We start from the raw sequence: 70,903 nt of genomic DNA on the forward strand, positions 1-70,903 counted from the left end.
TTTCCTTTGGAATGGATGAAACATGCATAGCTGTTTAAAAGGCCGTCCATCCTGACTGACTTTCAGATAGCAAATGTCTCATTCATTGAAATGTGCTACATCATCGTGTGTTGGTTCAAATCTTTACTGGAATTTTTTTTGTTTCAGTGCAAGACCAGCAACAGTCAGATTTCCTGCATGTCTTCAGATGGCCTTTGTCCATTTTAACTACTGTTATTACCTTTTGCTTTTTGTCTGTGTTTCACAATAACCATTTCTTTATCACAGAATTAAAGAATTTCATTCTGTGATTCGTACATACATGCTGTATCGTTTAGACTAGTCATCTTTTTCAGACATTTAAGCCCAGATGACATTTGACATTCTGTGTTAAATGCAGGAAATCATACCAATAGTGCACATGGCAATGTCCATAGTATTGTCCAGTATTCGCCAAATGTTATGGAGCTGATACATTTTTCAGAGAATTTCACAACATTTTGAAAAAGGTGTAAGATACCTGTAAGGCATGAAATCCGATTGATCATTTGTTGCTTATAATATGATAATTCCATGAACAGGAAAATAGCTCATACACCGCAAGCTGTTATTTGTAAGATAAGCCAAAGTGCAAACATTTATCATAAATGTATACTCAAATGATTTCAGAAAATAAAAATTGCATGTGCATAAACGCTTGCATTACCTTATCTGCACAGCTTAGATGCCTCAGTGCAGCTGTGAATTGCCCTGCTCAGTATGGCCATGGATTGAGCTTAGAGTAAATGACGTTTGACGTTTAGGTTATTTAGCTGTTATGCAAAGCAGTTCAAATATGTTCCAAGAATAGTCTCAATTCACAAGCGGGACCCCGCTTACCACCCCCCAAAAAGCATGGAGAAGCTGCTCAGTTTATATTCTATGAGGCACAGAACAACTCTGAAAATTTGAACGGAGGCTGAAAAGTCAAGTGTTTTGAAAGGGACGAAACGGGATGCTGGGTATAGCTAATGGGTTGCGACACTGTACAATTTCATAAGCCAGACAGGCCTCCCCCCGCAACTCCAACAGCCTTGAACTTCACAGCCAGTGCTTGGTGAGGTCACCTTTTGGGGCAAGGAAGGGCAAACTGACCCGACACATAAGAAGTCACACATGTGCTTGAGCAGGGTATAGCATGTCACACCACAGAGTGCATGTGAAACCCTCCTGAGTATTTCACCGCCCAGGAACAGGTGCCTCTGTCCTGTCTCATGATGACGCACGTAAGGGAAGGACCCAGTTTCCCATTTCCACATTATTCCCACCATGACTACAGAGGTCTGATTTACTGTACAGTCATTGGTGCTGTCAGTAAAATAAATCAACTATAAGCATGACTTGAAAAAGCAATTGACTTTAAGATAATTTTTAATTTCAAATGCTCACTTTAATTCTAATCAGAAATAACTGTGCTGTCCAACGAGGTTCAATCCTTAGGGTTGTTGAAATGTACCTAAAGGACCAGCAGGGGATTAATGCCAAACAGAACTCAGAGGCAGGGAAACTGACCTAGAGCTGTAATAAATATAAGGGCTGAAACCAAGCAAAGCAGGAAATCCAGACTGAAAGGGAAATAACATAGCTGGATTTGTGTATGTCTCTGCATGCAAGCAGTGATAACAAGGACTATGCCTATTCTGTCTATTGCACTTTGCAGTGAAATCCGAAGAATAAAGCAGAACAAAACTATGCAGTCTTCCTTTAGTAGAGAGTCTTTGAGAGCAATGAGTTGGGGTATGGAGCAATGATTATGTTGCAGGTGTTTGATATATTAAGGCTTTCTGTGCCTCTAGACCCACACCTGCACTGATTTAAAAGCTAAAGCTATGCGTTTACGCCCCTTTGACATCACATCTCCCCCCTGTGCATTTTATACCTTTGTACAGACAGCTCAAAGGCAACACCCCATACACTGAATGCCAAATTTGAGTTAATTGAGGCTGTCAGTCGTTCTACTTTCCTCTTTTTCTCTTGTGTGTGTATGTGTGTGTGTGGGTCAGTGTATGTTGGGGGCGATTGCCATTGACCCAAAATTAATAACAAAATACAGCTGTCTGTCTGCGTGCTGAATCGCGAGACAATGGAAACCTATTTCTGATTATTAGCGCTTGGCATTTCTTCCAAAAAGCACTGAAGGAAGAGGATGTTTACTTGAAATGTGGAGTAAACAAACTGCATAATAATTGCTGGAATTTTAATCAGGACATTTTCCGCCAATCTGTCATGTCTAATCACGCACCCATGTTTTCAATTCTTTCATAAGACATTGCACCATCCTGGTAGAGTTGTATCAAACTGATCGAGGAATGAAATTAAATGCAGGAATGCATCTGTCACAAATCTACTGCGATATGAAAGAGTGTGGGAGAGGTCATGTTTGTTTTAAATCAATTTAAAAATGTAGTTCACTGGCAATGTAATGCTAGCTGTGTGTGCAAAGAAAACATATGAAACATAAATGTATCATATTTTATAAAGAAATAAAATGAAGAGAGCATTCTGTTCCTGTCTTAATTTTACAGGAATAGTTCATCTATATATTTATTTTTATTTTATTTTTCTAAAAAACAAACTCACAATATTACAATGACATATAACAGACCATCTTGTATCATTGGGAGGTAAAACATGACTCATTACTAAACCAAAGGCTGCAGGTGCAAGTTCCAAGCACACGCAATACTATTTATTACTATGAGGTGGCCAATTTATTTGTATGTATTGGCCCTTTCTGAAAGCAAACCATCGTACAGGTAAGGGTTATGGATTTATCCAATTCTCTCAGAGGGGCCAAGAAAAGACATTTTACACAAAAATTTGCACTCAGTATCTGAGGAATGACACTAAGCAAATTTAGGCATTTTTTTTCTGATTCGGGGATGGGGGTTGTGGGAAACATTGGGTAAAATCAAGCAAGAACTGTAACATCTATAACGATTTGGCAACAGAGCGTCCAAATACCTGTGGTGGACATGCTGAATAAATGTCCTGTTTTTAAGCAACTTATGAAAGACTTGGCTTGACTCTGGTCCACAAGTCCCAGCTTGTGAAGGGGCCCCTCTGTGGTGGATGCTCTGCGGTTAAACCATGTCGCTCAAACAGACAGGACACTGCGCTGCATCTCCGGCTGAAATGGACCCCCTTAGGGCCTCCACGAGGGCGATCGAGTGACAGTATATTTATCCATCTGAATGTGCGATACGTGAGATGAGATGTGTCTCATCGAAACTGTAATATATACTAAAATATACTGAATATAGTAGGTGTATAGGTAAATAGCAGAGCAGGTCTTGCATATTAGAACATGCTTGTCTGTTGAGTGATCGAGGAGCCATTATAACTGCAGCTACCCTCTCCCAAATTAGGCACTCTGGACCGTTTGGCTATGTGTTATCATGCTTCTCTGCCAAAAAGACATGCCAGGTTAAGATCCCTTAGTCATAATGTTAGGCTGCGTAAATACTCTAGCTCAGATTTACTCACTTCTCAAGGGGTAATGATTGTGTTTCTGTTTGGCTTGTCTAAATAACCAGAGAAACCTTCCAGTCCACTGACATCGCAGAATTTCCTATTCGATAGTAAAGAAAATGACATTAGATGGATTAAGAGAGAATACCGTAAGGGGGAAGAAAGTGATTACACCAGCTAGTACATTACATAAACGGCAATAGTTAAGCCTAGCTCAAAGAGTATGGGGACAAAAATAAACCCTAAACAAGATACTATGCAATGTGCTCAGTTTCTGTGTAGCCCCCTGACACTCATTCATGTCATGCTACTAAGCGAGCAAGATACATACATGAAGTCCTAACAATGTTATGTAATAATGATGACCTGCACAGAGCTACAGAGCAATATGAGGTAAACAACCAATCAAAGGATCCTCATACATCTTTGTACAATGCGTAGAGTTATAGCACTATGACCAATGGTAGACATATGTTTAACCTTGGCCCATAAAATCAGATATAGTATCACACTCTGATTGGGCTATCATTGGGCCATGCATGATGGCGCCATTTGGGATTTGTTTGAGCTGGCTCCTGTATGACATTGCTTTGGCACCCCTTGTTGGAATATGACCTGCAAGGTGTGTATTCATGCAAAAATGGCCTGGCAAATGTGCCAGTGCAACACACATGAAGCATCTATCCATAAAAAAGCCATATAGTACAGGGCTGTGGCTAACTAGGGGCATGTTGACGCACTTTAATATATTTTAGTTACTCCCATGGAAAATGTCTCATTGCAACAAGGTAGGCATTTGTTTTACATGCATAGAATTTACATGTAGCTGGCCAGGTTTAGCAAGCAAGAAAGAGTAGCATAACTGAACAAAATTATACATCTCACTCATCCAATTTAAAACAATAGCTTCCTTTATTCAATTTAGTGTTCGTCATACAGGTTTGGTCAAAATCTTTGTACTTTTTGATCTATGTAATTGTCTGTATTTGTTTCATTGGCGTAATTCTCTAGTCAGTATTGCGTAGCCAACTAAACAGACATTGACTTGTGCCCATAGCCATCAGATGTTTCTATATCTACCACAGTGTTGAAGAACTGTAGCTGTAGACCACATAATCTTATTTAAGCTTATGCAATAACAAATAATATGTATTTACTGTACTTATAGCTAAAAGCATGCAAACATAAATGTGTTTGGTTAAAATTCAGACAAATAAGCTAAGTAGCTAGATCCTGTGACTAGCCAATTGCTATGCCATCTTCTCTGTTCAGCTGCTGTGAATGGGAGCCAACAGAGGCCATTCATTATAATGAACTAAAAAGTCACGTTATTAACTCACAGGCCGGATAGGCATATAAATCTGTGTAATAAAGCATATTGCTTTACTCTGGGCAATATACTCACCATATTCTGTACAAAAACATTACATAGACAGCAACTGAATTCAAATATATTTACAGCCTTCACTGTTTTCAGAACATATGAGGACTATGATTATCCAGTTTGCATCAAAATACAAAGGACAGCATTATTTTTAGGCTTCGCTTGACAGTCGGTCATAACAGGTCAATATTTGACAAATCAAGGCTTACTCACGCATGCCATCGACCTCATGGTTCATGACTAGAAGAAAGCAACACCCCTGTTGATTGTGGAGCTGGTGGCCTTTTGTTGGACTTTTTTGTCATTAAAACTTGTTGCCTGATTTGTGTTGTACTCTGCCTTACTTGTTAGTCGTTTTGGATAAAAGCATCTGCCAAATGAATAAATGTAATGTGATGTAATGTTTCACGTTAGTGTTGTATTTATTCTTTAAAGTAAACCTTAATTTAGATTGTACCTCATAAAGTTATTATACCATGGTAACACACAGCACCATTTTTACTACACTGTCATTGCCTTTTTCTCATCTGAAAAAAAAAAACAGTGTAAAGGTCAGCAACAACCGTAGTGTTATTGCTCAGCATCACATATGTTGCAGTATATTACATGTTGTGGACTAGTTCCATATCATGTATAAATATAGTCCAATATAATATTTCCTTGTGCTAAAATAAGTAGGTGTAATGAACATTCAATCTGGAGCAGCAGCTCCTCGGAAAAGTTTGGAAAAAAGAAAAAGAAACAGACATCGTAGCAATGCTGAGTGGCCAATAACAATCCCCTGCAAACTGACGAGAGTTGGCTTTTTTAGCCTTCCTGTTTCCAGGCAGGAACGGACTTTGAGACCATCAGGCATGCACTGCATGCAGGAAACCAGAGCAGTGGGTCAGTCTTTTCAACAGACTTCTCAAAAACATGTAAACAAAACTCAATGAGCCGTGATGGGCCTCTGCTTACAGGACTAATTAGTACAGTTTCAGGACTGGTGCAGGTTACTGCAAGGAAGATTTAAGCATTTTAATCTGATAGTTAATGTATTTCTCTGTGGGACTGGAAGTACTCTACGAATGTAAAATGCCTTATGGAAATGCTGGATCTTTGAGATAATTGTACATGTTGAACTCACTGAAGCTCCAGGTTGATTAACAACCTGGATTGCCAACCAAGATTACCAAAACATGCTGTTATAACCATAACAGACTGTTCCTGGATAATCTGAAAATAGTCTACTTCCAAACCTTTCGTGCATATACCTTCTCTACAACAGTATTATGTTTAGGGAACTGCATCAGCTTTAAATACGCCTCTTATGAGTGCACATATTCTTGAGTTATGCATCTGATTTATGCTTCGATATATTTACCCATGGGCACTTGTGCAACACGTGAATGTGTGCATGTGGCTCAGGCGGCACAGGGTGTGAATCCTGGAATCGGATCCTTCTCTTCAGCACGTGCATCTGTGAACCTGCCAATATCACAGGTGGTGATCAGCCAGGTGCGAACAGCAAAAAGTCAGAGCTCTCTGAGGGCCAGTGCCTTGGATGTTCCCTCTGTAGTCCATTGTGACGTTTAAAGCAGTCCTGGGGTTTACTGGCTGCGCTGCTCTCAGTTTTTTCCACACCTTTTCTGTGATTTATCCCTTTGAAGGGGCCTTACATAAATGTCCTGTTAGACTGACCAATTTACTCTGGCAGTTTTTTGGGGGCGGGTGGTGGAAAGGATGTTGTCTTGCTTTGTGAGTGTGAGGTGTGAATGTGAGCGCAGTTTTATATGGATATGGCGGGCCTGTTATATTGCTCCTGCCCGGTCTTGTGAGCTCAAATTAAAGGTTCTGCAGTGCGTAGTCACAAGGCTGGCATCTCGGTTACAGTGTCGTTTGGCATGTACTGAAGGCGCCTCGTGGTGCACAACACCTCTGCTAATGAAGGATTTTGTTGTCCAGAGACCCTTTAGCCCCCAGCTTTCTGACTGCTTCATGCTTTTAACAAGCACTCTGTGTTCTGGGAATTTTGCATCACTCCATTTCATAAAACCTCCGTAGGACGTCATTTCCCTCCGTGACAGCCATTTTACAGTTCTTACATGTTTGTACCTTATGAATACTCCAAACCATGTTAGTTTGCATGACTCAAATAAAATGCCATGCACAGGATCACAGTCAAAGTGTCCTGTCTAATGAACATAGAATTTTCATGATAAATCTGTCCTGACCAGTGTTTCACCCACCACCTTTCCCCCTACCTTTACAGGTTCTTCATATACATCTAAAGCCTTCCTCTATGCATACTTCAGTTACACTGACCTTCAACAGATATAGTACCTTATTGCTTCTAATGGAGGTCATTCACAGTATGCTTCATGTAGACATAAATCTACAGTAGGGAATCATTTTTAGGAACTTTTTAGGATTTTTTTGTGCCTTATACAAAGTGTTTATAGTGTATGTTATCAAGCAAAATGTTTGCACTATTTTCAAAACACATGACTACAAAATGAAATTAAACTTAGAGAGTGTATTATTTATACAGCTATGCTAATCATGTGCATAATGTAAATCATAGTGCTGAGAATCACGAGGCTCTCAACATGTAATCGTAAAGTTTTATTTCTGAAAGGAACACATCATTATATCATCCATTCTTTCACACAGAAACCTTGCTTAGCAGTAGAAAAATATCAGGCGATCAGACACAGCATCTGTATCACAGCCTTTAAAATTCACCTACACAAACTGAACATCTGCAAACAAAAACAGCTCGCTAAACATTTACCATCTGCGAAGCATCCTTCTAATCCAAGGCATTGCTCTTTAACACTGACCTGTTTTTCCACTAAAATGACAGAAAAACAACCAAGGAAAGGCAATTGCTCCTCTTTCAAACATTTCCCTTTAAACTGCCATCCACTCAATACTTACTCACATTCCCTTACTTACTCATACTTTTCATGAATAACATTCCAGCTCCTTCACCATCACCCTTCGAAATCACAAAGGGGAGAAATCACATACCACGGGCTCAAGAACTGCAATACAGAGAAACCAGCAGGTACAAAAACATAGCAGCAAACAGGTAGAGAACAAGACGGAGAAAAGTGCATTGATGGTGTTCGTATTGGAAGCCTTAAAACACGGATGCAGGTGAACGTTTATGTGCAACAGGGGGGTGTTATTTACACCTAATTATCAACGGTCCTTGGGGCGTCACAAAAAAACATAGTCTGTCCTACTGCTCCTTCCTGAAAGTCTTATATCGACAGGTACCATGAATGTAAAACACCTTCAATATGAAGGACTTCATGTTGTACCAATAATCCCACTTTCACATTCTGAGATTCAAAAGGCATTTTTCACTCAGTGCAAAAACATCCCCACTGTATTTCTGACAGTGACATTCAGAGGGCTTAGCGACAGTAAAGAGATTTGAATGCATCAACGGGTGGTAATCAATGCTGTGATCAAACACAGGGAATTCAGAAGGATCATACAACAGACACTTGCTTGACACAGATTTTGAACTGAAAGAAAAAAGGCACTTTTCTACATGTTTTTTTTTTTTAAATCACTTTGCCTCTTAAAGATGAAAACAAACTGTATCATGCCAATGATAAACAATTTTCAAAAGTGACCACAAGAAGTATGGGCTTCCTGGCATGGGCTTGCCTTAATGTCTTCAGGAAGCCTTAGGTATTGTTTAAAGGTTTTCAGAAACACCACTGTTTTGGTGACGGGCAAAGTGAAAATCAGATACGAATACAAAGGAAGGCATCTATGTTAAAATCATTACATGATTTCCCACATCTCAAACTCATGAAAATTCTTTAGTTCATGAAAAAAATGAGGAAATCTTCATTTCTGTACATCACCTTGTACTTTCTAAATAACCATACCAGTATGTTCTAGTTTTGTGTTTCAGTAGAATCAGAACCCTTTAACTTTACACAATTTAGGCTATCACATATTGCCACAATGATTAAGCTTATTTACTATCCAAATGTATTTGGGATTTAGCTGGGTTAGATTTCAACTAAAATGTACAAACACTTGTGAATGCACTGTGTTGACTTCAGTAGCATCACGTGTACATTAAATTTAAAAAATACTCCATTTAAACCTCTTGATTTTTGGATGAGCAAAAAAACAGATGCGGGTATTTCCTTTTAAGGGTCCAAAATGCTCAGTGCTGCTAACATCAACGATGTAAGGTGCAGGATATTTTAAATGGCCTCTATGCTCCTTGGGTCCATTTAAAACAACGGTGCTAAATTTCTTTTTTAAAAAAGGAATCGCATAATACATACAGGGCATAGGATTCCAAGGTGAAAAGTGTTGCTGTTTTTTTTTTCTTTGCTCCCCTCACTTCGTGCACAGCAAAAGATGTCAGAGCCTGAGTCTCTGTAGACTATACGTCTCATGTGATCACCAGTAGGGGGCACTGTTTTCGATGTGGCCCCAGCTCTGCCACTCAGGGAAGAAGCCACTCGACGTTCTGGGGCTTCCAAACTGATCAAACTCCATCTCAGGCCGTTTGATCTGATTCTTGTACTCTGGTGCTTTCTTCTGGGCCACAAGGTGGCCTTGGTCACCATCACACTCTGCATGGATCAACCGGTAGTTCTTCTCATCATTGTTGTCCCAGTACGTCTGGTCCTGGGCTTTGTAGCAAATGCAGAATTCTACTTGCTCATCGGCGGGAACGGAAGTTGGCAGGTCAATAACAAAAGAGAATGTGTCAGTGTCCGGGCAGCCGTACACATTGTTCATGAAGGTGCAGGCAACATCCGTGAAGCTTTTCCACGATTCAAACGTTATCCGGATGTGGACAGACTTCTCAAAGCTGATGTTGCGGACTTTCACGGTGCCGGCCAACGACCGCTCTTGGAGTGTGCAGTTCTCCAGGCACACAGAGCTCCTCTTGAGGCGGTTCCTGAAGTCCAGGTAGTCTGCAGCGGGCTGTGGGAAGTCCAGGATCCAGCTTTTCTCTTTGCTGATTTTCAGGCCAACAGTGGCGTCCTCAAGGTCGGAGAGATCGAACTGCAGCTCCGACAACGGGTCCTCCTCAAATTCCGAGAAGACGTGGATCGCCGTGAGCGACATGCCTTTGGAATCGGCGAAGACCACTCGCTTCTTCCCCTTGGCCTTGGGGCTCTTCCATCCAAGGCTTGCCGCCTCCACCTCTTGCTTGGAGATTATGCATGGTCTGAGTGGTTTGTACCTGTTCGCCAGGTTCCTTGCCCTGCAGTCTTCATATGAGCTGAGGAAACTCCGCAGGGGAGGAGAATGTGCCAGGCAGATCCTCATGGCAACATCAACGGGCATGATGGGACCTGGCATTGGTCGAGGGTTCAAGATATGCAGTACCCTAAAAGGGAAAACGCAAGTAATTGCATTCGCTTTGTTTCTTGGTATAACAACAGAAAAGGAAGACAGAAGACAGAAGTGCAAGAAGACTAAGTACACGTCAGCGTGTGTCTTTGTAGGAGCTATGTGATATTATGATTATGGAGACCGTTCCCAATTTCAATAACATACTGATAATATCAACTTGTTTTACATATACTGAAATAAATACTAATTTAGTCTTTGTAGGAGCTATGTGATATTATGATTATGGAGACCGTTCCCAATTTCAATAACATACTAATAATATCAACTTGTTTTACATATACTGAAATAAATACTAATTTAGTCTTTGTAGGAGCTATGTGATATTATGATTATGGAGACCATTCCCAATTTCAATAACATACTGATAATATCAACTTGTTTTACATATACTGAAATAAATACTAATTTATCAGTAATCCCTAGTAAAATACAATGGTTTTGCGATTTTAATGCAAAGTCAGTCTAGTCACAATGTCACAGCAAGGTTGAGAGAACGGATGGAATAAATGTAGGTCTTTGAAATGAACTTTTCATCTCTTAACTGCTGTGACAAATGAATAATAAACTTAACACTATACTAAACGTCAAGCTCTCTTTGTTGTTAATTACAATACAGAAGAAAGACCCCTCTGTGTTTAGTTTAATGTAAAAAATGTGAAAAGAGTGATTGGCAGAAATGATTATTTTAAAATGTTTAAGATGGTTTAATGACATAACTAGTTATTAAACACCAATGGAACACTACGCACCAATGCAAGTGACTGTTAACCTTATATTTAAAAGTTAAATTTGAACAGTGCAAATCATCTCTAAAAACGAATAAATACGTATTTATAGCCTTCAACAGATTATGGGAATTCATGATAGTTTCTGTAGCTAGCTAACTGTAACTGTGACAATCAAGGATTTCCTCATGTAAGAAGACTGAAATTTAATTTACAGTAAAGTTTTAATCGCTCTTTTCACATTTTTTGCAAACTGAACGGCAAGCTTACCACAGCTGCCTACGTCTGAATATGGAAAAAATATTTTTAATCTCCTTCTGCATGCAACCCCAATGCAGAGCTAGCAAGCTAGCAAGCTAACGTCTCTGTCGCACTTTTTTTAAAGAAGTCTTACCTGGTGCAATTCATCGGAAAGTGCAAAAATGGCCAACACCCTGGAACATGAAGAAGCTGCAGCTGGATCAACTGACGGAGTTTGATGTATTATTTCAAATCATTTAGGCTAAATTCTGGTAGAGACCAGTACAGTGTTGTAGGATGTCTCCTAGCACGCCCCCTCCGCAACCGCTTAACTTCACTGGCACTGTACTGTGCGCTTTCAACTGAGATATCAAGTCGATTTGCATACTGCTTCACGTGAAAGCAGCAGATAGCCAATGGAAGCACGGAGAAAGTTGGGGCTTGAGCAATCAGCGAGCTGCACAGTTGCTGATCATGACCCTTTCTGCAAGTTGGGAGAAAATCTGATGAAGGGCAGTGGAAGGCGGGCAGTCGTTTTGACACACTTTGGGTAAATCATGGTAGACCCCTGCCGGTTGTTTCTTTGTGGAACAATTCATATGCCTTCTATGTCGCTATAAAGCGGTGTCATTCCGTATTGTTTTATGCTGCGTTTTTTTTTTTAAATTAACTTAGTAATAAGAGTTGTAGTTATGGATTAATAACCGGATACCTGGTATTGCTCACCATTAAAAAGATGTGTATGTGCGTGCGTATGCGCGCTTCAAAATGTTTCAGGTGAAACGCAGGGTGCACGTCCGCCATGAAGGGTTTGTTTGCGTCATTTGGGAGGGTTATGAATTTTTGAATCCGTCATGTTCTGTGTTTCATATTTTAGTAGTTTCCGATTCAAACGGGTCGAAATAAGGTTTTATTGAAAACAAACATCGTTTTTTGCCACAGCGGATATTAAATCCGATTGGGTAATGTGAACAATGTCAGACATTTAGAAACTTCTGAGAGAGTACGTAACGCGCCAAGGGGTATTGCATTTCTTGAGTTCTGCAAAAAAAAATACCTTAACAGGTAGTTATCAATTTGGGTGGATAGTGAAGGCCGGTGGTGTTAGCGCAGTCTTAAAAAAAAAAAAAAAAAAAAACAATAAACCACAGAAGCAGTTAAGTTCATGATACTAAAATGTTTTGCAGAATACAATACTTTTAGAAAAGTACTGGTAACCTAAAGTTTAATAAACTTTAATAAACGGACATACTTATTGCTCATGAGTTGTAGACTCTTCAGTGTTTGGCCCAGTAGTCAGCCCTGAGAATGCGGGAGACGAGAGCGTCCTCATAAAGTCATCGGGGACAATAGTCACAGGGGAGGCCAGGGCGAGGCCGTTGAGGCCGTGTCAAACGCCATGTCATATTTCAAGTACCCTGGAAGACGTCACTGGGAAAGAATGTCCTTAACTGTGGGGGGAACGAGATAATGTGCTGTAGAATGTGCCCCAGTTCCACCACAGTCACTCTTGAAATGCATAACTCATGCATAAATGCATAATTTAACATGAAATGCATAAGCACAACCTGTGAGATACTTGCTTCAGACTATTTTATTTTTAACAGGGTGATCAGACTCCTGAACTTTGAGCTGCTGATTCAATCATTTAATCACTGCCCAGCAATTGTCTTTTAGCCTCTATTTTCACAGATGACAAAACAAGAAAGGAGTTAAATGTATTTCTTGTTGGTATTTGATTAACATACTTTTTGTAGACATTTCATCCCCTGTAGCACATTGATATTTTTGCATATTACATTAAAAATCTTCTTGATGTTTAACATCTTTCAATTGTCAATGTGAATGCCCTCTTTGTATAAACACTTGGCATTATAATTTTCAGTGTTTTGCTCATTGTTTTCTGTTTATTTTGTGGTTGTATTTAAAGGTTGGTATTGATAAAATTATATTCAGGGTATGTGTTATTGATTACATTTTTGGTCTCAGACGGAATTAAAGACTAAATATTTACTGTGAAAATGTTGAGCATTGATTAGTCTGTGTGTGAGTCTGTTATTGATTGAAGTCAATGCGTTCAGGTTGGTTCAGAAGTGTACGTGGGGTGAGGGTGAACTTCCACTTCACAAAAAGTAAAATCATTCTCAATGTCAAAAAAGTCTGAGTTAAAGAGTACTAAACAGAAAAGCTTTTCTGAATTTTATTACAAACTAATTACACACTTGTAGTAAATTTATGCAAACTGTTCCCACATTGGTGAAGTGGTAAAGTGAAAATAATTAGCTCCTTAACATTACTTAAACTTAAAAAATATACTGTTAAACATTGGATCTTTAATAGATGATGTTCTGAAATTACAAAGAAGTGGATACAGTGTAGCACCCCCAACCTCTTGTTGGTATTTCTAAAGGAGTTCATGCAACATTATATTTGGCTTCAGTGTAGGACAAGTTATAATAACAACACAGTCAATCACAATATCAGTGTAAATTTTACAGTGATGTTCTTCCTTTTTTCAGTAAGCTGGCATGTTTCCCATCTGATAAGAATGTCTGTAAGAATGCAGTAAAGCTTGGTATTTCATCTCCACACTCCTCTCCAGTCATTACTGAATTAGGTGCATAACCAGAAGGTTGCAGATTTCAATCTTGGGTGTGTCAAAGCTGTTATACGCTTCAGTTAGATACTTAAAGCTGTCTACTAGCAATAAATACTCATTTATACACTTAAATATACTGTACAAGTGGATAACATTTAAAGCTATATATGTAAGGGTATAACACAAACATTCCCTGCCTTGCTCTAGAAAGTAATGTGGAATAGTAACTTATTACGCAGGTTGCTCAAGTCTGTATCAGTGTTGTGGGATGCTGATTTTATTATAGTGTGGTTAAAAGGTTGAGAGGGGCCAAATAATGGTTGCCTGGGTCTACCAGGAACACAAAAGAGTCTACTACCAAGATGATCAAAGTGATTGGCACAGTTTTTCAAGGGAACAAACCAATTAAAGATATTACCTGAAGTTCCAGTGTATCTGACATGAGACAAATACGCTTTTATGGGTTTGACACTCAACCATGTGCAAACGTCTTGAAAGATCAACTATCAGTAAATGAAAGAATGATCACTTTCACTTGATGTTGTGAACAGAACTTGTAGGATAGACAGGGTCTTATTGCTTATAAAATAGGTGAACATTTGAGCTGATTTTAAACTTTCCTCATAAAAGTATAATAATCGATGTCAAAGACTGATAAAAAAGCAATTACTTATACATCAAGGTGTCAATGTCAAATTATTAAGTGATATATGTTACATGACTTAAATCTGACGCATACAGAACTGTCCTTATTTCTGTTATTTTTCAGTCGGAAGGTAACTGATTGAAATGGAACAATTCATAACTCAGAAAGGACAGAATCGTTTCAACAGGCAACGGGCACTTCTGACAGGGTTATTTTGGGGCCAGATGACTGCTGTGTGCCATTATAAGCCATCTGTGCCACTGTGCTGGCGCATTAGACTAAATTTCACATCACCGTGTCTAGGGGTGAGAGCAGCGTGGAGGTCAGTGCGCTGATAACAGAGTCACACAAAAGCCTGGACTAACACTTGACCATGACAGCCAAGACTTCATGTCTCTTAGCCAGTTGATTAAGTTGTGAAGTTGTGAGTTACTGTGATGTTCAGACGGATTACTGGCATTTTTAAAATGTGAAACAAGATAAAGAGGAGTCTTCCACAAGGAAACATGTGTGCTGTTTGGAATTCATTTTTCAAGGATTGCTGGCAGATAAACCCTTGGAAATGCGTCTCAACAGCAGCGGAAAGAGTAGGGGGAGTAAGTCTGTGGTGGGTGGAGAAAATGTGTTTGAAGGTCCCAGAACCAATGAGGACGGAGGAAGGAAATGCTGCAGCTGTAGAATTAATCTGCCTGAAGTGTGGGCATTCTTCTCTGGTGTAGAAACTGGTCCACTGGACAACTGGCCAAACTGAATTTGATTTAATTCAACTATACTGCTTTGATTTTAAGTGTATTTATGCACTTTACAAAGTATTTTTACAGTTTCCTGTAATGTGGGCAGTGGTGCTGAAAAAAGCAATTTAATTTAAATTAAAGCAATTTTTCTTAATTATGGTATTTGTTGGCTAGGTATATGTTGTTCCCAGGTGTTTTGATGATAATAGTAAATTTATTTGTCATTAATTAGGTACATTTTTGATCCAATATATGTTTTTAGTTTTATAAAACTGTTTTTTTAAATAAAAAAACCTCTCAAACATAAATAGAAAATGGACATTTATTACTTCCTGTTGTGACACTAGTACATAAAATTGTACCATGAGTGACTTGCAGCAAATGAACAAAATATAGAAACAAATGAGAAAAAACGTGTCCTGGTTTGGTCAAATAATCTATATCTATATATCTGTACCTAAATAGACTTGGTCAAAGTCAGCATAAAGATGTGAGGCACATTAATTTTACTGTTCGAAAATGAAGTTTCCTTGTCCCCCTGCAGCCAGTTGACACAATTCCAGACACGTACTCTCCGGGCTGTTCAGTATGCTGAGAGCTCATGGTCAGGAGAGGAGAACTCATGCACTGATTGGATGAAAATTTTGACATACTTGCCAAACAGGAAGTGCACTGACAGCAAGTATGCCCATGTCCGCTGAAAAATGGTACAGCCTACCTTAAGGCAGAATTATGCCTGCATTTGTATGGTATGCAGTTGAACCTGTGAATAAGTTTTAATTAAATGTTGGTTTAGGTGTAAATGGATGGAAAAATGAGCAGCCTCAGCATGTTGTACTGCCTGTACTGGGTACTGTAAAAAAGTTGACACCGTTCACAATATGCTTAATTTAACTGCGTACACATTAATTTCAAACATTATTGTAATATAATCATGTAGAATCTAATAAAAGGTAAAAATATAGTGGCAGTAAGTGCCTTTGGTGAATTTTATAAAAAATAAGTGCATATTACTGCACTTTAAACATTGTTCAGATTCGAACAAGGTAGCATAATTTGGAGCGTCAGACTTGTATGGGGATATTGTGTGAGCCCTTGTAAATGTTTCACTTTGTTGAACAATATTCTCACGTTTTCAAGATGTTGTTTTCAGTGTTTATCAACCTGAAATGTCACTGGGGGCTAATTGCTACAGCACTGAAATATTAATGATTTCCTTAGTGTGAAAGGACAATACAGGGTGGAACCAGCCTCAATCTGTTCTGGCTTCTGTTCAGCCCTTTACTCCATATACTGGAAACACAAACACCTAACTGAGAACACACCTCGAGGTTATTGTTTACTTTCGACTTTACTTTTAACATGACTATCCAAATAGACCCTCCTTTCTAGAAAAATATACACAGCATTATACATATTCATGGTTTTAATGTATGCCTTTTATGCCATGTAATGCCTCACATGTCAATGCAGAGCTTAGGTACTAATGTCTTAGTACTAAGTGTCTTTTGACAGTATCAGGGTTATTTTTCAACTTGCAGTATTTTGGTGGCATGCACAAGTCATTTTAAAGCTATTTTTCACATTTTTATGAAGGATGATTTTTGCTGTGTCACACCAAGATCAGCCTGTAGAAAATGTATTCATATGGCCAAAACCAACTTTTGAACACACACACACACACACACACACATACACACACAGACACACACACACAGATATGGTGTGTGTGTGATTGGTGATTGGTATCTCTGTGGTATGTGTTTATTTAAGGCCCTGTATGACTGCTTGTCGCAACAGACTTTAAGTGATATATAACTCATAACAACAGATTTGTATGGTATATCATCTCAAGCCTGTTGTTACAAAGATGGTAAGAGACAGAGCAGGTTGGCGCCTGCATTGAGAGCACTACAATGCTCAGCTTGGCAGCCTGCCGGCATGTGAGGGGGACCAACAAATATGGAAGTTTCAACCTTGAGTTGAGTGGAAAGTTACAGAAAGTATTTTAAGTGCCATAATTCAAAAGCTGACAGCACCTAACAACAGTTAGGATATCATACTGCAAGAAAGAGTGTAGTATTGTACCTTTCATGAAGAAAGATCATAAGTGAGGTGAAATAACATTGTTCTCAAGCATCATTAGAATACAAGTCTGAAAAAATACTTTACAAGCTCTACATACATAGTATATACTGTATATGTACTCTGTGTCTCTGTGAAATATGATGCACAGATGTTTGGACATGTCCTATTTCAGTCCATATCCACTTTGTGAAAAATGGCTTCTGGATCAATATTACAAACTATCCTAAGTGTCAATATCATTTAGTACAGAACATCAAGGACAAATGTGATTATTGCAGAAGAGTTTTGTCCTGCACATTATAGGGACAATCTACAGCTTTACACAACCTTCAGAAATGAGCTAATAGGTTACAGTACTCAACCCTTTTTGCATCTGGTGCATCTTTTCACAAGCAGGGTATAAATGGAAAATGAGCCTTCTTTTTTTGATATGAGTGGTGGAACTGTGAAAGTGGGTGTCTATTTTTAACCCCCACCCCCATGTTCAGGCGGGAGCTTCCGACAGACCTTAAGCATTCTGCTGCAAATTACATAATCAGCAACTGGATCCAGAAAAGTCCCTGTTGGCATTCATTCATTACAAGTGGACTCCCATTTAAAATACTGAAACTTGGCTCCCCTCAGCTGCCCTCACCAGATAAAAAGGGGTGTGCTCAAGGTGAAATGGTGACCAATCACATTGTTTGACAAGGTTTGGGGTGGCATGATTGGGTGCTATGTAAATGCAGTGAACTGTGGTAGACCTGACGATGGCGAGCTGTCTTGCCCCCACAAAATGGGGTCAGTGCAGTATGCTATGACGGATTTGCTGTAAAAATAGATTTGCTTTGAAAATAAAATGGAAATGTGCCATGGGCCAGGAATGGAACTGGACTGGGGTATGCTCTAAAACAGTTGTCCCTATCTGAAGGAGACATCCAGATTTTATTCTAACGATATCTAAAATGTTTGCACTCTGATCTATCTTCAAATCGAAGGAAGCCCTGAAATTTGTTCAGAGTCAGAGCTCACCTCTCCGCTCAAGGGGAAAAGTATAGCCACACAGTACAACACATCTGAGAGCACACAGCTCAAGCAATTTCCTGCTGGAGTACTGAAATTGTACTTTCACAGATGAAATTGTAGAAATATTAATTTCAGTTGTTCCTAGTCTGCTTTAAATAAAAATAAACAATGATACTGATATCAGTAACAACTTCTGTCAGTTTCTTTTATATCAAATACTTTGGTATTAAAGAAATGCGTTCAGCTATTTTATTTTAAAATATTCCAACAAAAAGTTGGACATCAAAATTGCAGTCCTTCTGTCAGCATGGTATTCTTGTATTATGTACATTAATCAATCAATCAAATAGTATTTGTTATTGTGCATTTGTACAATTTAACTGTCACAAAGTGCTGAACATAGTGGGTTTTCCAGAGAGAAGTGAAACTCTGAGCCAGTTAGGAAATAGTGCTCTAGCCCCAGGAAAAGACAAGTTACTTCTGGAAAACAGTAGAATATTAATATTGGAGTGGCATAAATATCCATCAATTCACCTGGAAGCAGTTAGTGGCCAGAGATATGGCATGGGCTTCACAGTGCAGCAATGGTCTGGGCATCTAATGTGCTGTGGCAAAGCATATGTTAGTTAGCAAGGGGTGGGAGTGTGGGAGCACTTGTTGCCCAGATGACATGAGAGACAGAGAAGGAGAGAGAAAGGAAGGGAAAATGTAGAGTTTGAATAGAATGACGGGCAATTTTTGGTGCATATTTTCCATGACCAACAGCCACCCTCCTCCTCAGCACCCAGTTTTGCTATAAGCTACTATAAAGACAGGTTTTAACCTAGACCTACATACTGAGACTGTTTCCAGGACAAAATGTGGTATGCTTTGGTAAGATTGGTAAGATCATAGAGGATCTTTGTCTGAGAAAGTCATAACACTAGAGTTATTTTTTGTAATGTTTGGAACAACACGCAAACGTGATTATGATCAAGTCCGATCTTCAGTCATATTTACTTTATTCAGCCACATACATTTTAGTCATTGAGTTTCATTTAACATCCCTTAAGAGGTTTATCAGTGGCAACCTGAAGAAAAGAGAAATGTTGCTCCATGCATATCTCAAACACAATGAAGCCACCTTCAAAAATAAGATTTTATTAATTTAATTAATAATTTCATTTAATTAATAAGAATTAATGAGTGATATATGAGTCAATGGTGTGACCAGGTATTTTCATGCATTTTAGCACGTGTTTATTTGAGTGATTACCTCATTAATGACAGTAATTTGCAGATAAGTTCAGTGAATTATTGATTATTGGTTACTTACACAAGCCTTGTGTGTTGCAAGAAAAGCGTGGATACCTGAGGGAGCTGGGGAGCCACAGCTCAGAGGTAGTGAAGTGTAGGCCTACACAACAATAGTTCATTGAATAAAAATGTCACTCGTTACTTGAACGAAATGTTTAATATGTTGTGAGTTTTATTTTCACATTATCACACGGATTAATTCAGATATTCTGCTTAAACCCTGTGGCACATTTGTATTTGTTGCATGTTATTTTTATGTTTAGGTATTGTAAACCAGCTGCAACGTACTAGCTCAAATTGTTGAATAATTATAGCAATGTAGCCCTATTTGCCAGCTACTGTTGGCCTACAAGTGATGGGATGAGATTATATACAATACCTGAGTTGTCTTTAGTTTTGAATACACATATTAACTGGATAATTGTCTAGTTTATTGCATTCCTCATTCCACCTCTCTACTGAACTCAAACTAAAGAACCAGTTTGGTGATAGCAGCTCCCTGCACTCTACAGAACAACCTAAGAACAACAGCCGCAGCTGAGAGGTCTTGTTATAGAACTTCATGTACTTTATCTACCCTATATACCCCCCACCACTGCCATTACATAAGCAGAGCCATTCACCCCAGATTAACAGAGGGGAAGGAATGCTTTAGTTATACAAACAATGAAGATAATATAAAGTATTGTTCATGGCCAAATGATACTGAGCCCTTTGAGAATTCATATGCGCTTTGTGGTCTGAAACGGGAAATTAAAGTGTCTCAGTCTATACAAATGCATTTCCCACTGTCTGTCTGAATAACTACGTACAGCAGGTTTCCGCCCACAGAAGCTGCAGAACAGAGGGAAATCCCTATAACTATTCATGATAAATTACAGAGTAACCAGCCTGGGTAACCGACTTGCAAGCAGCTACACTGCACTGCACTGCAAGCAGCACTGTTAATCCCAAGTGTGGTAACTGAATTTAAAATAGACACTATCTGTAGATTTGTTGCCAGTGATTTCATGAGAAAAAAACGTCTAATGAAAATATTTAAAATTCAACCTTTATTTCTGAGTCTGAGAGCATACGTCTGAGAGTAAGTGTTGCCAGTCCTCGTTATAATCAGTTCAGTCACTAGTGGGTGGTGCGAAAATGTGCGCTTTTTACTGACTTTGTCCTCCTATATAAATTGGTGGAGTTTTGTACAAATTGGGGACAACATTCTTATCTTTGATGTTTAAATTACAGCGTAATTGCTCTTGGCGTAGCCTAGGTCGTTTCTACCCTTATGTAATGTAATGAACACGAAAAATGATATATTGTTACTCATCTTTTACAGATGTACTACGAGGTTTTAAGCGGTGTTAAAAAATAAAAGTATTTTGCAAAAGTACTGGTAATAGTAGACATGTTTATTCGAAATTTCAGGGACTTTGCCTTGGACAAATAAATAATGCTCTCACCCTATCAGAAATGTACCATCTCATTTGTCTACATTGATACATCATTGATTTTAATTCTAAAAATTCCAAGGCGATATGAATGTATTTTTGTTGTTGTCCATCACGGCTACTTGTGCCATTTTGAAAAAGGTTTTCATGAAGTTGAAACAGATTAACTAGTTTAAAACAATTAATCGGTGATGTAATGTAAATCTTCCCTTTGATCTCTAATACTTAAATGTATCACCGCTACACTCAACGTAGTAGTTACATGTCTTTACCACCACCTGGTGTCCACATAATTCTGGCAAAATACACGGACAATGTCCGCCTCTTTTTATTTTAGTTATACGTTATAATACTTACAGGAGCATACGCATTGACTTTCGGTTGACACTAATTACTAAAAAATCATAGCAATGATGGTAATCTGCTTTTCTTTGCCGTATTGCGAATTCTTCACAGTTAAAATGGGCCCTGCATCTGTCGCAATATCCACCTACTCGCCTAGCAGCCTAGCAGTTTTTAGACGGAAGAGCATAGAGGGACAACTCTGACCTAAGACACGTGATTAGCGAAACCTGACGAATGCGTCCGATTTATCAAATCACTTCCTCGCCCGTGTGCAGACGACGAGCTTTGCAGCACCGAACCACGTGACATGCAAAATAATATCAGAATCTATTGCACAGACGCCCAGGTAAGGCCTGAGGTAGCTATGCTATGTGCAGCGATGTACATCTTCACCGCACGCCTGTAAAGCGTTTACTATCCGTATGAAATTATCTGATATGTGTGGGTATTTTAGAATTTAGTTAATAGATGAAAACAGTAAACCATTGTCGTCTGAGAGTAGATCAAACGGGCTTGCTAGCTGTGCTGTGTGGCTAGCTAAGATTAGAGATGGGACCGTATTAACCGTCTAGCCAGTTAGCTAGTTAGAAGATATCAATGCCAGCTATTGAAGACCTCACGACAGTATTTTCGCCATGGTTTCCAGGGACTGGCGATAAATTTCGAGATCCACACATTTGTTCGCCACGGCTGTGTGTGTCCGCTTGCCCTCTAACGTAACGCTGTCAGTGCGCCGATGTCTGCCCGGCGGTGCTCCGGGGTTTTGGGTTTGGGTGGGGGCTCGGTGTCTCCCGGAATCGAAGTATCTGGGACTGGAGAACCTACAAGGGAGCTCTTTGAGGCCTGCAGAAACGGCGACTTGGAGCGGGTGAAGAAGCTTGTGACGCTGGAGAATGTAAACAGCAGAGACACGGCTGGCAGAAAATCTACACCGTTGCATTTCGCCGCAGGTACCTACACATTCCGTACATGCACTGTATGCTAGCTGGGTTAAAATGTGCGTGGGCAACATGCGCTTCTTGGAGGCGAAATAACTAGCCAGGTAGCTAGGCTTTCACAGTGCAAGCTATCAGTGTAAAACATAGCGTTTACCTGGTTCATCTGACTGTCTTAATGCTTGCATGAAATTATGGCTCCCAGATCGAATTGGCGCGGTTAGCTAGTAGTGGAAGAGTCTGCCAGCTAGTCAGATAAATTAGCTTGTCTTTGTTATGTGTTGTTTTTTTTGCAGTGTCAAAGTAATGACAACATTGACACATGATTTTAATTTAAATGTCGGACTAAATATTTACAGTCAGACGAGTAGCCAAATATCTCCAGATTCCTAAACTTGGTATATTGTGTTGTTGCTAACACTGAAAACAGCAAGTTAGCTCGAAGGGTAGGACCGTAGAACATAACTTTTGTATTGAATGCGTTGTCGGAGAACTGCACTGCCCAACATGTCACGGTGAAGGATGCGTGGTGCTTTTGTGCTTCAGGTTTTGGCCGGAGGGACGTGGTGGACTACCTGCTGCAGAACGGGGCGAACGTGCATGCCCGGGACGACGGCGGGCTCATCTCCCTCCACAACGCCTGCTCCTTCGGCCATGCCGAGGTGGTCAACCTGCTCCTGCGCCACGGGGCCGACGCCAACTCCAGGGACAACTGGAACTATACACCTCTGCATGAAGCTGCCATTAAGGGCAAGATCGACGTCTGCATAGGTGAAACATATTCTCTCAAACGGGGCTTGAGTCCGAATGTTGTATCGGTTTCTCCAGTGCAAGTGTGCCAATGTTCATTTTGTCCCACTGTCGCTTGTAGTGCATTTCCATTTACATTTATTCACTTGGCACTTGGCACTTAGTACATCTCTGGTGGACATACAGAAATACATAAGTGTGATCATCATATACCACATCTGTTGTATTTTAGCTAATTTTTTTTAGTGTCTACTGCTTTTTCAGTTGGCAGATGTGATGCAAGGCAAGCTGTATTCCAAATATTGCTGTTAAAGGGAGTGTGTCCGCATGCGGTTGGCTGCGGTGTTTCTTGGGGATATTGGTCGGTTGAGCTGGAATTTTTAAATTTCCTGTGCAGTGCTGCTGCAGCATGGGGCAGAGCCAACAATTCGGAACACAGACGGCAGGACAGCGCTGGACCTGGCTGAACCCGCCACGAAAGCAGTGCTGACGGGTAAGCAGCTTGCACACGTCAGATGTTCTGGCAGTGTGCTTCTGTGCCATGTTCCTCAACGCTTCGGATGAGAAAAGAATCTCACCTATACGTTGATTTACTGACTCTATGGTTCTCAGACAGGTTGCCTCTGTAAATTTTGAAAAAATTGTTTGCATTCTGGCGTTAACACATGGGAGACCACAACATGTAATCTGTTGTGTTGTATCATTTGTAAACTTTTGAATTTGTGAATCAAATCTATGAATGTGGACGTCATTCTGACTCTTATTTTTTGGCCAGCATACGTAGGGATTGGATGCTGGGGGTTGTTTTTCCCCCACTGTAGGATTTCAGATTCCCCTGAGACCTAATTTAGGAAACCTTGTAGATCAAGTGCTGGCAAAGAGTTCCGTATATAGGCTCGTTCCTTCCTATGGGGACTTTCCTGTTTGAACATGATATGCTGGTGTTCATTATTATGTTGTTCCTCAGAGTAGATTGTTGATGTTTTGGCTCCTGGGAAGAGAAAAGCTGCTCTCAGCTGTAATATTCAATTCTGTTTTTTCCCTTAAGATACCTTAAGGATATTCACTTTTTACTCTGCTGTATCTAATGCGTCAGTGTTGCCTTCCCTTTTTTTGTGAACAGGTGAATACAGAAAAGATGACCTTCTTGAGAGTGCAAGGTACAGTTGATGTTCCCCTCTGTTACTGTGTGAAGGACGCCTTCAATGACATAGCAGTCGCGCAGCCATGTAAAAGTATTGGTTGCTGCAAAGGGAAGTGGTACTAAAATTAGCAGCATTCCAGACTGACTGGGTTAGTCGCTGACCAGCTCGCCCATTTACTCCCTTACCTCACTGGCTGACTGAGACTCTAACAGTGGTGGGAGTGGCTCACTAGGGGAATGGCCAGCAAAGTGGCCACGGCCATTGATTATCACCTGTTCAGGTCTTGACCCTCCTCATCTCACAAGCCATGTGCTAAACAGAACACTCTGAAAAGAGATATGCTTCAACTAAGGTGTCTAAAAAAACCCTTTAAAATGGCTTGCCACGGTCATAAATGCAGTACTTCATCAAAGCAATTAACTGTGTTTGGTAGCCTGATAATGTCTTACCAAATTATCTACCTGTTATGAGTTCCTGTAGGCCCAGGTATTATCTTTGCAAAGACTGCTGATATGAATATACGTTATGATTTCAATACATTAGTGCAGAGTGAAAACTATTGCCCTTTGTTCTTGCCAAGCGCATGCATATAAGTATGAGGAATGGGGTATCGTCTTTTTATTCTAATACATAGCTGCTATTTTCAGGAGTGGGAACGAAGAAAAATTGATGGCCCTTCTTACACCATTAAATGTAAACTGTCATGCCAGCGATGGAAGAAAGGTAATGCACTAGATGACCTTCATACGTCTACATATTATTTTTTAACCTGTATATTGTTCATTTGAAAAATGTATAATGTCAACTTCAGCCCAGCATTATTGCAGTATTATGCTCGCTGCTGAATTGTTACTTCCACAGCAACAGCTGTTGCAACAAGGTCGAAAATTTTCAGAAGTCTGTATGTCGGTTGTAGAACAGTTGAAGAATGATATACTGAATTGTATTATTAATGTTAATATTAGTCTGCTCAATAAATTTCACATATTACATGACCAGCCAATTCAGAGGTGTATTTTGTGGTCTGATGCAGGAAATAAGATTCTTTGTAAATATTTTTCATGTATTCAGAGGGATGTTTATCTGACTTGATTCAGGGTTTACTTTACCCAAAGTAAAAACGGTGCTCTGTGAGGGTATTCAAACCCAGGCCCTTTTGGTTAAAGGTCCGTTAAAAGACCACTGCAGCCACACTGCCAACCAATTTCACAAGAAAGAACAGCATGCAAATCGGAAGAATGAGCGCATTCATGTAAGGAATGCCTGTGTTGTTGTTCCAATGTCTCAGTCCACCCCGCTGCATCTGGCTGCCGGGTATAATCGTGTGAAGACAGTGCAGCTGCTGTTACAGCATGGAGCTGACGTGCACGCCAAAGACAAAGGGTAAGACAGGGCTTCCTGTGTTTGCTCCAGCTGACTTCACCTTCACTTAATACCCCTCGTTCTTGCCCCTCCCCCGTAACATGCGGCTCTCCTTTCAGTGACCTGGTGCCCCTTCACAACGCTTGCTCCTATGGCCATTACGAAGTGACTGAATTACTGGTGAAGGTATGCCTGTTCTAGCTTCCCACATGTTAACTGTGTTTGTTAGATTATTGTCATTTAGCAGACGCTCTTACTCAAAACTGCATAGGTTTTGTTGTTGGGTGTATTTCAACATAGGCAATTCAAATGAGTCCATACTTAAGTATTTTGCTAGTTAAGTATTTATAAGCATTTTACAGGGGTCACATGCCATAGCATGAGCTTGCCACCTTGTATAGAACTGAGAAGCTCAAGTGTGAGGGAAAAGGCTAATGAATCATGCTGTCTTCCTCCCCCCCTCTCAGCATGGCGCCTGTGTGAATGCCATGGACCTCTGGCAGTTTACCCCGCTCCACGAGGCCTCCTCTAAAAACAGGGTGGAGGTGTGCTCTCTGCTGCTCAGCTACGGCGCCGACCCGACATTCCTGAACTGCCACAACAAGAGCGCCATCGACCTGGCGCCCACCGCCCAGCTGAAGGAGCGCCTAGCATGTGAGTGCTGCCGTCGGCCATTTTACAGTGGCAGAAATACCCGATAGAGAAAGGCCTGTCCTTGGTGACCCCACTCTGGTGTCTTCATAGACGAGTTCAAAGGCCACGCCCTGCTGCAGGCCGCGCGAGAGGCAGACATCGCTCGCATGAAGAAGCACCTCTCCCTGGAGACCATTAACTTCAAGCATCCACAGACCCATGAGACAGCCCTGGTGAGCCAGCATGTGGTGTGGAGTTTCTGCTCAGGTTTACTGTTATAGGTTACAGAAGTGATATGATGAAACTATGAAATTATCAGTGTTGTTCAAAGAGCAGTCAATTCTACAACACCATGACGTGCTTAGGTTTAAGATGCATTTCTTCTCAACATTGTCCCGACAATGTCGGAGTGCATCCACTAAACTGCACATTGTAGAAAGATGCAACGCGTTCATGCCCTGGTTAGACTTCCTGATTAATCGTTACCAAATCCTGTTACAAAATAATCTTCACTGTGGACCATTTTTGTAAATTCCTATTGTTGTACAGTTGAACAGAGTTATGTTGTGTTTGTGAAAGATTTTTATTTCAATGTCCTCTTCTGCATTGACAGCACTGTGCGGCCACGTCTCCCTACCCTAAGAGAAAACAAGTGTGTGAACTGTTGCTGAGGAAAGGAGCCAATGTGAATGAGAAGACTAAAGAGTATGTATGCTAAGCAGAAAACTGGCCTGAAACTTGAGTCATTAAATGGCTGATTCCTTGTTTATTATGTCCAGTGAAGCCAGGTGGTGTGTGATCATGTCATTCTTGACTGGCAAATGTGAACTCACCTATTTCCTTTAGCTTCTTGACTCCCCTGCATCTGGCTTCAGAAAAGTCCCATAACGACGTCATAGAAGTGCTAGTGAAGCACGAGGCTAAGGTGAGTACAGTCCATGTGGTTTGTGACATGAGCATTCGTAGGGATTGTGTTGCACATTAAGGCCAGTGCAGTACATGTGAGCAGTGCGGTTGGAGTGGAAAGGTGTGTCAAGCCTGGGGTGTTGGTGTGTCTGCACAGGTGAACGCCCTGGATAACCTGGGACAGACAGCCCTACACCGGGCAGCCCACTGCGGGCACCTCCAGACCTGCCGCCTGCTCCTGAGCTCCGGCTGTGACCCCCTCATCATGTCTCTCCAGGGCTTCTCACCTTCTCAGATGGGCAATGAGAGCATACAGGAAATACTGCAAGGTGAGAAGGGCCACCCACAGGCCTGTTTATTGGCTGGTAGGGGTCAAAACGTGTAGACAAGTAAAGGACAGCTAAGATCCCACACATCCTTTCAAGCACTTCAATTTAACCCCCCCCCCTTTCCCTCGATGTACCACTATGCTATAAGAAATCTCAAAATGAGAGGTGTTGATTTCTTGCTTACAGAAAAGCATAGGTAGGGTGTGTCAACCATAGATCCTCAAACCACTTGCGGTCCTCAATCATTTCTAATCACGGAACGGCGGTCATGTTTTATTCATCGCAGAGGGAGCGTTCATCGGAAACACGGACACAGATCGGCAGCTGCTGGAAGCCTCGAAATCCGGAGACTTGGAGGTCGTCAAGGTAATCAGGAGAAGCGGCTCTTTGGCGGCCCGCGCTATCTGCATAATTAACCCAGCCCGCATGCACCAAGGACTGCATTAACAGGGCAGCCCTTCCCACCGCGCGTGGAACATAAGCAAAGGGCGTGGCCCAGCAACTTAAACAAGCGCTCCCTCATGCAGAACAGGTGGCTGATTGCCTTTGCTTATCTGCCCCCTGTGATCTGAGCGGGCGGGACCGTCTTTGCGTTTGTGCTTCGCAGAGGCTCTGCACCCTCCAGAACGTGAACTGCAGGGACGTGGAGGGCCGGCAGTCCACGCCCCTCCACTTCGCGGCGGGGTACAACCGCGTGGCGGTGGTGGAGTTTCTGCTGCAGCATGGGGCCGACGTGCACGCCAAAGACAAAGGGTGAGACTGACCGCTCCGCCGCGCCTGACGCAACGCTGCGGTAAACTCCAGCTTTTCTGCTTTCTGTGGCAGAGCTGAGCAATCTCATAGTCAGGCATACAAGTAAAGTCGGTAGCACCCCTGACTACTGGCCAGAGTCCCTCATTTTAATATTGTCGTGCAAACTTAAGTAAGTTTTAGAGTATGTTTTTCTGGTCGCTGATTGGTCCTTCTGCCCCGCAGTGGCCTCGTCCCCCTGCACAACGCCTGCTCCTACGGTCACTATGAGGTTGCCGAGCTGCTGGTCATACATGGCGCGGTGGTCAACGTCGCAGACCTCTGGAAGTTTACCCCCCTGCACGAAGCCGCGGCCAAAGGGAAATATGAGATCTGCAAACTCCTGCTTCAGGCAAGACAGCCATTTTCCCTCAGAACGGCTTTATGTCAGTGCATTTCAGTCAGTGGGCATTGGTTAGGGTTTATTGGCACAAAACCCTGCTTCTGGATGACTGCTGTCTGGGAGGGTTTGGTTTCGTCTTAGTGTTTCACTATAAACAGAGTTTCACAGGCTAGATGGAACTAACTGAATCGCTCCTTCTCTCGTTATCAGTAACTGTGATTTAGAGAGCAGCAGGTAGCCTTTGGCAGGGCCTCTAGACCCACGATCAGGCACCTCCTCTTCTGCATAGCTCAAATGAGTCAAAACCTGTTGAGCTGCGGTGCCAGATTGAGATCTGGTGCGCGAATCGCACGGTGAACGCGGCCTCGCTCTTCTCCCTCCACAGCACGGCGCCGACCCGACCAAGAAGAACCGGGACGGGAACACACCGCTGGACCTGGTGAAGGACGGAGACACGGACATCCAGGACCTCCTGCGAGGGGACGCGGCCCTGCTGGACGCGGCTAAGAAGGGCTGCCTGGCCCGGGTCAAGAAGCTGTGCCGGCCCGACAACGTCAACTGCAGGGACACGCAAGGCCGCCACTCCACTCCGCTGCACCTGGCAGGTCAGCGCTCTGCCTGCGTGGTAACCATAGCGATGGGCGTGCTGCTGCGCCAGCCCATGGTTCACATTGTATTTACAAGGCCCCTGCGGTTGTTCTGCAAGAAAATACTACCGGACATCGGTTTCAAAACGTATATATTTTTTTAAATTAGTCTTGGCATTGTTTTATAAATGATTTCCTTGGGTTTAATTTTCAGGTATTTGTAGGTATTTTAATAGAAGATATACAGTTCATTTCAAGCTGTAATGTACATGTTAAATGACTGGTATTGGAGGAGCAGCCACCAAATCCAGCACCCATATTTGCTCTATAAAGAGTGTGTTGCTCGTTACATCAGTATTTTGGGCAACGTGTCAGTGTTAGGCACCAAAATGCATAAAAAAACCTTTTCTTATATATATTAGGATTTTAGAGACATACCTCCTGTGTACTTTAATAGCTGACCTTTAAGTTGAGCTTTCTCTCTGTCCCTCTCTGGCAGCTGGCTACAACAATCTGGAGGTTGCCGAGTACCTGTTGCAGCACGGTGCGGAGGTGAACTCGCAGGACAAGGGCGGGCTGATCCCCCTGCACAACGCCGCCTCATACGGGGTGAGAGCCCGAGACGCCTGGAAAACGTGTTCAGGGCTGCATCTTTGCACACATGGTTGTTTAGCCGTCCAGCCACAGTTCTGCTTGGTGAAAGAGAGAACGAATTCGGATTCCTTATGTCAGAGAGCAGCCTCTCTGACGGGCACATTGTCTTCTGCTTTGTAAGGGAAGGGTTAAGAATTAAGATGAACAGGGGGAAGAAAAAAAGAAAAAGGCTTTTCACATTCAGAATTGCAAGGACACTAAATTGCATTGCTCATTTTTCTCTCCAAGAGCCCTTGAGTGCTAAAGGGCTAATCACAGCACAGCTTTTGTGTGCTGCCTGATACGCCTGTTCTGACTCTAAAGACAGATTACATTCGCTCAAAGTACAGGTCTCGGTTACTCATCTTGTGTTTCTAATTTAGACTGTAGAGACAGCTAGGCTGACACCCCCCACCCCCACCACCACCCCCCATCAAGGATCTGAGTTCTGAGAAACACTGGACTACCCGCATTTTAACGTCTCAGGGTCCTTGAATACGGATATTGATGCAGATTTTTCTCATTAGAAATGCTGGTATTTGCATTTCCTTTGTGTTTGTGCCTCTGCTTCAAGAGCAATTTGGCCCTTCCCCTCCCCAGAAGTCCTGGTTGGTATGGAAAGTTTATTTTTTATGCCTGTTATGCCCACACTGTGAGCTCAAGAGCCCTGTCGAGCACCTGCTGGGTCATTGACTGAGGGGGCAGGGAAGGGGTGAATTGACCAGAGAATTGAACTGGCGTCAGATCTTCTTCTTCGAAAAAAGGAAAAGACGAACCGAGAGCAAGCGCCGTGCGTGTGTTTTCATTTGCAGCATGTGGATGTGGCCGCTTTGCTCATCAAGTACAACGCATGCGTGAACGCCACAGATAAGTGGGCGTTCACCCCGTTGCACGAGGCCGCGCAGAAAGGGAGGACTCAGCTGTGCGCCCTGCTGCTCGCGCACGGGGCAGACCCCACCCTCAGAAACCAGGAGGGCCAGTCGCCGCTGGACCTTGTGACGGTATCCGCGTCCTCTGTTCGCCTCGCAGTCCGCCTCGCGCCTCCCCCCCACCGCCCCGCACCGCCCCGCCCCCTCAGGGAAACGAGGGCACCCAGTTCCGGCGCACCCGCCCCCCCCCCACCCCCCGTTCTCACACACAGCCAACCAAATCCCATTCTGCAGTTCAAGGATACCTTAAACCACTCAACTCCCAGTGCTCACACTGTGGTATTGCTGCCCTGTAGGATGTGCGATATGATGGTAGTCAGCAGGCTTTTTCTCCAAATGCACCAACAATTGAGAAGAAATGAACCCACCTTTAATTCCACTAATTCCACACAGTTTCAACCAGCTGCAGTTTTGAGATTGGGGGAATGCGTAGCATTTAAGTCAGTCACGTCGCTGATGTTAAGAGAACTGCTCTAAATTGTGAAATGGCTGTTTTAGACGTGATATTTTTACCGTGCGAAGGTCTTGTGTCTGCTTTATGAACTGGTCAGGCAGCAGTGTCCACAACACAGCAGTGTCCGCAATCCTGTCTTTGTGAGCAGCTCTGGGGGTGTAACTGATGTGGCTTTAACGTATCCCAGTGTCCATTTCATGCTTTCATTCTGCCTGTCTCCACCAGCATCTAGACTCAGTCAGAATTTGTCTGGCTTTTAAATGGATTGAGGATGATTGCTCTGCACCCCGATAGACCGGTTTTGAAGGTCGTCATCATGCATTACGCCATGCTGCACAAATGCATGTCACACACTGAGAGAGAGGAAGCTTTTGAGCCTGTTTGCTGTTGCCATGGGGTTTTGTATTCACAAGTGCGGCCTCCTACTTGAGACTGATGTTGCATAGCTTGTACTCATGAAAGGCCATTGCCTACACAGCCCGCAGTGTTGGAAGTGACCGAGGCGTCTTCCCTTCACCTTCTACAGGCGGACGACGTTCGCGCCCTGCTGACGGCGGCTATGCCCCCCTCCGCGCTGCCCTCCTGCTACAAGCCCCAGGTCATCAGCGTCTCCGCCACCTCGGCCGTGGCCCCCTCTGCCCTTTCTGCCAGCCCCACCCCCCTGTCCTCCTCCAGTGGCCTGGACAGCCAGGCAGGGGGCTTCCCGGAGCTGCCCGCCCTCATTGGTCCTTCAGGGGCCGAGGGACCGGTGGGGACAGACAAGAAGGAAGATGGTGAGTCTGCACTAGCATCTCCCTGTATCAGTGCTGCCTTTCAGGATCCCTCCTAGCTTTGGGCTGCTTTTTTGTTCTACCTCAGATCTTAATGATGGTAGTGACACTGATGAAAATGTCAGTCGGCGTTGTGAAAAGTGAAAAGACGTTCAAACACAGCTGGGGAATTGCATTTCATCACACGCTCCCCTCATTAGCACGGGGCCGCTGCGATTTGATTATGAAGAAAACTGATCTCGGAAAGGATTTGCTCAGATGAGCTGGTGTTCTTTAAAGGCCAGTGGGTGCTGATTACATGGGCAGAGAAGGGCGCAAGGAAACTATTTAAATTCAGTTTTCAATTGCCGTCATTATAAAAGCATCTATAAAAAGAAGTGCATACAATCCCACCAGGACAAGGAGTGAATAATAATCACGATGTGTAGCTCTGACTGCCCAACAATAATATGCAGCTCTGACTGTCCAATAATAATGTACAGATTTGACTGTCCAATAATAATGTGTAGCTCTGACTGTCCAATAATGAGGTGCAGCTCTCATTGTCCAGTCACATTATGCAGCTCTGACTGTCCAATGATAATGTGTGACTTACTGTTCTGTAATAACATGTAGCTCTGATTGTCCAAGAAAAGGCTGTGTCTGAGTTTAATCGACACTGTTCAGTTCCAGGTGTTGACCTGAGTATCAGCCAGTTCCTCCACAACCTGGGCCTGGAACATCTATTAGATATCTTTGAAAGGGAACAGGTGAGCTCACCTTCAAATTTCATCATATTCTGTGAACATTTTCCTCCAAAGAATCTATATTTTGCCTGTGATGGAAAATTATTTTTGTTCAACAAACTAAAATACAGTTTTCAACTGTCCTCATCAAAAGCACATGTGATGGCATCTGCTCTGTGTCCAAAGTTTGACAGAGGTGTGGACGTGAAGGTTGAATTCTCTTTTCTAAGATCACACTGGACGTGCTGGTGGAGATGGGACACAAGGAGCTGAAGGAGATAGGCATTAATGCTTATGGACATCGGCACAAGATCATCAAAGGGGTGGAGAGACTGATTGCTGGCCCACAAAGTAAGATCCTCAGCCCACGATTGTGCATTCGTTGAAGGCAGCAGGAAGTCTCAGGAAGCAATTTAAATGCAGAGTAAACAATCTTGGCTTCTAACTTGGTGCCAGCTCTTGGAGAAGTATGTTGTGTTTTGCTTGCTTTATCACGACTGACATCACTAACAGTCTCCTCCCCACTGCTCTGCCGCAGGTCTGAATCCGTATCTGACTCTGAACACCGCCAACAGCGGAACCATCCTCATAGACCTGGCACCTGATGACAAGGAATTTCAGTCTGTGGAGGAAGAGGTGCGGCTTTATACATGATCCACCAACCGGAAGTTATAATCCTCTTAATTTCGGATGTATTAAAGATTAAAGATGTATTAAAGATAGTATTTAGTAAAAGCATGTGATGAGATTTCAGGTGAACCTTTTTACCAGTACCCGCAAGGACAAAAGAGGAAAGGCATCTTATTTGCTTTAGATGGACATAATCTTCTACTAGGAGCCTTTATTAAGACATTATTCATTTTCTTTAGAGGTTTTATATCTTTGTAAATATGGTCACTGGGCTTGAGAGCACTGCAGTGATGATAATATTTCTGTAGTAGCTGTTTGTGTAGTGGCCTGTTAACTTTGCATCTGCCCAGTAACATTTCTTTATATGAGTTATATGCCATTGCCTTAGACAAGTTTACTGATCCCATGTGCAGCCTGCTTTTGTCCCATGCCTAACGTCACAGCTGAAAATGAAGGCTTTGGATGGTCCACTGTTTAATTAAGAGGGAAGGACTGTTTTATATCTTGAAATCAGTGATGATCCGCTGAGGACTTTTAAATGTGTGTATTCATTTTTCCAGATGCAGAGCACGATCAGAGAGCACCGAGACGGGGGCCATGCGGGAGGCGTCTTCAACAGATACAACATTGTGAAGGTGTGTTACTTTCTGACAATTGTTCCAGAATGTTCCGTTCCTTTGGGTAGTTAGTATTTTGCCAGGACTAATGGTTGAAAACGCTTATGAAGAGCCACTTCAAAAAAGCAATTTTACACATCGTTCTGACATTTAAAACTGCTTAAACTCTGTGCAATCTTCTGTACCTTGGATGGATTCCCGGAGTCCTGGACTACTTCAGATATTGTGGTCCTTAGCTTGGTATTGGAGGTAGTCTTGTCTTGCTGTGGAGCCACTGGGATTGTGTAAGGACTCTGTCAGTGTACCTCACCGTTGAGCTCCATTAGCATACAGTGGGAAAAACAAGAAGAAACTGCTAGGAGATGATAGTATAAGAAATAAGAAACAATATAGATCTCCACATTGCCAAAGTAAACGTGCATTCAAAGCCAGAAAGTCTGTTTTGTTTTCCCCATAAAGCATTTAGCCTGATGAAAAGACCCAGCCTCTGGTAGTAATTTTAAAGTTAAAGAACATCTTTTTATTCTTTAACTCCTTTGATTTTGGCATGTTAATGCCATTTTTATGAAGAGGCCCAAATTAAGGTGAACTTTTGCCTGTCGCTCTCATTTCTACATGTGGAGCAGCATTGCTTTCTTTGATTGTGTGATGCTGTTGAATTAGTTGTCCTCTCCATTTAAATTGCAGATCCAGAAAGTGTGCAATAAGAAGCTGTGGGAGAGGTACACACACCGCAGGAAGGAAGTATCTGAGGAGAATCACAATCACTCCAACGAGCGCATGCTCTTCCATGGTAAATGTATTCTCAATACACATAGCCAGCTGTTGCCCCAGCCTGCTCCATGGGTTGGTTGTTGCTGTTTATTGGTTGGGCAGTAGTGTGGTGTAATGGTTAGCAGCAGGGCTCACAACTTAAAGGCTGCTAGTTGGATTTCCAGGTGGGGCACTGCTGTTGTAGCCTTGGACAAGACACATAATGCGTGTTGCCTCAGTAGATATCCAGCTGTATAAATGAATAATATTTCAAAATTGGAAGCCATGTTAGTTGCTCTGAATGAGAGCCGCTACTAAGTAAATGTAATGAAATAATAAAAAAGCCGGTAATACTCGTAACTTTTTTATCGCAGCCAGTTTAATTTTGTATGCATTAGGTGTGTTTAAAGCGCTGGCTCCCTCCAAAATCTCTTTCCCCTGCAGGTTCTCCATTTGTGAATGCAATCATACACAAGGGTTTCGACGAGAGGCACGCGTACATAGGAGGCATGTTCGGAGCTGGGATCTATTTCGCCGAGAACTCTTCCAAGAGCAATCAGTACGTCTATGGAATCGGAGGTGGCACCGGGTGCCCTCTGCACAAAGACCGGTCTTGCTATGTTTGCCAAAGGTGAGCCAGGCTTTCATTCTCTTCAAGGCTGCTAAGTTAAGGGGGGGGCTTTTGCAGCAAGTATTGAAACGGACAGTGTTGAATTCATGAGGGTAAGGTTAGTGATGTCTACTGTTTAGGTTTCTGTGGCTATCTGAGCACCCCAAAAAAAAAAAACCAGATGGAAGGGTGTTACAAATTAAATTTGACACTAAATAAGGCAAGAAGTGTTGCGTTGCTCCTCCCACTTTTTTCCCCGCTCAGTATTGGTTGTGGCGAGTCGGTTCGGGAGACAGGGTAGCATGTTGTCACTTGTTCCCTCCGTTATCGCTGCGTCTCCAGGCACCTGCTGTTCTGCCGCGTGACCCTGGGGAAGTCCTTCCTGCAGTTCAGCGCCATGAAGATGGCTCACTCCCCCCCGGGTCACCACTCGGTCACTGGCCGGCCCAGTGTCAACGGGCTGGCGCTGGCGGAGTACGTCATCTACAGAGGGGAGCAGGTAGGGACGCGTCGCACGTCTGTTACAGTGTAGCATAGTGGGGCGGCAGTGTAGCATAGTTGTTAAGGAGCAGGACTTTTAACCGCAAGGTTGCTGGTTCGATTCCCCGCTGGGGCACTGCTGCTGTACCCTTGGGCAAGATACTTAACCTACAACTGCCTCCGTAAATATCCAGCTGTATAAACAGATAACATTGTTTGAAAAAAACGTGTAACCGATGTACGTTGCTCAGGATAAGAGCGTCTGCTAAATGCCAATAATGTAATGTAATGTAATGTAAAGTTACATGTTCAACCGCACACACGTTTCTCTCTGTCAGCATGATTACACTAACGGCTGCTCCCTCCTCCACAGGCCTACCCAGAGTATTTGATAACGTATCAGATCATCCGACCTGAAGGGACGGCGGACGGATAAGTGCGGAGGGGAGGGGCCAAAAGAAGCTGCAAAGCCTATCCTGTACAGTGGGAGCCACATCTGTACTTACTGCATGAGGACATATTTATACAGTGTATGAAATGCATTTTTTTTCTTTGATATTTTTCAGGTGTTATTTTCTCCAGTTTGGCACTTTATTGAACAGTGTGATTCCTTATATGGATATGAATCTGTGTTTTGTTTTTTTGGTCATTTGTTTGTGTTGTTTGGCTTGTTGTAATGTCGGTTATTGGAAAACTGTTCTGAATGCACCATTTTCGATTTCTGATGCTGTAATACAATAACCAGAGGAACACAAAGCACAGCGGATAGGTGAATTATTTATTTAATGAAGCTGTTGTGTGTATATATTTTTTTGTACTAGCATGCTAATTTATTCGCAGTTGTATTATGAGAATACTACTACATCCTATTGTTCCAGTGGACAAAGGAACCATTATCTTCTGAACCAGCAGAAGAACCAGTCAAAACCAGAGATGTGTTTTTGTTTTTGTGGCTGAGATGAGTCTGACTCAGAGTTACGGTACTGCTCTGTGTGCTCGTTGGGTCTCCATATCTGCAGTAATGAAAATATTTTCATCAGATTTGGAAGGTAGTCGCGACGGATCCCAGGCGACCCTGGGCAGAGCGTCTTTTCGCTCTGTTTAAGGTTTGCTCAGAAGATGTTATCTGCTGTAATTTGCTTGCCGAACAAGCAGTGTAAATATTTCTTTGTCATAGACTGCAAAGAATTTCAAAAGAACTGCCTCAAACATTTTGTTATTGTTGACCCCTACAAAGGAGACAAAGGAACAAAAAAAATCAAATTTCATGTCGGTCTTAAGTTATCAAGCTTGGACATGGATTTATTTTATACAGTACACTCCTTTGAAAGAATGTCGTCTAAAGTGGAAGGTGATGTTGCTAAGTTGTGTGTGACTTTCTTTTCTTGAGGATAAAAATTCTGTTGGATGCACTGTTTTACCCAGTTTGTCATTAGGATTAACGTGATCTTGACACTAATACGGTATTGTTGCATAATGTTTCTGAAGCACTCGTTCTTCGTGCATGGTAAATCTGTCACGTTCAGCCTTGTGATGTCATATATATGGAACGTATCTGTTCTGTGCTGCTTCGATATCATGTGACAAAGTCAGGGGGATTTCCCATCAGCCCCTTTTGCAGCCAAATAAACGGTTAACGTACTGTGCCGTTGTCATTGATTTGTGACTTCACTTCAGATACTGTATGTTAGACCCTGTCCTTAGAAGAAAACCTTTTAGAAAACTTCAGGTTTTCTAAATTGTAGACTCAGGAGTTCCATGCAAAGCTGAAAATGTGTGGTATACGGTTTATGTCTAATTTAATTTTAATTCTAAAGTTAAAAGCTAATTTCAAAACAGTTTATAATATAATCTGTTATGAAGCAAAAGGTTTGTTACATAGGGGATTGTAAATTCCTAGAGATGGCACTGTTGTCTCTTGGTGAAGCGTTAATGTTCGCATTAACCACAATTTACCGAAGAACCCCATTAAAACTGCTTTAGGTTAAATAACCGCTCATGAAATATATCTACAGTAATTCAGCAGTATTCTTAATTGTTACTTAACCTCACCTGATCTCATTATCTTGACTTATATTGCTTCTAGTATTGATTGATATGAAATTTCATTCACTACTACAATTGGTTTCATATTTAAAATTTTAAAAATTGCCCATCTAATATGAGTACAAGGTAAGGCAAAAAAAAAAATTTCTGGGGTTTTGGTCAATAATATTGCTCCGCCTAAATTCACTATGACTGTCCAAAGTTTTGTGCAGGTATAATAGCAGTCACAGTCTTAAATCCTGAAGTGACTCAAAAACAATTTCTGTGGTTTTACATCATACATTTTACATTGTATGAAAGTATGGCAATCTAGCACACATTTTTGATGAAGTCTAAAAACACTGCTGTGCCCAAAGTTCAGTCAGTGTAAGAAAGAGCAGAGCCAGTCATGACTCTGACAAGTGACACCCACATGATGGAGCGTGTCGCTGTCAGAAAGCCGAGGAAGATCCTGGTGACGCAGAAGAAACCTTGTCGCTCTAGGGCGTCAGATAATTTCACCTTTCCAGCTTCTGACATGCCATTACCATGACTGCGCATCATGGCCATCAAATGGGTGTTATGTAAAGGACGTCATGTGAGGGGATCAAAAACTGTTTACAGCACAATGGCTGTAATAGCCCCCGTGTCAGAGATTTTGCCTGAATATAACCATTATACCAACTACTGACTGTAACTATTATTTACAATAATATATTGCTATCATTGCTGTTTATTTTATTAGTAATTAAATCTGACATTTTAATGGATCCCAATTCTATAGATGTGAAGACAATGAATATTGCACCTGAATCCAAATGTGAGACGCTGTTTTCATTATGCACAACTTCTGCTATTTCCCATTCTTCTAAATCCATTTGTCCTTCTGAGACAATACTACACACATCTGAACCTACCTTGAGTTTGAAACTGAAATGTTATTCAGGGTAACCAGCATTTTGAGTTCATGCAAATATCTGACGGAAAGATGATAAATTTGCATATAGATAGAATAATGATCTCATTTGCAAAACAATTATTTTATAGTCTGTTTTTTTTCCAGATTTTTTATTTTAATGAAATCAGGTTATACGTCATTTAAAATGTCCTCTGATTTATAATTATGGAAATATAATTACATGTCTGTTTCTAACTAGATATAAATCAGTGTATTTACACAGAGGGATAATATTGTTTTTGCCCTAAAAAGAATACATAAAATCAGTTATTACAAAGGATATTTTTAAAAAATGTTATTCAAGTGAAGTAAATTATGCATTCACAAGATGCAAATATGAGGCAAAAACACTTATTAAATACATTTCTACAAAAATGTAGAAAAGCAAGATCTGTATCATGTACAAGTTTATTCCTTAATGTCTCCTTAATTTGCTGTTCAATTAGATTTAAACACATAGATTAGGTAAAAGAGAGGCAGAACCAGAACATTATGTCCTGGAGCATATTAGCAACAGCCGAGGGAAGTAAACCTGCCACAGACTGATCACCGCGTGTTATTTTTGCCGTGAATGAAGAACACGTTGTTTACTTCAGTGTTCACCTTGATGCGTGAAGGACGGTGTTTTTGCACTGTCTGTGTGCGTGTGTTTGTGCGATATGTGTTATGTGTACAGTAATTTCATACAAGTGCAGCACGACTACTTACCTTGTGGCAGCACAGAACCATTTCCTCTTCGGCGTGGCTGTTTTGCTTTGATCACAGCCCACTGCCGCTTTGATCAACGGGGCTCCAGACGCTCCAGATAGCCCCCCCCCACCCCACCCAGCCATTGCTCCCTTGTACCAAGACATGGGACACTCCTCCAAATCACTGTGAAACAAATGCCTCTATCTGAGGCATGATCCAGAGGGCTTAACTGGGCTCCTTAGTGGTAGAGGAGCCATAGGGTAGCAGCTGACAGGCCTCCTATACAGTGCGCTTGCCGGATTTATGGGGGGGCGGATGGTGGCCTAATTAAAATCCTACAAATTCCTGGTAGGATTGAAGCTCAAGGGACACACGCCTCATTTGCATGCGGTAAGTAACCCCCTGTGTGCCGGCTTGGCTGTCTCATATAACCCAGCATTCTCACTCCCTGTCTTCAGCAGTGCTACGACACTGTGCAGAACAGGATTCACTGAGAAGCAGGGTGACCGTCAGCTCTCCCTTAGCTCTGGATTGGCTCTGGAATACAGCACAGCCTTAAGATGCTCCAGTGTTTAGATATATACAGGCACAACACCATGGATGTTACAACTGGGTAGAGTGTAGGCTTTGGTAGGTCTTCGTGTGTGCGCATGCATGCATATGCATGTGTGTCACTGTGTCTGTGTTGGCATACAAGTGCATATGTGTAGTGTTTGCTTTGTATCATTATTACGAAGCTGTCAAGGTAGAGTGACTACAAAGCATTAAATTCCTCTTACCTTACAGAATGATGTGAAACACTATTGAAGACCATGACATCCTGAGTGCTCATAGTGCTCTCATATTTACTTTCAGGTTTTAATTCTCAGATAAAGGAATTGGATCCTCTGTTTAAGTGTTATTACCAGATGCGAGCACAGACAGGCATGTTTCTGTGATTCACATGTTGAGGTTATAATGAATATATGGCAAAGCTTGTGCATTACCTGACATTATAGTGAATCCACTGATCTTTACCGTGCCAGGTTGGAATCACCGGAGTCATTACAGTTCTATGTCATAAACTGACAGACATTTCTAGCATGAATAAACTTTTTAATTGATGCAAACTTCTCAGTGAAACATCAAGATGTATAAACACAAAAAGTGTGCAGGTAGATATTGACCATGTTTAGACTGATTGTGATACGTTTTTTTTTTTTTTTAATGTGAGACTGCTGCATCAGAGACACAGTGATTGGATGATTTATTCATGTAGGACCATCTACTATTTTTTATGGAGGAACAATCCAGATATATTAAATCCTTTACATTAAACCTCAGTTGCCAACAGGCAACAGTATAGATCTTCCAGGAATCTATCCTTTCGTACAGACTATTTCTATATCCTGCTCTCATTCCCTTCCTCTCTCGCTCCCTCTCTCTCTCTCATTCTCTCGCTCCCTCTCTCTTTCTTTGTCTTTTGCTTTTGCTTTGATGATGAATCCCCAGTTTTGCAGTGCCAGGGCACGGGGTTCGGGAATGGCAGAAATGCTCACCGGCTCATTCTTTGTGTTCAGCAGTGAAGGCCAGCCCCAGTGTTAGGGGAGGGGTATACATGCACAACTGTACTCTGCTAAACAGAGGTTTCAGAGGAGCTCATCGTCCTGCTCTGTGAAGCACAGAATTCTCCATCCCTTGCTGTTCCTTAATGCTGCTTTGTGGATTGGTAATGATTTGCAGACAAGATTGCACTGAGAAGCAGCAGGTCCTCTACACTGGACCTGACCTCATAAGCATGATCTGCTTTTCTGGGTTGTAATTATCACCTATTCCCACAGCTTTTCTGCAAGACAGAGAACTGTTGTTAAAAGTAATCATTTAATGTTGCTTCAGATTCTATGGATACCTTTTAATTGAAGAAAACAGAAACTCCAAATCCCCTGTCCCCCACCCCACCACACACGCACGTGCATGTGCACAAACACACACACACACACACACACACACACAAAGTACATACATTTTTACACAATTTTACACATTTTACACAATTCATCTTTGAAATTTCACGTTAGGCACTGCAGACATACCTGCAAGTGAGGTGCTTGAATATAGTGTTGCTTCAACACAGCTTCTGCAAAAGAAATGTCTGATATGTACAATGAAATCTAGGCCAGGTAAGACACTCTCATGGATATCTGCTGAGCAAAAAATAAATGAGCAGATAAAGATATGGATAAGTATTATTGTGTGAATAACTGTGTCTGACAGAATACTGTGTAATTTCCAACATAACCATATTCTTCTCTGAGCAATGATGTGCTTTATATAATAGCTCACATGCATTGTTTTGCATTTGAATTTCCTTGACACTGTTTCTAGTCATTTTCTGATGTGTTGAGATTCTCACCCAGAGTCAGACACCTCACAAAATAATACATTAATTGCTTAGCCATTGCAACCACACTAATTTTTTTTAATTATGTGAATTACAAGTTCATTTCCACTGACTGAAGTGATATGAGGTTCATGGATGATTATTTATGTCATCCTGGTGTCTCCATAATCCCTCATGTTGATCCATTTCCCTCCCTAATCATTCAGTACAACTGCAATTTCCATTCCAAACTAGCTGAACAGATCTGCAGGGCTTAATAAAAAAAAACCCTCTCTGGTTGATTAGGATTGCCATCAAGGGAGGAAGAGAGAGGGGACATTTCATAGGAATAAATATCAGAAATACCCTCCATTTTCCACAGCATTGTCAGCAGATAATGGTATTTATTGTGCATATTTTTGTTTTATAAATAATCATTGTTTCATGCTGTTGCTGTTTTATTATGTCTGTGCGCTTCAAAATTTCTCCTTGGGCAAAACATCTGCTCTGTTCAAATCCATCGAAGGTATGTAAGCTCATGCTCCAATTAACAGTCAAACCAAATGAATGTGTAATAATTTTGACTTCTTAGACTTAATTGGAGAAGCTTAACTGTCAGAGATTTTTTTTTTCTTACAGAGACTGTTCTCCTGCACCGTGATTGGCTCTTGGACACTGCTGGTGGGCGCTTTTAACTCCTGCTCCTGCTGCTCCAACCTTTGTACAGTTTGCCTTCTCCCTCTAATCACTCAGCGTGAGATGCCAAAGGCACATATTTGGAGAATTGGGCTGCTGGGTGATACATACTCTTTATTGTTTGTTATTGCTATTGGAATTTTAATGCTTTTTTCCCCTCTTTGTGCAGCCCTATTTGGATTTGCCAGTTGCACATTAGACTCGTCTCTTTACAACAACTTCTGCAGTCATGCAAGAGTGCTGAAGTGGATGGATACGCCTGCATGCAGCAAACTGCTGTGCACAGAGTTTCTAGGGGGCAGGCGCTCAAGTTTAAACAAGGACATGACTTAGCAATAGTCAGTCTGGTAGGAAGGGGTACTTCAGGACAAAGGAAGGAGCTCAACCCCCTTGTAGATGAAATTAATCAAATTTAATGAAGACCTCTGACTTCTACTACTATAACATGATGAAGCAATGCCACAGAGTGGGAGCTGTCAGATGAATAATATCAAAAAGGTCACAAGGTAAAACTCGGTGAAACATGTTTATTTCTTGTTATGGTTGTCTTTGTGGCCATTTTTCCGTTGCACTGACTTTTCAGCAGTCAAGGATTTTGCAAGTAATGACCATTTTCACTTTGAATACAAGCTACAACACATTCAATTGGAAACATTTTTAATACAACTCCAGTGGCACGTCAGTTCTTTAAAGAAGAAAAAAAAGTCACCTGACCTTACTGGGTAAATTAGGAATAAAGGACATCATTAAAAATACCATTACATGTGCACTCTCAATCTCCCAGAGTGAATGGATGAGATGTCACCATCTATTTACCATCATGTCAAACAGTTCCTGTGTTTTCAGGTTCATGAAATCACGTAGGAGGATAATTGACAGCACATGGCATGGAAATTCCATTTTTAACTCAACAGTTGATATAAATAAGATGTAATTAGCAAGAACAGAGAAACAGAGAAAGGCAACAGAAAGGTTAAAAATCTTTGGAAAATAATCTCCATTTCAAAGGGCTTCTAACATAAAAATGTGTTTCAAAACAAGTACTTAAAAATGAGCTATTTAAAAACCTCCCTTCCAGTCTAGCAGCAAGGACTGGAGGAAATATACACTGACCACTTTATTAGGTACACCTCTCTAATACTGGGTAGGACCCCCCCTTTGCCCCCAGAACGGCCTGAATTGTTCGTGGCATGATTCAACAAGGTGCTGGAAACATTCCTTAGACATTCTGCTCCATGCTGACATGATAACATCACGCAGTTGCTGCAGATTTGAAGGGCTGCACATTCATGCTGTGAATGTCCCGTTCCACCACATCTCAAAGGTGCTCTATTGGATTGAGATCTGGTGACTGTGGAGGCCATTGGAGTACACTGAACTCATTGTCATGTTCCCGGAAGCAGTCTGAGATTGTGTTATCCTGCTGGAAGTAGCCATTAGAAGATGGGTAGACCGTGGTCATAAAGGGATGCACATGGTCAGCAACGATACTCAGGTAGGCTGTGGCATTTAAACGATGCTCAATTGGTATTAAGGCACCTAATGTGTGCCAAGAAAATGTTCCCCACACCATTACACCACCACCTCCAGCCTGAACCGTTGACACAAGGCAGGATGGATCCATGGATTCATGTTGTCTATGCCAAATTCTGACCCTACCATCTGCATGTCACAGCAGAAATCGAGATTCGTTAGACCAGGCAATGTTTTTCCAAATGTCTACTGTCCAGTTTTGGTCAACCTGTGCCCACTGCAGCCTCAGTTTCCTGTTCTTAGCTGACAGGAGTGGTATCCAGAGTGGTCCTCTGCTGCTGTAGCCCATCCACCTCAATGTTCAATGTGTTGTACGTTCAGAAATGCTTTTCTGCATAGCATTGTTGTAACGTGTGGTTATTTGGTTTACTGTCGCCTACTTGTCAGCTTGGACCAGTCTGGCCATTCTCCTCTGACCTCTGTCATTAACAAGGCATTTTCCCCCACAGAACTGCCACTCACTGGATGTTTTTTGTTTTTCACACCATTCTCTATACACTGTAGAGACTGTTGTGCGTGAAAATCCCAGGAGATCAGCAGTTTCTGAGATACTCAAACCACCCCGTCTGGCACTAACAATCATCCCACGGTCAAAGTCACTTAAATCAGATTTCCTACCCATTCTGATGTTTGGTCTGAACAACTGAACCTCTTGACTATGTCTTCGTGATTTTATGCATTGAGTTGCTGCCAGACGATTGGCTGATTAGATATTTGCATCAACAAGCAGGTGTACAGGGGTACCTAATAAAGTGGTCACCGAGTGTATGTCCATCACACTACAGTTGAAATGAGAAGTTATTCCAGTGCTGACATTGGCCCTCTGTGCGTGGCAGACCTCAGAGGGACAGAGGGAAGAATGGCTACCAGATTGGCCTTGTGTTGGATATTCACTGCTGAAGCATAGCATGATTTGTTGAAGCACAGACAAGTAAGAGAGTTTAACGAACAACGGCATAATTGTTTCTTGACAAAGGAAACTCAGATAAGTGATTTCATTTGATGATTTTTTTTCATTTGCATATAAATTAAAACAATGTGTTCAGATCTGCATTCAAAATGCTATTGTTTGAAAGTAATGGTACTTCACAGTTCTTTTAATATGTAAATGACATAAACAGTGTTTGTGTGTCTTTTTTCTGAGTGCCATTTGCCTTGAAAGTTATAAATGAAAATGATTTATTTGCAAATATGACGTATTTAAATCCTTGCATTTGCGTGTTTAAGGCAACGTTTAACCAGGAGGCCTTTGTCTGCTTCCATTACATATCTCATCTACTCAGTTATAGCTACAGTATTTCACAAAGATGACACAAACACTGCTTTAAGGGTGAAGTATATTGAAAAGAACCTCTCACAAATATATAGATCAAACATCCAGTTGCTTGATATTAGAACAAAGGATCACACTTTTGTGAAGGGTCAGGGCTCATTTAAACTTTAAACAAAAGATAAATACATACTATTTACTAACTCATATTACTTCCTTTAGTTTAACTAAACTTAAAACTTTAACTAACTTATTATTGTTATTGTTATTATCTTACTATTATATTGTTTCATCTACAAGTGTATTCCAGTCAACCTGTTTCATCCTTCAAGAAAGATGATGGATAATTTATCTCTGTCCAAACATTTTCTTAAACAAAGGGGCTATGAATGATTTTTGTCTTGTTTGAATATGCTTAATTCCTAGAATTAAGACTGGGTGGTGCAGAGAAGTGTTTTGCGGAACAGAATTATCGTGGGTGTAGACTTTAGCAGGCAGTTTTGCTTCAAGGAAGGGTGTACCTCAAAATGTGAAATTGAAACTACATCTGCTGGCTTTTTGATCTTCCTCTGTGGCATGATATTGGTGAGTGGCAGACTGTTTCCAGTTTAAGAGAACAAGACATCTTGACATGAGAGCTGCATAAACTGCAGTTTATACCTCTTTGTCCATTGCTCACCTGAAATCTCAGCAATGGTAGCAATTCAATTGTCAGTCCTTTCGTAAGACTCAGGTTTTGAAATGTGCAGTTATACTTCAAATGTCACATCTTTTTGGGTCACTTAAACAAATGTAACCATAACAACAGCATCGGCAGCCATATCAAAGATCAATACATTTGAACTCTCAAGGATGCAGTTTATTGAATCTTTTGTGTGAAGTGAACAATGGCCGAGAGGCACTTAGGGTGTGTAACAGAGTGTATGCCCAATACATGGACCTAGGTTAACTAAGCAGAAAGATCCAGGGCAAACATACCATGGTACCATCTACCATCCGCATTTTATTTTTCCGGCTCCTTTGTTTGCCTCCTCCCAAACACACCCAAACCACTGACTCTACAAACCAACAAGGACAAGTGGAATGTCTTAACAGGCAGGGTGGCCCAACTGAATGATTAAGCATTTCTAGTCTTGCCCAATTTTTTGTTAATTGCACCTTGTTTTACAGTTAAAGAAATCTTTGTGGTTTGGGGGGGGGGGGGGGGGGGCAGGGCCTACTTGTGCAACCAAGGGCACCAGCAGGACGGACTCCATCAGCCAAAGGACCCAAGGGCAGGGGGCTGATGGGATTTGTAGGTTTGGGAGAGTGCAGACAAATGGGGCTGACCAACATGGGAGGTGACTGTGGGGGAGTTTCCAGTGGTTGCTGGTTAATCTTTTATAATTGAATTGTATTGGATCGTAAAGAACAAAAATACCCATGTAACATTATAGATGTGATTGGGTGATATTAGTATTCCAGTATTTATTGGATTACGGCTTTTGTTGAGTTAATTGATTTATTTTGTTCTGATTAGTTTAGTCCAAGATGGCTGATTGCCTTTGTAGGAGCAACTTTCAGTCAGAAGGAAGCTGGTGAAGAGTGTAGTGGGATTGAGAATCACAGTGTAATTGATGTGTTCTCTTTTCTTCACTGTTAATTTATTTATATTTTTTGTCCCTTTCACCTCATCAGTTTTTTTTGTCGCCTCTCAGTCATTCCATGACAGGGTGTAAGAGACAAGGGGACTGGAGTAGATAAAATTGCTCTTTAGCAACAGAGGCAACATGAAAAGTCAGTTTTTGCAGATATTCTAGACACATATAACACCCTTCCTGTGCCGTGAGAGAAATGTGTTCTCCAAAGAGAGGGCATTTAATTTAGATTTTGTGGTGATTTCAGGCATGCAATTGTTGTGTAATGTCCTCTTCATCACACCACCCATTACATTGTTCATTAAACCACAAATGTTACCCCTCCCTTGTATTTCACTGAAACGGGAAGTAGTCAACATTTACAGTGTACCTTGTGCACTTACAGTCATTGCCTGTGGCAGTTGGCGCTTGGGAGTTTTCTGATGGGATTAGCAGAGCTGGCAACCATTTTGTCACAGATCAGTAGCAGGAAAAAATGAATTTTCCTTGAATGCTACTGGTGTTTGTGGAGCTGTGTTTGTCTCAAGAGGCTCTCCCTGCCACTCAAGCATGTAAGTCTCCACCTTTGCTGACCCTAGGGAGATATCATGTGCCCCTGTTAGAAACAAGCAAGGGGGCTGAAATTTCTTCTCATCTGAATTGTAACACATCTCTGTCTGTCAAGATGGCCCAGTCTAATGGTCTTAGAGATTGCCTGCATGTGCAGGAACAATGCTTTCAGCACATAAAAGAGAAACAACACCCTCAGTGCACCACAAATGCCTTTTTGTACACTCAGAATGAATCACATGCCAAAACCTTGATCTAAGACAGATTTAAGTCATGCTGCAGTCCCATGATCTCCTTTTCTTTATGGTGGCAGAGGTTTATTTTCAGTTCAGCACTAATGCACTTTGTCCCTTAATCTAAGTGACAAAATTTTTCCTGTACCGCAACATTTTTCCATGTCTTACAAAACATAATGACTTCAATGGATGCTGCGATGGAACAAAATTGTTAACTTTCCCATCATGATGGGGTCAAGCCTTTCAGATACAATGCCTGCCTGCACTAGTCTCCCAGTTGTGGAATGAACCTGATCCATGGGGGTCAGAACAGCGGAATCACTGGCCATCTTCCAACGCTGACTGAAGACCCACCTCTTACTTCCACCTCAGTCCCCACCCCCTAACACCTGCTACTTGTATGGTTTATTTTACATGTAGTGTCACAATATGTTATGGATTTTGTGATCTAGTGACTGCATTGTATGGTAGTGTATATACATGGCTTGCCTTAGTTTTTAGGTAGTCAAGTTAGGTTAGCACAAGTTAACTTGTGGTAGGGCTTGAATGGTGTTGTGCTCAGTACTAGATAATAACAGTGGGCATGTCAACTATATTATGTACATTGCAATTACAATTAAGAAATGTAATTTCCTGAATTAAAACTTCAAACACAGGTATGACTATGATTATATGATAAAAAGGGGCCAAGTCTCAGTGTTATATACAGTAGGTGTGGGGTATGCCCCACTATTTCAATACTTGTCAGAAAACTTAAATCAGTTTTTTAATTTTAATTAAAATAAATTAAGAATTTTAATATTCTCAAAGCTGAAATGGAAAACGGACAAGATATTTTCCATCACAGGTACTGTATTTTTTAATGCAGTCTCTCTTTATATAGCCCTTTTCAGAATCACCAATTGTCTCACTTCCGTCATCACGCAGGGGCACTGAAGCAAGTCAGGTGCAATCCACGGACACACCCACACACAAGCCAGCCGCTGTGTGTGGCAGTGCAAGTCACACAGTGCACCACAGTGGATTAGGCTCCAATTAGCAGACAGTCCCTGCTCTGAGAAAGTTGCAAGCACCTGACGAATTGCAGGGTGCCCGTAAGTGGTGAAGCCCTGTCTAACCTACCCAACCCTATCCCAAGCAGGAAAAAAAACAAGTTCGTCCACAGAAGTGGGTTCCAGGTCATTGTCAGCAAGTGACACACCCAGTTTCAGGTAAAGTGTCTTGACAGATGGCTGGCATGTGATGACTATTTCTATGTTGATATAGCATTCTTTTCCACATTTAACATCTATCACTTATTTTTTAATCAATGCAAAGAGTCAGAATATTTAGATGGCATATTTCCTGTGTTGTTCTTGTAGTTGAAATAGCCATTACATAATGGAAAGTACAGGGAGTATGCAAACAGTGGAGTGAATTAAGGCTCTTTCCTGGAAAAAAATAAACTCATACTGTTCTCTTGCATACTTATGGGAAACGCACAAGGGATCTTGTTACATGTCATGAAAATAGAACAAGTGGACAGATATGTTATAATATCTCTATTGGTAGTGTTTATCACAAAAAAAAACCCTGGTGGCAAACGAATGTGTTTGCACCATTCACAGATATGAGGGTGACTGTATCGGCTTATCTACAGATTGCAACGGCTGCCCGCATTTGGGTTCAAGCACAAACAATGCAATTGCTTCTTCTTCCTAGAAGATCTTTGCACATACATCAAAATTAAACAAGGGGAACGGTTATGACTAGGCAACAGAAACAGAAGAGCATTACTCCCCTCTGCTGGTACAATCCAGCCCACAGGTCTTCTCAGAGACTGGCAACCCAAGGTGACATCCAAACCTTTGCCTACAGACATCAAACATGCACCCCGACTCATAAGCACCTAACCAAGCTTTCTGTGCGTTCATTGGTGCATAAAACATCTTCAGTCTAAAAAGAAGAGTCCATTCATTAAACATTATTCTTGAGCAACAGAATGCACAATACTTAAACTGGCACATTAATGATGACTTTGTTAAAGTATGAGTGAATATACATGTCAATCACAGATGTGAACGGTCCAATTCAACAGGGACATGCCAGACATGCCAGAATTTGCGCAAAGCACAAGAGAACTCCAGGGGTCTGAATTCAGTCTTCTCTTTATTTATTTCATTGGCTGATGGTAACAGAACATAAGAAAAATTGTGCATACATATAGCTATATACAGTATATATATAGTATGTATTTACAGTGGTGCTGATCGTGCAGCTTGAGATGGCCATCTAGAATAGTACAAAGGAGCCATCCTATAGAGCTCTGCAACTGCCAATTTACACTTGCTTTTTTCTTCTGACAGAACAGGTATTTACCACTTTGAACCTTTGACCCCAAAGAGGAGAAAAAAAGCATATCAAAAGAGAAAATGTTGGTCTACAAATGTCCAGACAAGGGAATGGAAGATGAGGTACATTGTAATGCACTGCTTGAACGTTAACCTTTCTCATCTTGTCAAGGTAAGGATCGCTTCGGTGACATGAATCATCTTTGTCTCTGGCATGATATGTTCGTGAAGTGTGATTGCTGAAGGAGCTCTGGCTTGTTCTTGTTCCGCAGAGAAGAACTCAAAATAGATCTCGCGCTCTGATTTTCTCTTCCATCGTGAGCTCAACTCATCAACCCCCAAACGCACCCCCCACCCCCACCCCCCACCACCCTCATGACGTGATTCTGGGACTGATTAAGACGGGTGAGGATTCCTTTAAAAGCAATCACACCTGGAGGCGACATTCAAGCCTAGATCCTCACTTGGTGGCTGCAGTCGCAGATATGCTTTCATGAATTCGTTCTTTAGCTGTGGGTACAAAACGTGTGCTAACACATTCCTTTCTGCTCCCTCAGTAGTGCATTGAAAAGTGTCAGGTGGTAGCTTGAGCTTTCACGCACAGCGCATCAGCAGCACGGCACTTCCTGTACCTGGGCGTGTCATAGCAGTACATGACCAAAGCAAGCAAAGCATTACCTTATGTGATTGTCATTTAGCAGGCGCTCTTAACCAGAATGACTTACATAGGTTACAGTTTTATCCATTTATATAGCTGAATATTTATATATTTGCCCAAGGATACAACAGCAGTCCCCCATTGAGGAATTGAACCAGCAATCTTTCAGTTACAAGCCCTCCTACTTGACCACTACTCCCCACTCCTGCCACAGAATCACAGACATGGTATCCAAAAGCTTGTGCACAGAGTACCCCTATACTGTATTGCCACAACAGCATGGGGGCGCTAATCTAACATTTCTCAGATCTGCACCACCATGTTTGCTGGTGTCATCACAGGTTTGAATGAGGTGTACACGGAATACTGATTTTTATTTGATATCTTCACGTTCAATGTGCTATGTTTCTGACAACAGTGTTGGAAGTGTGTTTATTCTAGCATGATGTTGTTTTGTTCCACATTTTTCTTTTTTTATTATTATTAATATCTGCCCCTTTCCGTGCAGATGCTGTCTCAATTAAATTTAATTAGTTGTTTAATAACATGTAATAGGTCCCATTGAACAGCTAATGGAGTAAACAATGAAGATAAATGCCTGTCTGTGTAACAAATTTGTTTAAAATAAATTATAGACAGAAAAACCTTTACTTGTACTGTTTTGTTTTATCAAAGCACATTTCAAACAACCAACAGCTGATAAAAAACAGCTGATAGAGGTTAAGTGATCCTATATGCAGATCAGAATTTATTTATAAGCTCAATGACATCTAATTTAGCTACTATGTAATTACAAAAAAAAATGAGTCTCTTTTTTAACACCAAATGAGCAACTTGCATTTTTGATAGAGTTCAGATTTTAAATGAATAAAATTCACTTCAGAACTATAGAGCAGATTTATCAGAGCACATTTGACAGCCATGAATGATAAAGAATTTCGGGACCGCTTACATGCAGTCATTTTCTGTTTATCACTGGTAATTACACTGGATTCAGCTGCGGACCGGTTTCATTCAACCAATAAAAATATGTCTCACGTCAGTTTATTTGGACATAGTAAAATGTATGATTTGTGTGTGTTATGCAAACAGGAATGAAACTGAAACAGTGAGACAAACTGTCATGGGTGGAGAGAATCCATATCAATAGAATAAAAAAGCCAAGAAAAATGACACTTTGCTTGAAGTGGAAGACTTATCTGATGACAAAAACAATCTTCTACTTTACAACTTTGCAACCTGCCATTAAGATGCAGAAATGAAATGTGGAAAAGAGAAAATTACCTTTACTAAATCAGCTGGAACAAAGACCAGTAGGGGTCCCAGTGCTAAACAGATCTTTCCCTTTTCCGTGAGCAATGGAGTTGGAAATCCCTATGCGAGAACAGTGACACCATTGATTTGGAGAGGAGACAGGGGAGAACCTTTTGCCACCTCTCAAAGCAGTGTAATAGTGTTCATGAGTTCCAATTTCAATAGAATACAATTGTGTATTACATTTGCCCTCATGTCAAAGAAGTCCATCTATTAAAGTATCAGTGAACAGATCATTCTCAGTAAGCTTACAAATAAGTGAATCAGTTACGGTCCTTAGTAGTGCATTGTGCAGAACTCTGAACTCACTTTCAGCCAGTGACCTAAAGGAAATTGAAACATGTAAATGATTTAAGGGTCTCTTAGCATTAACCCCACCAGGGGACACATCTGTAGGTGTGCCAAGTTATTCTGAATGGGGATACTAATAGCGTGATGCTCAAGTGAGTGGCTGAAGTTCCCTGCCACAGGCATAGCCAGCTTGTCCGTGCACAGCCAACGGCAGATTACTGCTTCCTGAACAGGGGTGAAGGGCTACAAAAATCTATGTCCCTCATGTTGTCAGCTGCCCCATTATTGGCATTTTAGCAGACACTTTTATCCAGATTGACTTACCACAGTCCCAATGCGCTTTTCTGTCATTCACTGGATTGAAAATCATTTCTGTTTGTTGTTGTGTGTGATGGTATTAACGGCATTCCACATGACAGCGATGATTCTGGGGGCTGGAAAAGTTAACATCTGATTTTCAGACTGCTTAAAATTCACACAACAACACGCCCTGAAATTAATGGACTGATTTGATCGTCCTGGATCCGCAGCACTGATTCGGCAGAAGCTCTTCTGAGATTTTCGTGGCAACACGTAACGATGCCCAGATTGCATATGTATGACGTGAAAATGACTATGCATGAAGGCTGTCCTGCAATCAGCCAGAATCCTCGTTGTCTTGTGGACAATGGCGAAGATCATTGCAATGATAACAGTCATGAATATACCCAGGCTTTTTTTACACACGTCAGTGATTTTTGCAGTGACGTACCCCCCTCAAACCTCCCCTAATGAGTTCCTGTGCTTTTTTATGTTGAAATCAAATCATGTTCCAGCTTTTTAAGAAAGGTGGAATAAATTAAGAATGTGAAAATATTCAAATGGAATGGTGAACAATGATGTTTCATGCCCATATCCTCTTTTTACTGAAATTCTGAGCTCACTCATTCCTCATTTTATTCATGACTTATATCAGATGGATGCAATCATAATATTGAAAATATGAAACAGAAATTAAATGAATCAAGAAGATGAAGAAGAAGAAGAAGAAGAAAAATAAAAACAAGAAGAATCTTTTATATGCTTAGGCCTAGAGGGCCATGACAGTTCCCAGTTGTGTGCAGGTAAACCCAGAATAAGACCTGTGTGAAAAGAAGAACCTTGTAGAATTTTTTGCAAATTAATTGTAAATACTGTGAAATTTCTGATGCTTTTAAATATCATTTCAGTCTGATTTTAGAAACCACGAGTCATATGGTTTATTCTGTTCAATTACATAGCCCATCCTACTGGTTTCTCTGAAAATTCACTGAATTGGATTCATGCATACCTTAGTAATAGAAAGCATTGTTTATTTTTTGTAAAAATACTAGCTTTCACAATAACTTGTGGAGATTTGCTCCTGCAAATAATTGCGGAACACATCACTGTGAAAAGTGTGCTCAGCTGCAGTAGTTATCACTCTCACACCTCCAGTGGCTTCAGTTTCTCTTTGAATGGAACCAGTTCAATGCCCCTACCTATCCAAATGTGATTTTCAGCAAAGTATCAACGTAAGGATGAAGGAAGATAATGAAGATATTTATATAAGTAGCAAGGGTACATACTGAGTTGATAAGTAAAGCCATTGGAATGCTATTGGAATGACCTGCCTACAGATGGGAAATCAATCACATATATACGTGCATTCAAAAAAGTAACTTTACCTTTATAAAGACAACAAGCTCTTGCTAGTTAATCAGGAGCCAAATGTATTGTGTAATGCTCTGTGTGCATGATTTTGTGTATTTTTGTTTGATTTTGCCATATGTAGTATCTGTTTAGAGTGCTTGTATTGCTTTATAAATATACTTATCTTGTCTGCATGACTCCATCTCAAAAATGAGATATTTTTTTCTCAAGGGGTTTTATCCTGCCAATAAGTAATTCAGACCTCTCCATAAAAAATGTGTATTTTAGGATGTCTGTATAAACTCTCATCATACTGACACATGTGCTTCATCAAGCTTTGATTTGGCTAATGTGGTGCAGATTCTTTTTTTACTTTAAGAAACGTACTGTCTTTCCACCTCGACGGGCTTGAGTTTGAGCAACTTGCTCGTCAGGGGCGCAGCGAATTGGATGACTTGTGTGACACCAGCAGGGTCCTTCACAAAGGAGGGAGAGAGGTTTGAAAGACAAATGATCACAGTGTTGTTGAGATTTTTTTGCAATCAAGGGCTGTTGCCCCTCTCTTCCATCAGGCTACCATTGAGTGTGATTAGGCTGTGATTGAGTACTGAGAGCTCGCACTCCCATCAATGTCTCCGCCGCCTGGCATATAATGACAGAGTGGGTTTAACCGCAAAAGAGAAGACGGGGGACAGATATGCGCTCCGTAAAGTATCAATGTAAATACAACAGCTCTCTGCCTCTGTTCTGGTTTCCATAGCTACAACACGTAGCCAGTGATTCATTGCGTTTCACGAGGCATATGTGTGTACGTATTGGCTGATGGGTGCTTTCGCTGCTCTACCATTACAATGAAAAGTGTAACAGCGGATGGACACATCATCGATTGTCCTTCTGTGTCTCTCACGCACAGGGGGAAAGAGGTTGATTGTGCATGTGAACTGTGCAAGACTGTTTACTGCTTTTCAAGGTAGGTCTCAGCCACAGAATAATGGCGTCTTGGTGTTTACTGAACAATGAAGAAATATTTGTGCCCTCAACTAAGTGAATCATGTGGGTGATGTACAACACGGTTTACATCACCCACATGATTCATTTTATGGTTCCCATAAGAACAACCACTGACCTCTTGAACAGCAATAACATGGTTACGTGATGTCTCTGCCAGTACTGAAACATTGGATAAGACTGAGCGCTGCTTCGTATCTCTGTTTTTAGCTCTATTCACTGGATGTCAAGTTAGGGAAGTTAGGGAAGAGCTGTCTGCAGAGACCGTGCATAAGTGAGCTGCAGTTACACCTACTTAGATATCGGAGGTTCACTGTGAACTGGAGTAAATTATTTTGGAAGTGCTTTTGTGTCCACAATGAAAAGGTGTGTTGACCTAAATAGCAGCATCAGTGCAAAAGTGCTGTTAGCAAATTTAGCAATCCGGTTGACTGAAGTGTGTGAATGCAGCATTTGTGAATTAAAAAAAAAAAAAAACAGTCCTGTCCTGTCTGTTGTGTCCTTTAACAGAACCAGGCATTTCTACACAGAATCAACTTATTTGCATGGTAGCCGTGGCATCTAGATTACTATGAGTTATGTTAGAAGGGCCCTTAAATTGTTTAACCAATACAACATGAGGTCATGGTACAGCATGACAAACTTCTCTACACAATATGTTCTAAGAACAAACTACTTCATATGGTCTCTGTGCATGGTACATGGACAATTTTTTTTATTCAAATACATTCTGTTTGTAAATGTGTGAAAACAGTCACTAAATAACAAACTGTGACAACATGTGTAAAATGCAATAAAAATGGCGGAAAAAAATCAAAATTGTCCACCATTGTCCAGTATAGAATACACTGTTTAAAAACCCCTCTAAACAGAGCTCTACACTTTGCAGTAAACCGTTAAAATAAAAAAAATATATATATCCATCTGCCTGATGAAAAGGTATGCAGGTATAGAGGAGAAAAAATGCTCCTCCTAGGAATAGTCCCCACACTGTGGAATTTGCCAATATTCAATCAGCTGAGAATCCTCTGACAAAGATCTAGTGACTGAAAGTTAATCAAGCTTATTAAATAAGGTTTGCAAAGACCACTATGTGCGGAAGTTAGACCATTAGTAGAAGACTGGCACATAGGAGCTTTATCAAACAACATTCATCTGGGTATTTAAAAAAAACCTTTTAAGTGGCGGAGACTCAACTGCTGGCTGAGAATTGATTAATGAATGATTACAAACACCTGAAGCATCCGAATAAAACATTAATTTATACTTGAAGCACATTCATTAACACTCACTTGTTCAAGCCTAATCTTCTTAGCTCACCAGTAGCTGGAAAGATTTGTCAAAATGAAAACAAAGTTAAGTGACCTTGTTTAGAAATGAGGAGGAGAAGAGGAAGTTCATTTTCCTGGCACAAATGGCCTCTGATCCATTGCTGAAACCTCTTTCACAGCAGGATGTTTTGAAAAGTGTATTGCTGCCTTGCTGCCCTCAATAGATAGCAAAAAAAAGTCTGTGGGGAAAACCATGATTGGTTTCTATGGAGATTTTGAAACCTCCATTCTGGAGTGCTGCCAATTATTCCTTAATCAGAAACAACTTATTTTTGGAGCTTAGCTCTCCTGTTTCTCATCCAGATTGTTGATTGTAAATTCAGATGGTTGATCTCTGCTTAATTACTGTCTTTTGATTCTTCCTGTCAGTTGTAGCAAGAACTACTTGTCTGAGAAATTACTAGCAAATTATTTGTTTCATTTCTGTTCATTTATATTAATTAAGTGCTGTTTTAGGCTGTGTTCCAAATTGCTCATTTACTGCCACCTGTAGAGATTTGTAGTGACATTTTGTCAATGGTGCGGAATGTATGTTTTATGTATGTGTTCATATAAGCACCAAGAATTCAAAAGGAATGACAATTATGTGTACATTTGTTCATTTAGCAGGTGCTTTTATCCAGAGCAACTTATACAGCAGAGGCACAAATGTGCTGATAATAAGACCATTTGAACAACAGTGCATTACAGAAAATAATGACAACCCACATCTGAATGTCTGTCAGTCTAAATATACTATATCAGCAATGTGCAGTAAAGAGGCCTTACTAATTTACTTAAACCACAAAACAAGAAGCAGTGAAACAAAATTGCAATGTGAAAGTCTTTTGTGATTTCATGAAATGCTTTGTGGTGATCAAAGTCTTACTTTTTAAGCCCAGAATCCTTTTATATTCAAACAGGAAGGACTCAATATACCAGCTCAGGGCTCGAGTTAGAGAGCAGCAATACTGATGCGATCACTGTAAAAATGCTGATGTTTTGCATTGGGGTCTGAACTCCAGGATCCACACACTCCTCATTTCCTAGCATGCCCACACTTTGTGAGTAGAAACTGAAAAACCAGTGGGGAAGTTGTGGCTGCTTGTGTTTGCCTCCACATCATAAACACATTCAAAATGAGTGGCTTATCAGATCAAACCTAACAATTCGTTGTCAGCTTCATAATTCAAAGACTACCAAAGATTTTCAGATGCTCACATGCAACCATGACCTTGGAAATAATCAAGCAGCATTCTGGGCATGTCATTCATTGTTCAATAATTTGTTGGTAAGTGGAAAACATTCCAATGAAACACTGACAAAATGCAGTGTAATCACTGACATCGATCGAACTGGCGCATCCCATTCCTCGCAATCAACCCACTCACGCTCATGCAGGTTCACTCGTCTCACTCTTCAAAGCCAGTGGATCTTTCCAGGCTGAAACGTCAGCAAAGCATTCATTCGGTCCACTCTTAACATTTAGCTGTATCATGAAAAACTACTCAACCATAACTTAGCTGTTTTAATGCAGAGCACGTCAATCTATTCATTAAGAGATTTAAAAGTTGGAGGAGACAGGTCCAAACATAAATGTCAAAGCTGGGCAGCCATGAGAGACTGTGAACTGGAAAGACACTGCTGGGCTTCAAGGACACACATTACCCGTCATTATCCATCACAGATTGCTTCCCTTAAAGTGGTAAGGAATTAACACGGTGTCAATCCAATAATGAAAGAACTGCTGTCTTACAATGGAAGATCTATGAAGTGAAAAAAAAATCAACCAAATGCAATTTTGATGGGGAACTTCAGGACACTTTGCAAGACATATAATGTAATGAGACGACAGTGCTTCAGAGAGTACTGTGTAGGTGGCCACCAACATCAGTGCGCTTTCTGCAAAACTCCCAGTCATTATAGATCGGATAGACAGCTCTCCCAAGACTTTGTGCACTCAACAAAAATGCTGAGTGCTCAGAGAGCCTAACCAATCCTTTTCTCTAGGGCACTTCTTCACTGAGAATCTCCCATAGGAGCCCTTTAATGCAGTTTTCATCAATGAACACGTTTATTCTACAGAGGCATAGCTCATGCCGGCCAATGATTCTTAACCAGCAGGTCTCACTCTTTCCCTTGTGTTGGCCTTTTTGGGCCAAATAAAAAAAAATTTTTAGAATGTCTCCATCCTATGTTTTCATTAGCTTTCACTCTGGTACTCATTAACACATTCAAAAGAGGTCTGTCCCTGGTATTCAACCCCAGCGTTTAATTAACTAAAGGCAGATTCTCTGACACCGACTCTAACAGATTATTACCTGTTATTGGTTTCCGAGTCTGGAGCACAACCTCAATAATTTAACCTGGACCTCAGTGCTGTTTCTGATACTGTTAGTGAATCACCAACAAGGTAACAGGGTAAACAAGGTGAATTACTTACTTAGAACACCTCTTTGGTGTTGCAGACAGTGTTTTTGATTGGTGCCAGACTCTAAATATCTGGGGAAGCTCTGCAGCTAAGCAGATAAAATTGGAACTGGAACACTTCGGGGTACCTTGCCCAAGTCTGCGACAGCCATGCCTCAGCAGTGTTTGGGATTCAGACCTAAAACATTTCAAGCTCCATAAACACAATTTACATTTGCATTCACTTCAGACATGCTTGTCTAGAGTGATCTAGACACTCTCACAAAAAGGTAAATCAACGAGGTTGGACAATTAGCTGCACTATAGCAAATTCAATCCATCTACTGTATACAGACTCTAAAGATTAAGAAACTCACTGTATTAGTATGAGGAAGAAATATTACAAGACCAATTCTCATAGATATTTGTTTTGCATTTAAGTGTAAATTGGTATATAATTTTGGTATATAATAATGTTCCATCATGAGAGGTATAGACCTTTGTAATTTCTGCCACACTGGCTGTTAGTGATAATTGGGTTGCAGTGTGGACTGTGGGGACTGTGAGATTCCTATTTGAGGTCTGCCAAAAGCATGTTCCATTTCATCACTCTTGTCTTCAGGTCTGTGTCACAGAAATGGCCATTTCTCACCACATGTACATGTGAGCTGTCTGTCCACATTGCTCTGTGGACATAACCTGGAGTATTGAACATGGTTTGATGCTTCCAAGGTTATTGTAGCATAGACATGTTAGCAGGTTGTCAATGAGTTCAGTTTTTGTTGATTCATCTACCATCAGTTGATCTCTTAATGACACTTCTCCCACTCTCTTGTCATTGTAGTTCTTTATGTATTTAACAAACTTTGCTAACAATGCTAAATGAACAGTGAAATTAAGGTGCACTTGTAATTATTTCCCAATCTTGTTATTCAAATGTGAATGCTATGCAGCTGAAGAAACAATTTGCTGCAAGTTCCCAAATTTGCAGGCTGTGGCTGCATTCATGAACCACTAGAGGGAGCTACATTTTCTCCTGCCCAAGAACATCTAGTTGCCATACCCAACCTATTAAATGTACTATGCCATAAATGCTATGTTGAGACATTTGTTTCTACGTTGTGTGTACTACTCAAACTATAAACAGCAGATTAAGACACTGTAGGTCAATATCACACATGAACTTGTGAACCTATACATTTCTTTGCTTGTACTGTTGTAGAGGAAACAGAGTCCCTTCTTATGACTATTTTCTTAGTACCGAATTTTAGGAAAACTGATGAGCAAAGCAATACATGCAATAAAACTGAAACTAGAAGATTTGTTCTACAGTATAATCAATTTTTGCTGTGTGACTTGTCCAATACACATATCTCTTCACTCGTCACCTGAAACCATTTGGACTGGACAGTTGTTGCTTGTAATTGCCAAACATACAAATCCCCTCAACATCACCTTGATCTTTTCTTTTTCCTAAATATAATAAAAATTAATAAATTCCGAGAAATTAAATCTGAGAAGATCCATTTCTGTGACTCAAGCGCTGGGTGGAAAATAGTTCCATACAAAACACTCCATTCTGGAGGAAGAATAATCAATACGAGAGTGACAACTTTGAAATGTCCTGCATCTTTTCTGAGAAAAATCCAAGGCCGTCTTTGAGTGTTGGAAACTTTGCTTTTCTGTGACTTCTACTCTGTGAAGCTTTATAACGACCTTATCCCAGTTGAATAAAAGCAGTGCTCCTTTGTGAAGACAGTGAGAAAAGATGATTCCATTACCTTGAAATCATGTCACTTCTCGCCCTCATTTCATCTCATTGAAACTCCATTGGGGTTAAATATGGAAGACATCTGTCATTATGACAGTTTTTTTCTTGCCTGTGTCAGTAACAGTGAATCATTAAGGCCATTAATTCATTTAACACAGCTTGGGCTTCTGTTCTTGGGTGCTTGTGATGTATTTGTATTCATCATATAAGAAAGAATAACCTTATCCCAGAGAGTGTCATTTTCTCAATGTTGATTTTAAATTAAATCCTCTTTAATTATGCATAACTAACTTCTTCAGTTATAATCAATGGTAAATTCACATTATTAATTAAAATTGATATGACACTCTAATTTTTTCAGTTCCATCTTGAACATCAACTAATCTTCAACACCAAGTACCCTGCACAGTATGACTATTTCAGATGTCATAGTCATAAGTGTTGTGCTGTAATTTGTTTTTGTGCTGTAAGTTGCAAAGCAGCCTGACACAGTCCCAAAGTATGGCACTGTTCCAGAGCATATTTGATCAGTTGCTTTGATTGATTGGCTGTTTGGTTGGTTGATTTACTGAGTGCTTTTGAAGTTGCTGATTTAATTGATTCACTGATCTGTGATTGGTACCCATCTTACATTCGTCACTGTATAGTAAAAATATGATAATATTATTCCATGTCTGGATAAATAGACAAACAAACAGACAGGCAGAGAGATTAACCAGCCAAATTAGTATTAGCCTGCCAATTTATATTTTATTATGCTGAGCAACTGACAACATTTTACATTGCAGGAGACCCAGGATCTGTGCAATTCCCACTTCCTACAGAGTGCTTCAATGGATTTTTATTCCCGGATGCCAATAATACAGATGTATAGATTGTGTATTACAAATGTTCACGATTGAACATTTTGATACAACCTCTTTAAAATCTTTAATAAGACAAAATACATACAAAAGCAGTGTTTTTGTTGCTTGTGTAATGGACCTTTGTCACAGGATTAGTGTATATCTTGTCAATATTCAGTTTACGAATGCACTATTTACCATATTCTGCATTACTAAAATAAGTCTATTAAGCTGCAGCAATGAGTTTCCCACCATCTTGTACTACCATTTTGCTGACAAACAAGCAAGTGTTGCATGTTATAATTTCCATGGTTTTAGATTTTGGTAGTATTCATTTCTAGTTTTTCTTTCAAAGTAGAATGTCCACAACTAATGAAAAAATATATCAGATTTTAAAATCAATATTATAAGCACACAGGGCCCTCCAAAAATATTTTTTCTTTGTTGCTGTTACTTACCTTTCTTGAGTTCAGAGGAGATAATGCAGAAAGCGGTCTTGTCATTTCTCTTCACCAAAACTTTTTGTTGCATGCGAGGAAATGGACTAGAGCAGACTGTTTACAAGGATTTACAAGGATTTGGCCTCCCACCATTACATGAAGCCATACACACATCATCACGGCCACGGTACAAGCATGTTTCAGAAGTACCAAACAAGCGACACACCGCACAACAAGACTATGTTTCTACCTCCTTGACGATCATTACTACATGATCCAAAATCTTAAGGCTTTCCTAGGCGAAGCATATGTTTGTCGGTTTTGCTATAGTGGACTTAGTAATCGCAGAGACCATAGTTGTAAGTTCAGTTGTGATGTGTGCAACAGCTCTGAATGTTACAAGAAGCAGAGAATGTCGAAATATTGCAATGATTGTTCAAGGCACTGCAAATCCGAGATTTGTTTTAAGAAACACAAGTAGGTGGTTTCCAAGGGTGAGGCGGGCACGTGTGGTAGAGGCACCATGCGATGTTACAAAGTATTGTAAGAAATGTAGCCGACGGTACCATGTTAGTGTAAAAAAGGATATTTCCCACACAAATTTAACAAGCGGGAACAACTACCGCGGTGCTTACCCCGACAAACACTACTATGGTTATGAGTCCATGTCAGATAAAGACATGGCGGAGTTTGACAAATGGTACAACGAAGTTGCTGGTGGTGTTTTTGACTTCAAGAAAGAACTGTACACTTATGGCAGAAACGATGTCGTCCTGCTGAGAGAAGTGTGTTTAAAATACCGCAATGAGTTTATTCAGTGTACAGGAGTTGATCTGTTTAATCACACTATGCTGGCATCCTGCTGTATGGCTGTCTACAAGACGCATTTTCTCCCCAAAGCCACGCTTGCCCTGATGCATAACAATGCATACATTAACCAGCACAAGACGTATTCAAACATTTCCATTGAATGGTTAGAATTTGTCAAGAAAGCCAGAAATGTAGATGTGCACCATGATCTGACTCATGGCGAGATGATGGTTGGTAAATACTATGTTGATGGCTATTATGAAAAAGACAGTTGCAGAACAGGTCTTGAATTTAACAGCTGCATGCATCACGGGCACGAATGTCCTTACAATCCAAACCACATTCACCTGCTGTCAAAGATACCATATGGTGTTTTAGGAAGGCGTTTGGATGACAAACTGGAAACCCTTACAAGGGTGTATGGGTTGAAGGTTGATGTCATGTGGGAATGCGAGTGGAAGCACGCCAGACAAAATGTTGTTGCTTTCATGGCGACACCACCGTCGTGACTGAGACCTAGAGACTGCCTCTTTGGAGGTAGGACAAATGCTTACAAGCTGTACTACAAGGCTAAGGAGGACGAGAACATTAGGTACCTGGATTTCACAAGCTTATATCCGTACTGCCAGGCTAGGAAAAGCTACCCCATAGGTCACCCGCATATTATTTTCAAGAACTTTGAACCTCTCGAAAATTACTATGGCCTAGTCAAAGCAACGGTGCATCCACCGCAAGGGTTACTTCACCCCGTCCTTCCTTATCCTTGTAATGGGAAATTAATGTTTCCACTCTGTCCATGCTGAACAGGAAAATCACCACACCCCCTGTTACCACAGCGCTGAGGAAAGGTTATTTTCGGGATGTTGGGTTAGTATCGAACTAATGAAGGCAATTGAAAAGGGTTATGTAGTGGACAGGATGGACGAAGTGTGGCATTTCCCTCAGAGTTCCGACACATTGTTTTGCGACTATGTGAAAACATTTCTGCGGTACAGACACGAGGTGGCTACCCAACGCACGCTGTGTCAGAGGCTGACGAGAGGGCCTATATTGACGTGACGATAACTTTGAAAAGGAGAATATTAGATTGAATCCCGATAAAATATGTGTGAACCAAGCCCGGAGATCCATCAACAAGTTATTATTAAAAAGCCTATAGGGGCGCTTCTCAATGAGGGAGAATTTGCCCGTGTCGGAAATGTTGACAGACCCAAACAGTTTGTGCAAAACATTTTTGGTGACGAATATGATGTCACACACTTTTTGTTTGTCTTGGAGGATGTTACATTGATTCATTGGCATCATGCAGATGGTAAAGGTGGACAAAGTCACGACATAAACGTGTTTCTCGGAGCTTTCACAATGACGCATGCGCGCGTAGAATTGCATGATCTTATGGATAAGTTGGGGCATAGGTTATTGTACAGCGACACAGTGTTTTTTGTTTCTAAGGAGGGCGACTGGGAACCACCCCTAGGGCCATACCTAGGAGATCTGATGGATGAAATAGGCAGCGGGGATTACATCACAGAATTTTGTTCAGGTGGTCCAAAAACATACGGGTATCAGATGCCTAATGGCAAAGCATGCATGAAGGCAAAAGGAATCACTCTGAATGCTGAAAATTCAAAGGTAATCAAGTTAGACACGTTGATTGATCTTGTTGACCATTCTGTGGTGAATAGAGACAACACTCGACACATGCTCACGTGTAAGGATAACATTGCAAGGAATAAAAAGCAACTCACATTGAAAAACAAATCAGTAGTTAAACGTTTTAAAGTCGTGTACAACAAATGTGTGCTACTCTGATTTCTCGACACTGCACTGGTACTGAGGGGTATACAGATAGTCTAATCGGGGTTTGAGAGATGTCACGAGGTTTGATTTCAGACTTCAACATCCTTTCTCTTGTGTAATAAGCGGTCCTTCAAACTCTGCGAAAATTTCTGCAAAATCTGCGAAGATTGCAAATGGTGACAAGGTGATTTCTAATTTAAAACATTGTGTACATTTACGACTGTTGGTAACCTCTTTACGACGAGTTAACGAGGATAGGAGACATCAAATTCATTGAAGGAAAACCCGGCGCTCTAGATGATGACGATCTCCTACCGGTAATCAAAAATAATTTGTTAATCATTGATGATGTGATGAAGGATGCAAGTAGCAACACCCATACTGAAAAGGTGTTTACGCAATACGTACGCAATACCTGGTTCAGAATTTGTTTTTTCAGGGAAATCTAGCAGGGCAATCAGTCTGAACACAAATTATCTACAGTTGTTTAAAAACCCAAGAGACAACAACCAGATCAGTGTTTTGGCAAGACAAATGTACCCTGGTAACACAAAGTTTTTCGTGGAGTGTTTTAAAAACGTCACCGAAATGCCTTACGGGTACCTCCTGATGGATTATAAAGCGAAAACCCCGGATCCATTTCGTCTCCAGAACAGACCTGCTTTCAGAGTATCCGGTTGTTTATGTCCAGAAAAAGAGCTGAGGCACCAGCATGTCGGCGAGGATTCCTAGAAACGTACCGCTTTTGAAACTCTTACTTAAAGCCAAACCGGCGCAGAGACGCGTCATTTTGCAAGCAGCGTCAAAGTTAATTTGACCCTGTGCGAAGTGGCTCTTAACGTTCTCCGCGCTACCATACCACTTACAAATTTGCAGTATAAAAATTTGTTGGAGTTGGAGAAGAAGAAAACCGAGATAAAGTTTATCGGGGATAAAAACATTGCTGTGCGTAGGAAGAAACGCGCTATTAATCAAAAGGGTGGATTTCCTTCAGTATGGATTCGAATGCCTCGCTACCTCCAACCCCGTCTTATGTTTTTAAAAACATGTGCCCATGTGTATTTGCTAAAAACATGTATACAGGTCAGCATATATTGAAATTGCACTATCGCTCTGTTCCTCTTATATTTAATACGAACAGGCTTGTGAATCGTATAGGTATCCTCTCCGGCCAACCAATCAGGAACTTGTTTGTCGGACAAGCGCACACCTGCGTCTTTGAACACGGCCTCTTTTAAACGCATTTTACCACTAAAAGAACCCGCGTTAGACGGTGTGTAGTTAACAGATTTCAAAAGATCTGTCATGATACCTACTGACTTACCAGAACAATACCAGAACAAATAATGACATAAAATGTTCTGATTCACACCTTTTATTTTCAACAAGAATACAAACTCACAAAGTGTCGAGGTAGTCTAAAAATAAACGTAAACAAATAATGACATAAAATGTTCTGATTCACACCTTTTATTTTCAACAAGAATACAAGAATAAAAACTCACAAAGTGTCGAGGTAGTTAAAAATTTAACACATCATGCATCAACGTTTCTCTCAAGGAGAAAATCAACTGATATTTCAACCACTTTACACACATTTAGGCCTACTGATTCTTTTATCGACAGTTTCATTACACAAACATCTGTTCTGTATGTACAAAGACAGGTGATGTGCCCGATGTCGAGACCCCTTTGGCACAGGTCCGTGCATTCTAAAAGGTCGCTTACAGTCACGTGACACGGTTTGGCTGCGTTTGCACACATCTGCAACAGATCATGCCACTTTTCAGATATTTTCCTGACTAACGTCATTTGGTTTTTAAGGTTGTGCAAATATCGAACAGTGACCATTTTTACAGTGTTAAAATTATCAACCTCATCAGCTATAATTTTATATAACAACTCTGTTGTTTAACAAAACCATTTGACAGACCGGCCCTGCCGCAGACATTCCCCATGTTGCCACGAGTCAACCGCGTCTTCCCCACCAACAGTCCAGAGCATCAAAAACAACCTGTTCACACTGTGGATCAACAAGTTTTTCCCTGATTTCCTTCAGTTTCTCATAAATGTATGGTTCTTCTTCCAGTTCATAGACAATAACCTCCACAGAGCCGTGAATCTTTTGTGGGTGTGGATGTAGTCCGTATGTGTCCAGAAGACGCGCAATGGCTTGCAGTAAGTCCGCGACATGATTGAAAAAAGTAGGCATCAGATTCAAAGAGGCATGAATGCTGTAACTGGCTTGGGTGGCTCACTGTACAATCGAAACAACATTCCTGCAACTGTACTCCAATGATGTGTTCTAGTATGACACTAACAGCGGCCTTTATGAGTCTGAAGCCCAGCGAGGCGATGCATCCAAACCCGTCTTCAGCAGGGTGTGGTAGTGTCGACACAGCCTCTACATCCCCTGGAGAAGACAATGCGGTTAGAGAATCACTAGACTCAGACCTCGATATGTATGTCAAAATCTTTTCCCCCAGATTCTCGCACAATTCACCAAGCCAACTGCTGTCTTCAGGCGTTGCTGCTTCATTTACATGCGACATGGTTAGTCAGCGTGTCAACAAGTCTTTGAGATGAGCCGTCTTGCAGGTGTCGACCTTTTTAATGCTTTCAGCGAATGGGTGGTGATTCCAAATGGTGCGCCCTGCAGCCACACTCAGACCCCTGCATCTGAAAAAGTTTCACTTTGATATCTTGGTATCTAACCAAAGCGTCACACCATTTGAACAACCTCTCTACCTTCTTGAAAACATCATGTAGAGCAGGCATGTCCTTCCAAAGAAACATATCTTTCAGGTAATGCATGATCCTCTCAACATCTATATCTTCACACGCCTTCGATTGTGTATTCACCACAACACATAAACGTAATCATCAGGATCCTTTTCAAGATGATTAGCAAATATATAATAGCTTTTTTGCGGTGTCACACTATTCCACGCAGCATTGTAGACGCTGTCCAAACCAGGGACTTCAAGGTTTGTTTCTAAACAAACTCCAGTCTTTAGCAGGGAATGAAAAGTGCAGCATGTCCTCTGTAAATGTTTCACACAACGTGCAACTTTGTCAAAAACATATCCGCCAACAAGACCATCAGACAACAGCCATTCGTTTTCCACAGCTTCCTTCTCATTTTGAAGAAATCCGATCAAACTGTTGACGCAGAAGTCATTTTGTCGTCCACAATAGTAGTGGCAATAGTAGTGAGAGGCTCCCTCTTTACACTCTTTGTTACTGTAGATTACTGGTTAGATTTAGTCGCTACTAGTTAGATTTAGTCGCACAGCGAAAAAGGCACAGAATACCAATCCTCGGTTAAGCAAATTTATAACCATCAGGACAGGTCAACACATGTCACAACATGCCCGGGCAACGCACCATCCTTTTGTTGACCTTTCCTTCACCTACCGCCTACAATCACGCCATTTTTGTCAGACACACACACACACACACACACACACACACACACACACACCAAAAGTCATAAATCTAAACCATGACTCATCCCTATCAATCAGTATGACACATTGTAAATCTAGATGAACAGCTGTCCATCAACACACCTGTCAATCAAACCGACCTGTCAATCAAGCTGACAAGGGGGGGGGTCATAAATCATTTTGACGGAAAGTGTAGGATATATGCTACTAACATAACATGTGGATAGAAAGATACATAACTCTGCACAAAACTCTCTCATGGAGTTACATTCACTGCTGATAGTAACAGTAAACCAGATTTCCCAGTTAAAAGCTCCATGAGACCTCAGCTTCATGCTGCGAATGTAGGTTTAGAGTTTGATGTGAGGAATATAATTCTCAAGTTTCTCCAATGACTTAAGATGCTACCATTTTTGACATTATTTCTTGCTTTTTTATTCACTATATGTAGACACAAATTTAGCGAGATATAAAACTCAGAATACATGACATGACACTGAAGTGCACTTCAAAGATTTTTAATATAAGTCACGTCTTTGTGTCATTAGTCATCATTTTTTAATTAACACAATGGACTTTTCTACATCCTTTCAGACTGCAGGCAGCTATTTCACGAAGCCCACTGAAGGAATTTCTTTGGTATTTCACCAATTGCAAAATTGTATCCACTGTGAATCAAACACGGCCCCTTTGAAAAAATGACCTAGACAACAGCATACAAAGTTCTCAGATTTAGATTTAAATGGATGATGTGTGCAGATGGACCTACATGACTTTTATGCAATGGACATTCCCTTCTCTCCCTTTGAATGGCAACAGAAATGTTGGTAATTACCTGTTGAATATAAATGTGATTAAAAGTGTCTTACAAAAAATAAAATTGCACTTATCGATTTAATAATAATTCAGCATCTAGTTGTATAAATGGATAATATATGAAAATTGTAAGCTATGTTAGTATCCCTGGATAAGAACATCTGCTAAGCAAATGGAATTTGTAATTTGCCTGTTTTCCAGTGACACAGCATGGATCAATATAATAGTCATCACCCATGCCCCAGGCAAAAGGCTTTCGCTTGGTAAATCAATTGCACAGTCGAAATTACACGCTGGAAAGGAAAGGCCAATGCATTTGACCCTTTGAATATGATGTGGCATGCTCTGTCTGCACGTGTGTTGTGCATTATATTGAAATACCTGTAGTCATTTTGTTCTATGTGCAGCTACAAACTGACAAACACTGTGAGTCAAAATGTGTTGGCATGAGTGCAGCTATTTCTCTTTTAAGCAGATAGTTTAAAAAATAACCTAGTTATTTTAGGTTATACCATATATAGGTTATACCAAATGAATGTGTCTCAATGGAAACATTTTACTGTACATAATAAGACCTAATTAGCAATGTGTGCTTGAGTGTGTGGAACAAATCAGGTGTCAGTGGAGCACAGTAATATTCTTTCGTAAGGCTTTGTGTCATGATGTCAGGCAGACAGTCTGTAAAGCCACCAACACTGAAAGTCCCCTTTGAGTCAGAATGCAAACGCCCCTTATAAAACAATATTCTAAAATGAAGATGGTCCTTGATGCTCAACAGGCCACTTGTAGCCCATTATCACACTGGTGCATTGAAATTCTGAATCCCATCTGACAAATTGGTTTTCTGCTGCTGACAACACGAGGGCTGTTTGCATTGCTACCCCCGTGTTGGTGGCTTTTCCCTGTATTTGTAAAGCTATTAGCGCCATGAGAGGCAATTCTTGAAATAGCAGACTTCAAAATAGACCTTCTGCAGCCACGATCAAACGCTGACTGGGATGCATTTACCGAGGCTTGGCGAGACATACGGCTCTCGTTTGCAGTGAGGTTTCGTGTGAATTTACATCTGTGTAGAGGCCTCGAAATCTGAAGCACTGCTGATACATTTCTGCTTTGCCGCTTCATCAAAGAATGACTGTTTTGTTCCTCAGTAAATCCTCCCCGTATTCAAATAAAGTAAAGAGCAGACAGTGAGGATGTACAGTATATTTTCTTTGTCTGATACTAAGCAGGGTGACATGTTGTGGGTTTCCTCTTTGTGGAAAAAAGTAAGAACTTGTGCCTTTTGGGAGGAAGTGAGATGGTTCAGTGGCATTGTGGTTGAATTGTCCAGCCTGACACCAGATGGTTGTCCAAATCCAGACATACCTAAGACATTGAAAATGTAACACACAGTCATGCTTGGCCCTCATAGATTCAGTGATGAATTGGGACCAATGTTTGGTAAACAAGGTGCACATGTATGCCAAGCTTCATTACACAGAAGCACTAGATCTTGAAGATGAGTAATACTACAGTGAGGTGTAGATCTTCAGCCAAACCCAAATTGAGATACTAATCTTAATAAATCATTTCACAATACAAATAAAATCTGAAGAGATATTATGTTTGCAGAAACAACAAATGAAAATGCCCTCGTCCTTTGAGTAACTTGCTGCTGGAGGGTTGAGAGGGGAGATATACATTAAGGATTTTTGATTGTTTGTTTGTTTCAACTTCACATAAGTCAGCAGCTGAGACTTAGCTGGATATCTGTTGGCCTTGTTTTTTTCCAGTAATGAAAGGGTTCTGTGCCTAGGATGACCCAAAGTGACTGAATTCTCAGGCACATCTGTGGCCCTCTCTTGCACATCTGCTGTACGGTCAGGGGTCCTTTTTCAGCTCTCTCTCTCAGGCTTTTGGAGATGCACTCTGAAAGACATAGTCCTCTTTAAAGTGTTCTGACTGAGCTCCTATTGTGGAGCTTTGTTGTGCAAAGATGAAAAGGCAACCAGTGTAGAACTACTTTTGAGCCCAAATGTGTTTGTACTCAGGACAGAAAATGCACACCTTTTCACCTCAAGTGTTTTCAAGTTCATGTGCATTTTTAGGAGGGAAAAAAGACTCAAAAGAATGAAGTTGAATGGATGGTAAAATACATTGCAAAATCTAAATCACTGTCCATGGGCGTATTCGCTCCCCATTTTGACGGGAGTACAGGACACAATACAACACAATACAATATGTTTTTATTAAGGACTTTTCACTCGAGTGTTGAAGGGCGCTTGGCAACAAAAGTAGAATGAGAAATA

General features: G+C 41.1%; 2 protein-coding genes across 5 annotated transcripts; one reads left to right on the plus strand and one right to left on the minus strand.

Moving 5' to 3' along the window:
* Positions 1 to 7,462: 7,462 nt before the first annotated feature.
* Positions 7,463 to 11,566, minus strand: ppp1r3cb (protein phosphatase 1, regulatory subunit 3Cb). Its single transcript, XM_036551993.1, has 2 exons — positions 11,381 to 11,566; positions 7,463 to 10,235 (listed from the first exon to the last, which is right to left on the minus strand). Exons 1-2 carry the CDS (start codon positions 11,392 to 11,394, stop codon positions 9,293 to 9,295), a joined length of 957 nt encoding a protein of 318 aa, XP_036407886.1. The 5' UTR covers positions 11,395 to 11,566; the 3' UTR covers positions 7,463 to 9,292.
* A 10,124-nt stretch (positions 11,567 to 21,690) lies between these two features.
* LOC118778357 (poly [ADP-ribose] polymerase tankyrase-2) lies at positions 21,691 to 37,391 on the plus strand. 4 transcript variants are annotated; one of them, XM_036529866.1, is made up of 27 exons: positions 21,691 to 22,328; positions 22,860 to 23,084; positions 23,461 to 23,556; positions 24,187 to 24,223; positions 24,856 to 24,931; positions 25,497 to 25,591; positions 25,690 to 25,756; positions 26,038 to 26,224; positions 26,315 to 26,436; positions 26,817 to 26,908; positions 27,050 to 27,128; positions 27,267 to 27,438; positions 27,725 to 27,804; positions 28,046 to 28,191; positions 28,414 to 28,579; positions 28,956 to 29,175; positions 29,657 to 29,766; positions 30,603 to 30,791; positions 31,700 to 31,946; positions 32,610 to 32,692; positions 32,899 to 33,019; positions 33,207 to 33,304; positions 33,859 to 33,933; positions 34,603 to 34,708; positions 35,113 to 35,299; positions 35,621 to 35,777; positions 36,132 to 37,391. In XM_036529866.1, exons 1-27 carry the CDS (start codon positions 22,115 to 22,117, stop codon positions 36,192 to 36,194), a joined length of 3,510 nt encoding a protein of 1,169 aa, XP_036385759.1. In that variant the 5' UTR covers positions 21,691 to 22,114; the 3' UTR covers positions 36,195 to 37,391. The 4 variants fall into 4 exon arrangements, with proteins under 4 accessions (XP_036385759.1, XP_036385767.1, XP_036385776.1 ...); XM_036529874.1 differs by having other exon boundaries at positions 32,616 to 32,692; XM_036529883.1 differs by lacking the exon at positions 30,603 to 30,791.
* The last annotated feature ends 33,512 nt before the right edge of the window (positions 37,392 to 70,903 follow it).

The sequence above is a fragment of the Megalops cyprinoides genome, chromosome 1 (genome assembly GCF_013368585.1).
Source record: "Megalops cyprinoides isolate fMegCyp1 chromosome 1, fMegCyp1.pri, whole genome shotgun sequence".
NCBI classification, from domain to species: Eukaryota; Metazoa; Chordata; class Actinopteri; order Elopiformes; family Megalopidae; genus Megalops; species Megalops cyprinoides.

Bases quoted from the DNA above. Each gene is read 5' to 3' on its own strand.
- LOC118778357 (XM_036529866.1), top strand. From the start codon at position 22,115: ATGTCTGCCCGGCGGTGCTCCGGGGTTTTGGGTTTGGGTGGGGGCTCG. The intron at 25,592-25,689 runs GTAAGACAGGGC...CTCTCCTTTCAG, and splicing joins GTGCACGCCAAAGACAAAGG to TGACCTGGTGCCCCTTCACA. The intron at 27,439-27,724 runs GTGAGAAGGGCC...TATTCATCGCAG, and splicing joins CATACAGGAAATACTGCAAG to AGGGAGCGTTCATCGGAAAC.